Below are 60,948 nucleotides of genomic sequence, written 5' to 3'. Positions count from 1 at the left end.
TCCAAAGTTTAGATTTGGATTCAAGGCTCGGGGGCTGTGGGATATGTGGCATCGACTACTTATTTTTTTAAAAGTACTCGAAGAGTAAGCAAAGAAGACTCAAGACTAATTTGACCCTCAGACTGATTCTTCGATTCAACCTAAGGCTCGGGGGCTACTCCATATGGAGTGCGATTATTCATCGCACCCCATACAAAAGAAGGAATTCGGGGCATGAGCACCTCATAGCTTCGATGCAGCTAAAAGAGTACTCGAAGAGAAATTTCAAGATGGAGCTTCGAAAGAAGTCGAAGATTGCTTCAGAAGTACTCGAAGAGCCTGCAGTACTCAGCTACGAAGAGCTCGGGGGCTTGTCAGGGATAGATCCCCTGGGTACCGCAAGAAAGCTACCCGAGAGCTAAAAGAAGTCTGATTCCTACTTGGATTCCGCTGTAATCCTATTAGGACTCATATGCTGTAATCCAATTGGGACTCCTACCTTCTAATCCTACTAGAAATCCCGCCCCCTGGGATATATAAAGGAGGGCAGGGGTACCTAGATAGGCAGAGCAACTAGAAGAGTAATTAGAGCCACCAAGAGGGAGAGATCCAACAGAGAGCCGCCTACTGGCAGCTCAACACCCAAGCGCAGGGTGCAATATTCAACACCCCCAAGCAGGACGTAGGGTATTACGCAACTCTAAGCGGCCCGAACCTGTCTAAATTTGTGTCTTGTGTCCTTGCGTTCACCTTCAAGTTCCAGATCCGGCGATCCCTCACCAAATAAACACCTACCTTAGGGTATCCCTAGGTAGGCCGACGGTAAAAACATCGACAGATTATTATACTGATCTATCTTTGCTAACGTGATCTTTGCTTGGTATTCTCATCCGTGCGGAGCTTGCTGGGGAGCTCTCACAGACAAGGATGGCACGAGGCTGTTGGTGGCAGCGAGGAAGTTGCATAGCAAACTGACCCAGCGCCGCATCGTGACTCTGCGATGGAATTCCGCCGTAACTGGAGCTGGTTAGGAGCGAGTGCCAACTGGTTTGCCTCATCAGACGCATGGTCGCCGACCTCGACTACTCGGCTCGAATTCACCTCGCGCTGCAAATGTCGATGCACCGCGACCGTCGACCTCGACGACCCGGTTCAACTTTGGCTTGTGCCGCAATATCCGCGCGCAGCAGCGATGGGTTCGACTACTTCGACTTCGCGAGGACGATCGGCAGCCCACCGATGACTACTTCAACTACTCGTCTCGACTTGAAAACTAGTCGGAATCGACTCCGACTAGTCGAGCTTCATCAACAAACCACCGCAGCTCCATCAACGAGCTCCACGGCTTTGTCGATATTCGTCCACGAATCAAGCTAAGTGATTTATACCTTTTCTGACTTGTTCTTCACAGGATCGGCTACCTTTTCGGGTACGCCTCTCGATGGGCATGAAACCCTCGGGGCTATACCCTGATCGACTACTCCTGGGATGCTAGACCAACAGCCACAGCTTTGGTGCACCGAGTACTGGAGGCTCTGCCACAGACTTAATGCACCGAGTGCTGGCGGCTTTGCCACGGCCATAGGACACTGACTACGGAGGCTACGCCACAAGGTTGTGTTCTGAGTGCTGGAGGCTTCATGGGACTACACCCTATGGGAGTATAGATCTTTGCGTGTTGCCACACACGCTCTCGCCGACTACTTATGCGTGTATGTCTCTCGATGGGTATGAAACCCTCCAGAGCTACACATCGCCGACTACTTTATGCGCACCGCGCATCCTCTTTATCGCATGACGACTTCTTTGTCTTCTCTTAACGGTACTAAAGTACTCGGGTAGCACACGCCTTAATCCGTGAAACCTCGACTCTTCTGTTAGCCTATGCTCCTGCGCGTGCATGCGGCTAAGCTCCCTACGCTATGGTCTACGGCCATCAGGGATTAGGTGCTTAAACGTAACAGGCTAACTGCCCGGGGAAATTACATGGCCTAGCAAGAGCAAGACGCGAAATTTTTACACCGAATAAATTTTGGTTCCTTCATATTATTACTGAGTACTACTCGGTATCTTCGTATTATGCTACATAATGTATGCATTATCTTTTTTCAGATCAAGCTTTGGCAACAACCCTCCAGGCAGCACGGCGTGCCATCACAGTTCCGCTAGTTTCCAGGCTTGGGGGCAGGGTGATGCGCACTACTCGACATGGCTCCTTTGGCTCTCTTGGCTCTTAAGCTCGAGGGCTGGACGCCGCAAAACTACTCGAAGACGACTCATATGAAGACTAAGAGTGTAGAAGAAACCTTAAGTCACCGCGCGGTTAAATAAACCAGTGGGAGGCTTAATTTTACTGTGCAGAAGACGAAGAGTTCTTCTCGGAATTTCAGAGTAACACCAATGCCACGATTGTTGGATCTTTTTTTCCAAATTTGAGATATTTGGATTCAAGGCTCGGGGGCTGCGGGATACGTGGCATCGACTACTTATTTTCAAATTTGAAAAGTAAGGAGGATTACAGACTAATGTGACCCTCAGCCTGATTCTTCGATTCAACCTAAGGCTCGGGGGCTACTCCATATGGAGTGCGATTTTTCAATCGCACACCATATTAGAAACAAAATTCGGGGCATGAGCACCTCATAGCTTCGATGCAGCCAAGTAAGTACTCGAAGAAGGACTTCAAGACGGAGCTTCAGAAGAAGTCGAAGGCTACTTCGAAAGTACTCGATAAGCCTGCAGTACTCAGCTACGAAGAGCTCGGGGGCTTGTCAGACCCGGGGCCACGGTACTGTGTACATAACGTAGTTTAAAGGGGTTTAAGAGATTAAGTCTGTCTTATCTCTTATTTATCTCGTTTATCTCTTATTTATCCCGTTTAAGTAGGAGATAGAGCTAACCGATACAGAAAGAATCTACCCGAGACATGTTCTGGTATGATTCCTTAGCTGGAGTTGGTTAGTATCTTTGTAACCCTGGCCTCTCGGATATATAAGGGAGGACAGGGACCCTCTCAAAACACGATCTCTAGATCATACTACACCAAAGTCAATACAAGCCACCATACAGGACGTAGGGTATTACGCACCTAGCGGCCTGAACCTGTCTAAGCTTTGTGTTTCTTGCACCTTCGAGTTCCTGATCTCGGCGTCTCCTCACTCAAAACTTACCACCTTGGGTATATCCCTTGGTGGGCAGCCGGTAAAACACCGACAACCATCACCGACATGGAGGCCCCATAGACGATCAAGGATGTCTAGAAGCTCCTAGGGCGCATGGCAGCCCTTAAAAGATTCATTTCCCAACTTGAGGAAAGAGCATTACCTTTCTTCAAGCTCCGGAAGCGGCAAGACAAGTTCTAGTGGATAGAAGAGGTGTCGGAGGCGCTGGAAGACCTCAAGCATCATCTCCAGTCGCCCCCTATCCTCACTGCCTCTTTGCCGGGCGATAACCTGCTGCTCTACATCCCCGGGACTACTCACATCATTAGCACAACAATCATGCTGGAGTGCCCGGAGGAAGGCCATGCATTTGGGGTGCATCGGTCGATGTATTTCGTCAACAAAGTCCTCTCTGAATCTAAGGTTCGTTACACATCAATTTAGAAACTTCCCTACGCTATACTCATCACTTCCAGCAAGCTTCGCCACTGCTTCGATGAATACAAGATCTCGGTTGTCACTGATGTCCCATTGGCGGATACACTCCACAATCAGGATGCCACTGGACGCATCTCCAAGTGGGCAGTGGAACTGGAAGCTCTCAGCATTGATTTCAAGTCTCGCACCGCTATCAAGTCATAAGCACTAGTCGACTTCATGGCACAGTGGCGAGAAAATCAAGTTGGAGTTCCAGCCAACATGCTAGATCATTGGGCTATGTACTTCGACGGTTCTCTCATGCTCGGAGGAGGTGGCGCAGAAATTCTCTTCATCTCACCTAAGGGTGAACAACTCAAATATGTGTTCTAGATATTATTTGAGGTCTCCAACAAAGAAGCCGAGTACGAGGCGTTACTGCATGGGCTACGCCTAGCTATCTCCCTTGGCATCAAGCGATTACTTTTCTGTGGCGACTCCTTGCTCATGGTCCAACAAATCAACAAGGAGTGGGACATCAACAATGACACCATGGATGCATTTGTCATGGAAATACGCAAGCTCGAGAACAAGTTCTCAGGACTCGAGATCCATCATGTGGTTCGGAACAACAACGTGGGGGAAGATGTGTGCTCGAAGCTGGGGTCCGATCGAGAAAATGTCCCATCAGGAGTATTTGTACACAAGTTACATCATCCGTCCATCAAGGCACCAGATCAAAGCACCATCGCTCCGAGCCCTTCTGAGCCCGACCGAGAGGTCATGACGATCGAGGTCGACTGGCGGACATCGTTCATCGATTTCATCAAAGATCAGAAGCTACACCTTGGCATTGATGCAAAAAGCGCCAAGGCTGTGCGCATCATCAGGCCAAGCAAGAGTTATGTTCTGGTCGACGACAAGTTGTACAAGTGTGGTTCAGCATCAGGCATCGTTATGAAGTGCGTTCCAGTCGAGAAAGGCAAAGAAATATAGCAAGAAACTCATGAAGGAGTCTGTGGCAATCATGAAGCATCAAGGACGCAAGTTGGGAAAGCATTCAGGTCTGGGTATTACTGGACAACAGCTTTGGCTGACGCCGAAGACCTCGTTTGTCGTTGTACCAATGGTCAGTTCTTTAGCAGACAGGCCCATGTCCCGGCACATAACCTCATCACCATACCACCATCCTAGCCTTTTGCTTGCTGGGGCCTGGACATGATTGGGCCTTTGACTACGGTGCCAGGAGGATTTACTCATGTGTTGGTGGCCATCAGCAAGTTTACAAAGTGGATCAAGTACAAGCCGATTACAAAGATCTCCGTGGATCGAGTAGTCAGCTTCATCTGCGACATCCTCCACCGCTTTGGCTTCCCCAACACCATCATTACAGATCTAGGATCTAATTTCCACTCTCGTGGGTTCTGGGAGTTCTGTGAGAATAGAGCCATTGAGGTAAAGTACATGTCAGTCGCTCACCCACGGGCCAATGGCCAGGTTGAGCGCACCAACGGCTTAATTCTTGATGGGTTGAAGAAAAGACTCTAGGACGAGAACAGCAAAAAGGGAGGCAAGTGGATTCATGAGCTCTCTTCAGTTGTCCGGGGGCTTCGCACTCAACCAAGCAAAGCCACAGGTCAATCACCATTTTTCTCGTCTATGGGTTAGAAGCTATCCTACATGCGGACATCATGTGGAGGTCTCCAAGACTAGAGATATATGAAGAAGGAGAAGCTGATCAGGCAAGATATCTGGAGCTTGATTCGACAGAAGAAGTCAGATGCAACGCCCTACTACAGTCAGCTCGCTATCTACAAGGCATCCGATGCTACCATGACCGCAATGTATAGGAGAGGTCATTCAGCATTGGTGATTTAGTCCTCCGTCGCATCCAAGATGAGACAGGGCTACACAAGCTCAACTTGCGATGGGAAGGACCTTTTATCATCACTAGAGTTACAAGACCAGGGTCGTATTATACCCTGATGGCCAGGAGGTTCCAAACTCCTGGAATATTGAGCACCTACGACATTTCTACTTCGTAGATAACTTGTATCCAAAGTTGTCAGCTGCAGCGCAGCATCGGTTATCAAAGAGTTGATCAAGTCTCTAAATGACTACTTTTCCTTTAGCTACATTGCAAGAACTTGGGGGCTATGGCCACGAGTACTAACAATATGCTAACTATGCTAAGTCTTCAAATATACTTAGGGGACACGCCACGAATACTTTTTGGCACGACTACTCCACAACTGCCCCACGGGTCACAACGCAATGAGTATTCGCGAACAACCCGACTACCTCGTGTACTAGCCTACACAGTTCACGAGAACTAACGGCCCAAGTCACTACGATACTGTCGAAGAGGCTTCTACGCCTACAAAATCTAGGATATTGCACGATGTGATTTCACCCTAGTTCGTCTACATCCCTGATTGGGTCTAATTATTGAGCGCACAACCATAGACTACCTCAAGAAGAGTTGCCTTCTAGGTAGCTCTACATGGGCGTTTCCAATACTTTGTTCTAAGTCCTACGATTTTTGGTCCTACTCTACGAGTCAGCACCACGAACACATCAACAGGCAAACAACTGATAACATATTTACATATATGCATAGCCGAGACAGAGTATTCAATGTTTCTACATCTAAATCTACTCCTGATCTAAGCTATCGACTAGCTTCTGGGCCACCGGCTTCACTTCTTCGACAAGTTCTCTGAACTTGTCTTCTGTGCAGTCAGCAGACATTCCACTTGCAAGTAGCTCCAGGTTGGCCTTGGGCCAGTAGGACTTTACAAGTCCAAGGACCAAATTTCTAATTATTATTCTGGTCATTCAAATGAACTTCAGGCATAGGGGATGCGCCTATAGGACGCATGTGATGATTTTTTATTAAGATTTCATCATATTTTTCTGCCTGGAGTAAATCATATATTAAATCAGAATATTTGATGTATTTGTGATGATGATATTGATGTTGCAATAATCTATTTGTAGGGAGAAATATAGACACAGTCTTTACAATCTTTTCTACATCATCCAAAGGTTGATTGCAGAATTGAAGCTTGGAACAAATCTTGTGCACTGCAGAATTATATTCTGCCATAGATTTGAAGTCCATAAGATGGAGCATAGACCACTCACGTCTTGCTTCTGGCAGAATTATGGCTTGTTGCTGATTATATCGCTCTTTGAGTGAAACCCAAAGATTTCGAGAGTTTTCTTTCATCATATATTCATTCTTATGATCAGAATGAAGATGGTGTCTTAGAAAATGCAAGGTCGTAAACTTGGCTGCATCTGAAACAAGAGCTTCTCGATTAGGTTCATTAATTGTATTAATGAAACCAATTATTATTTTCACATCCATAGCCCAAGTTAGATAGTTGCTACCATCTGCTGCAAGTTTAGCGAAATCTTTATTGACTAAATGAGTCATTTTCATACATGAGAGATCATGTGTAGGATTAATTACTGTGGTAAATTAAATAATATGTGATGTCTAAATTTATGCAAAATAATGAAGTCAAGATGATTCTTGCAACATCATTTAAGGTATACTGAACTGAATAGTGTAGCTATTTTGATTGTATTCATGTGGGAATTAATGACTTGATAGTCATATTTTATATAAATTTTATTGTATACAATATTTTGGATATACACATTGTAGGTAATCATCATAAAATGCAGACCTCTCAATCACGGGCAAGTAACTTGCTACCTAAAAATATGGTCTCAGGGTTAAAGAATTTATTTGCAGCCGATGCCTAGGTCTCCATCACCTTGTGTTATTCCAAATATTCAAATTTTTATACCTTATTTTAATTTTACATATTACTACATGATGTAGATAATAAATCAAGTGTCATATTTTTAAAGATACGAATAAAATAAATAGCACATGAAAAGATTGTTTTGAAATAATATTTGCATAACCAATGTGAGATCTGTGGATCACATAATGTAGAATTACTATGATAATCATAGCATCCATATTACATTGGTGCTAACTTCCAAACCTGATGGTCTAGATAGCTATTTGCAACATTTATGCAAATTCAGAATATAGGGCCTTAAATATAAACATGCATAACACAACATTCTAAACATGTAAATAAATAGAAATCTGGGGGCTTTCTTGTAAGATTGCTTGTAAGATGGGGCGGAGGAGACTTGACTTGGCATGGCAGAGTGCCTTGCTAGACCGGCCTGCTGGCGGCTCAGTTCGGCCCAGGTGTTAGCGGCTTGGCTTGGGGCGCTGTCCCGGCCTGCTTGCGACCTGGCTATGGGGGCTATTTCCCCAGCCTGCTTGCGGCCCGAGTTGGCCCAGCCGAAGGCGGCCCGTATAAAAAGGGAAGTGGGAGTGGTTAGGGTTGCCCTAACCCGCTACCGCCTGACCCCAGAGCCATCGCCGCCTCCAGGCCTTGGTGTCGCCGCTGCCGACGTGTACTGCCGCCGCCGGCGTGCGCTTCTCCTTCTCTTGCATCGCTGCAGCACCGCCTCCACCTCTACCTCTTTTGCGCCTCGGTCCGCCCCTGTACAGTGGCCTTTGCCGGCTGCCGGCCACCGCCAGCCGATTCAATGGTCGGAGCAGAGCCCCAGTGCGGCGGGGCTCCAAGTGCGGTGGTGCACGACTGCGACATAGCCGAGGCAACAGGCGGAAGCCGCTGCTGGTGGAGAGGAGGGTGTTGGCAAGGGCAATGCCTAGGGCATCGCAGGGGAGGGTGCCAAGGGCGACCCTAGACGCGTCGTGGGGGTGGTAGCTGCTGAGGGTGGCACCATCGCTGGCGGTGGAGGCCATTCAGGGGCCGCTCGTGCGCGCTGCGCCGTCGATGGCGGCCAAGCAGGCTTCGGCGAGGGCCCGTCGTCATTGAAGAATGGTGGTGTGCCCCGGCTTGCCGCCGTGGTGCCGAGGACGAAGCTCGGGTGTACAGTTGGTGGCGTCGCCATTCTAGTGCACTCGAAGGAGGCACTGGTGGTGTTCAAGGCCGGCGGTGGAGCAGGGGTTCCTTGTTGATGGCGAGGAGTCGGATGTCGAGGTATCCAGCGTCCCCGGCCGTCGTTCAAATGGCTTCTGCGATCGCCACGGAAACGGCGGCCATGACGACCACTTCGGCCATGACGTCCTACAAGACGATGACCATGGAGTCTGAAGAAGTGGTTGTTCCTGTTGCGGAAGTAGAGTCCGCGCCGGTGTGCAATCCATTGCCGGCGGCCACCAAGCGGAAGGATGAGAAATCCACCGTCCAGTACAAAGAAATGTAAGTTTGCCGGGTTCAAGGGAAGGAGAGTGAGGCCCGTCGGTCTCTGTATGTTGCCTTGCGTCAGTAGAGAGCAAAGTGCATGATAACATGTTGTAAGTGAAAGTAGAAGAGAGATGAAAGTTACTTGTATTCCATTGATGGGGTACCACTCCTTTTATACATGCCCAAGAGGCCAAGGGCTGAAGGGACACACCCCTTCGGGTTGGCCCTTTCGTGAATAGTAAGCAACTTAATGATGTCATTAATCACTAACTGATTAATTAATTATAGAAATTGATCACTAATTCTAATTTTTCATAAATGCTTGGGGCTAGTTAATCTCATTCGGAAGAACTGCACCTTTGGGCATCCAACAGCTGCAGCCGCCCGTCTTGAATGGTCTTAAAGAGTGGTGGCTTCATTTGCGTAATAGGCATTTGTTACCCTCTATGTAATTGCCTATTAGTATCCTAGATTGTAGGTTGTTACCCTCTATGTAATATCTGTTCTTGGTCTCTAGCAAAGTGCTTAGGCACCTTGCGTTGTAAGTTCTAAATATTCTCCTCTTAATACAATGATGCACACTATTCAAGAAAAAAAAGAAATAACATTAAAACATTACTAGGAAAAAAACGGAAAGAAGATGGAAAATGTGTGATTCCCCTACAACAAAAATGACCATCATTCTCAAAAGAAAACTTCATGGAATTTCCAGAGCAGAGCACGTGAATCAGTCCAAATACCAATTTTATGTCAACTTCATATATACCTTGTCATTCACCAATCTGACGATCTCCACCTTCCATATGTCTTTGGCAACTAATCCGGTGGCAAGGAGTAACGGAAATGTCCTCCTTCCAGACTGTTGTAACATGGTACTTGCAAGTATAATTACACTGATATTTTAGGTTTCATGTTTTTGTGGGGTTTTGTATGCTGTCATTAGGGGATGATCCGAAGCTTGCTTTTCTATCATCTAGCCTATTTGCATGTGGATACACGGTTTATGTTTTATTCAACTTTTCGTAGTCGGGGCTAATAGGTCTGCATCATTTTTTGGGACTTAACCTTCTGAGTTAATGGATGTTGGTCCAACCGACCATGTGAGCTTCTGTTTTGGTTTGGGGACTTAACCTTCTGAGCTTCTGGTTTTGGTTTGAAGCAAGCTTAAGGTATTGGATCTGCCCTCAGGGGCTTACGGGCTTTAATTTAATTTGGTTTATTTTTTAAGTCGCTTTTTCCATTTTATTTTCTCACGAGATACTAGCCAACCTACTATTGGAGAATAAACTTATAATGAAACATGACAACCCCTTTTTAAAAAAATTCCTCGCCCTAGCAGAAATAAAATATTTTGCGAAAGGTGTGCCACTCTTTTTACTGAGCCATGATTTCGGAAGCCATCTTTTCTGGAAAAAGACAAATTTCCACCCTAGAACTATTACAGTAGTCCGATTTAAAATCTTCAACTACAAAACTAAATAATAGGGCCATCCAACTATCAAAACCAAACAAATTTAGCCCTTTACGTGATTTCAATAGTAATTTTGTATTTTTTAAAATAAAAAATCTGGTTACATCTATTGAGTATTTTTCTGATTTAAAATAAATTAATTATGATTTTTAGTTTAAATTTGAATATTTTTAATTTTTACAGAAAGAGAAACACCTTTAAAACCACTCAAGGGTCAAATTTATCAGATTTCAACAGTTGGATGGCTCTCGATATCCAGTTTTGTAATTGAAGATTGCAAATCAGACTTTTGTAATAGTTTGAGGGTGTAAATTGGAATTTTTTTAAGTGCTACGACCCCCCACTGATGCAACCTAACAACCATGTTCAAGCGCGTGACTAACTGTATGTACCAGCTCTACCGTTTCTATTGCACTGGGTAAAGAGAGAAACACGGATCAACAATTGAACGCAAACTTATACCACACAGTAGTAGTAGGTTGTGAGAAAAAGAAGAGACCATGTTGCACAGTTGCAGCTCTTGGTCCGGTGCGTTCACGCGTTTCCATCAGGGGGCCAATCATCATCCATTTTCATCAGACTTGGGCACAACAGGTCCAAATAACAGGTCGCGCCGAGACCGACCAAAACCAAGCCGAATCCCAGCCCATGCATGGTGCCATGGTCCCCTGGTGTTTGCAGCGTCTTGCCGTCCTTGTGTCGCCCGTGCGATCGTCGCCGCTCCGGCAGGGACCACCCACCGGCCGGCCACCGGTCGCTTTGTCACCTCACGGGCGCCACGCCGGAGAGGACGCCGCCGTACGACCACTTGCTCCGGCCCGCCCGCGGCTCAACGACGGCGACCCGGTCGGGCATGCGGCGGGTGCATGGTCCGAGGCCCCGGCAGTGCGCGCCGTGACACCACGCCGATGACGGCACCGCTGTGACGTCATGGCTGCAGCGCTGCTGTACCCGTACTGGTAGTAGTAGAAAATATTCTGCGGCTCTCCGTTTGGTCGTCGTCACCGTCCGCGCCACGACGTCACTGTCGTCTGGCGTGAGCGCCCAGCAGCGCCGAGACCGCCGCTGGTAGTTTGGAGGAGTCGCCGTCGTTTCCCTGCTGCGACCGTCGTCACCGACCGGCATGTGGCGACGCAAAGATGATGACGCAGAGACCGCTAGGTCGGATGACGGAGCGAACTCGTCCTTGTCACTCTCACACAGTGAGGGCTGAGGAGGAAGGAGCGAAATTGAAAAATATCCCAGCTCATAGTTTTGTAGTTTGTGGTGGGCAAACCTTTTTTGCATGCTCTCAATAAAAGGAGCTAATACCCTTTTTTTCTTCTTAAAAGACCTGGTCTCCTCGACTAGAACCGGTCACTTGTAAATCTAGACTGATTATAAAACTAATTGTATAAATCAAGACTAATTGATGAGATGGATATATTAATTCTAATTAATCCATCATTAGCACATGTTTACTGTAGCAAAATATTACCAAATCATGGAGTAATTAGATTTAATAGATTCGTCTCGGGAATTAGTCTCTAATTATGCAATTGGTTTTGTAATTAGCTTATATTTAATACTCCTAATTAGTGTCCAAACATCCGATGTGACAGGGGCTAAAGTTTAGTCCGGGATATCCAAACACCCCTTATATGTGGGATGGCTTATTCAATTTCATATTTTCTTTTACTGGTTCTTCCTTTTTTTTCTTTGGGGTTACAACACGACCTTTCGCCTTTTCTTCTTTACTTTGTACTAGGTAAAGGACCGTATGATGCTATGGGCATAAACCATTGAACAAAATTAAATAATTTTAAAAAATATGGTAAGAAGACAATAGATACATTGTCTAAATCATAACATTTCAGTAGCAAAATACATGTTAAAGATGATGGAAAGAAAATGTATCCAACATGCCTTGTCTTCAGCTCCTCCAACTTTACCTTGAACACATAGGTTACAAGATCCGGACGATCCTACGGCATCTGATCGAGAGATATTGATGCATATCCGGCTCGTTCCCTTGCTCGTTTATATTCTTTAAGGTCAATGAGTTGCAACCTTATATTGGAAGCTGAGACAGAGCGCCCTTCTCCCACAACCGTCTCAGCCTGTCTCGTCGTCGGTCGCCTCACGCCCCCTCGCCGCCGCCCCTACCTCACGCTTGTGCCTCCCGTCGCCAGCCACCACCACCTCCTCCTCCGCCACCTGCGCCCTGAAGGCGGAGGATGCCTCCACGTCTTCGACCCTGCACGCTGCCACTAGCTCTGCCTCCCCTTCGCCCACTTCCTCCCCTACCACTCCTTCCCCCGTCGCCTCCTCAACCTCCCTCCTCTAGTTCTGGGTCGAGATCTCTAAATCGACCACGTCCCCGCTGCCCCTCCCCTCCACATCCTCCGTGGCTAGGCGAGTGGGCTGTGATATGACGGCCGGGAGGGCGAACGGCGATGCGCAGCTCCGAGCGGGCAGGGGTGCTTGCCCCCATGGCACCGCTCCCCGATGACAGCCATGACCAAAGCAGGACCACTGGAGCTCCTCCAAGCACATCAACAGGATGCGATTTGCTTTGATTTGAGTCTATTATGTTTGATTTATTCAATTTTGTGGATTCTTAATCGATTTTGTAGAATGAGTTCCTCATTCTTAATCGATTTTGTGGGACGCAGGGTGAGAAGGAGGCCACGACGTGCCGGCTGAGCTCATGTGCACGTCACGGCCTTCTTCTCATCCTACGCCCGTGCATCGGTGGATGGTGGGTCGATGGATGGGGTGCCTTGCCCACCCATGGCTCTGCCGGTAGAGCCTCGGGGTAGCGATGTGGACACTATGGTTTTATTAGTAGTAGAGATGGACGGAGCGGTAACCCACTAGCACTAGAGCAATAACCCTTTTGTCCACCTTGCAGCATTCGAGCAAAAACCTACAAGGTCAACCAGTTCAAGTCTCTGTTTCAAACGTGTTTGTACCGTCGAAATAGATGACTTGTACTCCACTATATATCTAATGCACTCATATGAGTCGTATCCTAGATAATTCATCGGCGCAGTCATGGATTAAGCTTTCACTTGGTTTTCTTTGATTATTGCCTCTCCCAATTGCTCGCCTTCAGTCGTGGGCCGGGCCTGAGATTGTGAGATCACTGCTACAAAATACATTTTTAGGGGTGGGTAAAAATGCATTTTTAGGGGTGGGTAGCGCACCCGTTGCTAGTTTTCACAGTTAAAAATAGTTGTTTGCAGGGGCGGTGACGTTACCCGCCCCTGCAAATCCATTTCCAGGGGCGGGTCACCCCCTCACCCACCCCTGGAAATGCATTTGTAGGGGCAGGTGACCCCCCAGCCGCCCCTACAATGTAGAGGGGTGACCCACCCTTGAAAATGGGTTTCCCGCTATTTTTTACGATTTGCATTCCCGCCAATTTTGATCTCTCAATCTAGTTCACGATCGTGACGCGAAATATGTTCGGTAACTAAAAATACTTATGCATACAAAATTAAATTATATGGAAATCAAACATCTTTAGAGTACATCATTAAAGTACACATTGAATACATGTTTTTCCTCTATTCCTCCCTAGGAACGCTACAAGAGGCAGCACGATGCCGTTGATTGTCCCACTCATGAAGTCCAATGTATTTATCTTCCGTTGCCAAATCTTGTGCTTCGTGAAAAAATTTGCCCCTCACATTGACCACTTCATGCATAATGAAACGGCACAAATCGTCGACTATCTAAAAGTTGTTTCTCGTGGAGCCGGACACGGTGTTGCTCCGGGTGAATCTGCAATTATTGAATCCATGGTAAAATTAATTAACCAAGTGCTAGTTACAGTAAAAAAAACAATGTACACATATGCATCTTTCCCTAATAAAGAGTAACACCTTACACGTTCGGGATCAGTAGTATATCTCCCTTGCACTCTTAGATGCTCGCACATGTAGTACCCACAGTACACGAAACCCGCGGCTTGCTTGTGGCACGGGAACCTTGTGCATATAGTCATTTTCTCTGGTTTACCGGCAGGATGAATTGATCTTTTATGAATATAGAAATGGTAAGCCCTGTTTTAAAATAAAAGAAATAGAAAGTTAATTTATATATGTATACTTCTGTAGCGAAATAAGCATGATGTGCATAGGGAAGATAAGAAATTCACTCACAATTATAGAATTTCTATGAATTCTTGGTATCTCTGGGTTGACTAATCCAAGGAGTCCAATACGAGTAATCTTCCAAGCTTTGGCTGTAATTGGAAAGCAATCCAGTGGTTTATTATATCAAATTGTTGATATTACACTTACTGGATGTGGTATGGCGTAAATATGACATCCATATCTTCCCATCGTGTCATCATATGCGATACGTAGGTTGCAACCCTCTTCACAGTCTCTTGGTGAAATTTACATCGTTCCTTTTATTTTTCCTTCTTTGTTGCAAATGGCTTTAGGTAGTCATCGTCGTCCTTCTTCCATTTTGGCCCGGCGTGTTTGGCCTCACAAATCGCTACAGGATCAAGGTACCGGACCTTTTTCTTTAAAATAATAGCATCCATTGTTTCCATCCTGTAGAATATAATGTATGACAATTATATATTTGTGCATATACAGTACTTTAGGTCGTAATATAAATCAAATTAGTACCAATGAGGCACTTACATGCACCAAAGTCGAGCCATTTCAATACCAAGTTGTTGGAGGCTGAACATGTGTTGGATGTCTTCAAAATCGAACATGATATCAAAGATTTGTTGCCCCTTAAGTCCGAATATATCCTGAAGGTGCAGAGCATATATAGTTTTTAGCCCAAGTATACATGCCCTCTTGTACCAATTATGAAATCTACGCATAAAACTAGGACAATCCCTTAGTGCCCAGTCCGGTAGCAAGTCTTTTCCGTACCGAAACTTTAAAGGAGCATCATCTAAGTCTGGAAGGTCATCAATCCCAATGTCCTTTTTGTGCTCTGTGTCAGTGCGGGGCGTAGAAAAGCTCGACCTTCTGCTGGCACTACAATTCACTGGATTATCCTTTGACTTAGCCTTCTTAGCCTTTTCATCAGACTTCTTGTTTGCAGCGTGCCATCTATTCACAATTTCTGACCCTTCCTTGTCGTTTTGGTAAGGCCGCAACACTCGAGGCAACAGTGATCGGGCTGGGGACGGAGCCAGTGGCGATACCGAGGCCTGTGGGGATGGCTCTCATGGTGGTGGTGATACCTGGTCCTGTGGGGATGGCTCTCGTCGTGGTGGTGATGTTCGAGCTGGCGGTGATCGCGAGGTTTTTGGTGATGGCTCCTGTGATACTGGAGCCGCTGGTGATGCGGAGCCTAAGGTGATGGCTCTCGTGATACTGGAGCCACTAGTGATGCATCTCGTGGTTGTGCTGACGGCAGGGCCAGTAGTGAATGCTCTGGTGCTACCCTTTGCTCTTGTCGTTGTGGTGCTGGCGAGATATGGTCCGGAGCAGCCCATGGTATCTAACCAACCAGTAAGATATCTTGTTTATGCCATAGAATGGTGCTGCCGACACATTCTCCAAGGCAACTCTTTCCATCTGCAGTGGGGATGTCTATCTCGTTATCCTCATAGCTTGATTTCAAGAGTTGCTCCACTTGTACGCATGCATATAGGGCCGAGATCGGTTTTCCCTCAAATAAACCCCTATCTGGATGCACCGGGGCCTTGGCAACTTCCTTTGTCTTTCCAGCTTTGCCGACCAGATAGAGCAACAAGCAGGGAGTAATACTCGTTATGGTATCCACCGGGTATTGTTGAGCTGTGGTCGAGGCAGCACTTCTTTGTGCACATGCCGGACTCGCTTGGACAAGTACCAGAGGTTGCATGGCCACCATCTGTTGCTACCCCACCTCTTGCGATGGGTTGAACATAACTAGTCCCGACTGCCGCTACTCCGCAAATGTTGCCATAAACAAATCCTTGAACTTTGCTTGCATTGCATTCTCTGTTGCTGCCACGATTTCTTCTTTATAGCGGTCATGGCTCCTGTACCTAGCCCAGTCCTTCTCGAACCCATCCTTGACGCTCAACTTAGAGGATAGGCCTCTGACACGGCCTCCATGCTCTTTGGACCCAATGGCTGTACTAAGCACATCCTTCTCCCTATGGGGGTTTGAACTGACCTTTTTTCTGAAGCTTGGCAAGTTATAATATTTTTTCTGCCACCACTTCGGTCTCGGGTCGATCAAATTTTGGTTTCCCTTCAACTATCTTTGGCTTCCTTGCTTCAAGCCACCGCCACTTCTCGACCTTCCTTTGGTACCCACCTGGCCCAAGGTGGACTCTATGTATGTTGCTCTTTGCTAGTTTAGTTTGCTTCTGGCTTAGAGCTAGAGCTTCTTCACTGGTCTTCTGTCGAACAAACTCTTCCCATTGTGCTGGTGTAATGTCTCCGTAATCTGCAAATAGCGTTCAACCCTTCTGGACATACCAGGTATTCAGTTCGCTCTTCCACAGGAGGAAAGTTTCACCCAGCATCTTCAGAGCATAATGCTTTACTTATTCTCTACTTCCTCTGGGCAGAATAAAAGTTCTGCTCAACAATTGCCACATCGCTTCTTTCCTCCCCTCAGGAATCAGGGGCCAATTGGGGATCGTTGGATCCAAAACCATCTTTGTTCTGATTATAGCACCGATAGCATTCCGAAACTGTGCTACAACCTGTGGAGGATCTATGGGCTCTCCTGCCGTGCTAATTGCATTGACAGTCCATTGCCCTTCGGGGTATTGGTTTCTTCCTCGTTGACCCTGTTTCCTTTTGTCTTGGCTGTCAGAGGTTGTACTTGCAGGATCGAGACCCGAGCTTTCATTGTCTTCCTCTGTGGGGCTAGGGGGTCCGCGTCGGTGCCTACTCCTTCCTGTCGGAGCCACCTACACAGATAATACACGTCATACAAGTCATTACTCGTATAGTCTGCTTCATTGTAATTAATCGTGTATTCATTACCTGACGTGCTTCCGGTTCATAATCCGGATAGAACGCCTCCCCTGACCGTCTTTCTCTTGCCGAAACAGTGTGTGGATCAATTAGATCGTGCCACTTGTTTCCTACCCAAGCGCCTTGTCCAATCCTAGGGCTATGCTCGTCCCCAAATTCGACACCGACGTCGTCGGACTCCTTGTCCAATAATTGGTCACCGACGTCGTGTAACACCCTAATGTAAATTTCCTACTTTATACTAAATTTAATTGGCTATAATAAAGTTTCTAAGGTTTTTATTTGTTTAGCTTGCATATAATTATAATTTATTTCACAAAGAATTAAAAATTTCATTTTAGCTCAACATGTTTGTACATTCATGCTGGTGCATAAATTTTTATTTGGTTGAGTGCATAGGAGTTTGAATTCAAATTTGATTTGAATTCAAATAGATTTGAGTTGGTTTGAAAGAGAAAGGAGAAAAGAAACCAGAAAAATAGGAAACCCCAAATCAGCCCAGCAGCCCAACCCGCAGCCTCCTTCTTTTCCCCCGCTCGCGCAGCCCACTTCTCTCCTTTCCCCGCTCGGCCCAGCAGCACCCGAGCTCCTCTCTCTTCCTCTGACTGCTCGGCCCCACCTGTCGGCGCCCCCGTTTTCTCTTTTCCTTCTTCTTCCTTGCGCCGGCCTCCTCTGCTCCGCTTCCGCTGCGCTCCCTCGCTGTTCTGTGGCCTCGCTCCACTCCCAGTGCGCGCGCCCGAGGCCCACTGACTAGCCCCGAGCCCCCCTTCTTCCAGAAACTTCGCAGCCGAGCTCAGGGTCATGCAAATCCGATGCGCGATCCGCTTTCACCGCGGAGTCCGTGGCACGCACGCCTAGGGCACCCCCGCCACCTCTTAAGCACCACGCCGCCTCCCCTGTGACTTCCCTAAACTGCAACCGCAACCCTAGCCACGCCCAACTCGCTCTCGCCGTCGAATTTCGCCACGACCGTCGTTGCAGCTCGACCACGGATCGAGCCGTGGGATTCAGGAGGCCGGAGCAGGCCCGCGTCGACCCCATCACCGAGCTCCTCGCTGACCCGTCGCTGAACCACGTCGCCAGCCACGCTGCACAGCCTTGCCCGTCGCTCCGAGCCCTCGGTGAGCATTAGCATGTTTCCCTCCTCCTTTTGCACTAGATGTGTAGGCCTATAGACCCCGCCCGAGGCTAGAACAGCAGATCATCGGTGACCCGCCGCCGCCAGGCTGCGGTGAGCTTGTTGCAGCACGGCCCGATCCTACACGTGCCTTGTCTTGGCTCGCTCTAGCTCTGCACATGCACACGGAACCTCTAGCACTCAGACTCCAGCCCCGCAGAGCGCAAACGCGTGCACGCCGGCGAGCTCTGCTACACCGAGCCACCTCCACCTCCGTGCGCTCTTCTCCGCAACCGGCAGCACCGTGCAAACCACTCTAGTGGATTATGCATGCCACGGGCGTGCTCCCCGACCAAACCCTAGCTCGATTCAGCCCGGGAACATCAAGATCGCAGGACTCCGGCCATGCGCCGCCACGGGATTGGTTGCCGGCGACCGCCGCCTCCACCCCGCGCGCCCAAACTTTGTGAGCCGCCCGATCCGCAGCCGGTATCCCAGATTAGATCTAAACCCCAGGGGATAGGAGCCCTTAGATCTAGATCCGGTGGTTTAGATTACTCGGTACCAGTTCGCCTCTCTTCAAACCCGAGCCCTTCGATCCAGATCCAGCGGATCAGATTCACCGCCCAGATCGGACCATTCGATCCACCGTGATCAGATCGGACCGTCCGATCCACCCCGCCAGATCGGACCGTCCGAAACCACCCCGTCAGATCGGACCGTCCGATCCAGATCCGACGGCCCAGAAGAGAAGATAACTCTTCGGCCTAGCAGTTTTGCTAAAGAGACCCTGAGTTTTCTTTGAAATCAACCCGCAGTCCAATTTAGTTCAAGAATAATTCCAGTTCAGTCCTATTTTTATTGTTTAAGCCCCTGAGCTCTTTAGAAATAGAACCCGCCGCCCAGACCTTGAGTTTTGGCGCGTTAGCCCCTGTGTCTATAGTTTAATTTCATTTAAGTCCTTGGTTTATGCGCAGAACCCCCTGGAACTTCCTATTTTCTTACATTTAAGTCCCTGGATCTTGTTTTAGCCCTAGTTTACACGTCTTAGCTCCGTTTTGAGTGGTTTCCGCGCCCACGCGATCGTTGTAATGCGTAGAATAGCTTTAGCTCAGTTTTGTGTGCTGTTTTATTGTATTATTGTACTGTTTCTTATCTTTTGCCATTGATTGCATGTATGTGCATGTGTGGGCCATGTTTTGGCGTTACGATCGTGAGTAGACATTGAGCCACCGGAGGAGTACCAGGAGCCACCTTCTTCAGACGCGTTTGAGCAGCAGCCAGGAGAGTTTGAGGAAGCAAAGTATAACATGAATATCCTATCACTTTTAAATACAATTTCATACTGCATTTTAATACTGTATGCCTATAAGGATTTACTAGCCACTTTTATCCTCTATATATAAATACCTGGGGTTGCATTTTGGTTAGTTGTGCTAGGTGCTGCACTCTCTTACACTTGGTCCTTTTTAATTAATTTGATTAATGGTTATATGCAACTTAATTCTGAGAGTGGATGCTCTGTGTTGTGTGCTTGAGTGGCTCACATCTCCTTAAAAGATATTTTTTTAGAAACTTGGTTTAGGGGGCCAGCACGGTGCTTAGTGCTTGGTTGGCCACTCTCCCTAAGGACCGGTTCATAGAGTGACAACCTGGGACAACCGCGCAACCACAAGACTGGAATGGGCCGGTCTTGACTTACTAATTAGGGCATTTTGGTTTGGGAGTAACTTACCTGCGGCGCAAGAGGGGTATTAAGCTTCAATGGTCCCTGCTCCTCCGGCTTGTTCTGTGCTGTGTGCTTGTACCCCCGTGAGGTGGGCCCTATCATCGCCGATCCAGAAACCTTAGCGGTTGCACCTTACTAACGTGGTCCTTTGTAATGGTCTCGTAGTGCGCTTGCTAGTCATCTCACCTAAGGAAGTGTGATGAAAAACTAGCATAGCTCACAACTTGTGGGCAAAGATGTGCAACCTCTCGAGAGTGTAAAACTGGTATACTAGCCGTGCTCACGGTCATGAGCGGCCCAGATCCTCCGTCTGATTAGTGGGGTTTATCTTTGGTGGTTTGGCTTGGATTTCAGTAGACTCATGAGTAATTTTAATTAATTATTCAGTAACTTGGGTTATGGTAATTCATCCACTGGTAGTAAATAGCTTAAATAAAATTTGCCCAGATTAAAAGCTAACGCAGTTGAGTCAGCTAACCGTAGAGCCTCATAGTTTGTGTTATACTTGTTGAGTACAAGTTGTGTACTTACACTTGCCTTCTCTACTCTTCTATTCTCTTTGGGATATCTTCGACTGTTGCTCAGTACCAGACGACGTGGATGACTACATCAGCGGACTCGACGATTTCTAGGCGTTTGTCTCCCAGCCGACGTCCCTGTGGCGCCCTGTTCTTCATGTATTCATTTTACGCTTCCGCACTCCTTGAACCGATTCTTGATTCGGTTGTAATAAAGAATTCATTTACAATTTATACGCTTTTATTTCGTGATATGTGTTGTGATATCTTGATAATTCTATTGTGTATATGCGTGACTTGATCCTGGCTCATATATGATTGCTCAGTTTATGTCCTTGTAAATCGGGTGTGACACGTCGTGCTCGTTTTTCCACTCCATCTGGGATGCAATTTGTTCAAGCTCATCTTGTTGTGCGGCATCATCCCTTCATGGGGAAGATGATGACGGAGGATCCATCTATGACTTCTACGCTACATAGCCATCGAAGATATATTTTAATAAATATTTCAATTCACAACAAAATGATATTGAGAAATTTCTTACAAATAAGAAATTCCTGAACATTTCACATTTAATATCATGAATATTTCGCATTTAAATTACAATTACTTGAATAGAAATGCTGCAAATATATACATCATTAGAGGTCAACATTTGCTCAACACTGATTAGAGGTCAACATTTGCTCTGCAATGTCAACATTATCACTCTCTATATATGTCTCCACCATTTTCTCGGCACTAATTATCACCAATTTAAACAAGTAAACTGTTATACCACCAGAACCTTCCATCAAAGAACTCATAACATAAACAGTACTACGTCAAGCGCCCTAGTCCTTAGTAGCATGCATGTATAACTATCAAGCAGTGTGGTACTACCTGGATGCTTTTACTCGTACTGCTAAGACAACATAAGTAAATAGTGAATCAATTTAATCTTTCTGCTACGGCAGTCGAGGATCTAACATTAAATTTCTCTAGCTCTCAAGCAACTAAATAATTGAGGTACAAAAATTTTATGATTTTATGATTTCATGTGTTCACCTGAATATGAAAGTTAATAGACAGACCTCATACTTTGTTATAAAAAGAACTCTGCGATGTCAACATTATCACTCTCTCTATGTATTTGTCTCTCACTCTCTCTATGTATTTGTCTCTCACTATGTATTTGTCTCTCACTCACTCTATGTATTTTTCTCTTAGGAAGCAGAGAGAGAGAGAGAGAGAGAGAGAAAGAATGGTGACAAAGCAGAGTCCTTCCTATAATGGAATCGAGGACTATTATTATACTCACTGATCAAATGAATTCACGTTTACTAACTGTTCAGTTTGACACTCTTCGGTTCATTTTCAGTACATCATTAGAGTCAAACAATATAAGACTTGAAAGATTCAAGGAGGACATGTATACATCATTTTCAATGCATTAACTGTTTTAACTTTAATCAATCACAAAATTTGTTCCAACAGGAAGCAATAAAAGATTTGAAAAGATTCAAGGAGGACATGTATAACTTTAAAAAAAAACATCCTAGAGTCAAACAATATGTAAAATTGTGCTTAATATCAGCTTCAATATGACAAATATCGAGACATTTCATGCTTTCCAAAAATTACAGACCTATATGATGGAGACCTAGTAACAATAAAAGTAAGATGAAAAATCAGAGTAGAGGGGTAAGTCACAGCTACAGTATTGATTGCTCCCTCACAATGATATAATCGTAACTGGGAGCCAATCATTTTTCTTTGTTTTGAGTCTTGTCTCGTTTCAAGTTATGACAACTTAATAATACATCTTCCAAGTACTTCAAGGTTGTGGCAATCAGGTCCATGCATATGTAACTACTATAAACCTAGAACAATGCTAGCATGAATGTCAAATGACATAGGGACAGCCATGCAAGCATCTATGATTAGAACAATGCTAGCATGAGTGTCAAATGCAGAATCTGTCTGAAATTTCGGGCAGCAGCAAACAAAAATCCATATCTCCCAAACCCATTGTCCAAATATTCTCAAATTTGAAAGCATGTACATCTTTGGGCAATCTAGAACTTTTTTATTATGGGTTTCCACGAATTCCATGGTTAAGGTCATCTAACACACGTCTGAAAAGCTACTCTCCAAATCTGGACATTCAGAAACTACGCCCAAACAATATTCAATAACTGAAGGTATACTCCACCAAAATATGTGAAACTTTGACAGCAGCTAGATCTCATAAACCTCTACAACTTTTGTATGATCTACCTTTGGAGGAAAAATCGTTTAGTTTGCCAAATCTACAAGGACAGCAGCACTGCCCGAGCCACAGGACTGCAGACCTCAGATCGACCTTCAAACCGTGTTTCCCCCCACAAATCCACTAATCTCCATGACCAAGAACCATCTAGCAACATCAATTAGCAAGGCTAAAATGGATTCACCTCACCTTGGTTGTTCTCCAAACCTAGGGCGCCGCGCGGAGGGAGTGGTTGGCCGCGGAGTGGGGGCGTACCTGCGGCGGGCAGGAGGGCGTGGGAATGAGGAGTCTCCGAGGGAGACGAGGCGGCGGCGCGGCGGAGGAGGCGCGGGGAGGGAAGGCGCCGCACGGAGGGAGCTCGAGGCCGCGCGTGGAGGGGAGTCCAGGAGCGGGCGGCGGCGGTAGCTGGGAGCGGGTAGCGGCAGAGAAGACGCGCGCACGGGTGGCGGTGGCGGCGGCAGAAATTTTTGGCAGCCTAACGGCGTCTGCTCGCGCGCTCGCGCAGGATCTGAAAAACTTTTCTAAGTCGCAGTCTATATAGGAAAAGGATTTGTAGGGGTCGGTGGGGCATCACCCGCCTGTACAAATCCTTTTCCAATGTGCACAATGTATAACTTAATAAAAATATCAAATAACTATTTTATTGTATATAATGGTTTAAAGTGTCGAGACCACAATGTGCACCTCCACAACGTACTATCTCATAGCACTCAAGACTCTCTTTATATTTTGAACACTCTCAATAATTATATGTAGTGAAACATGTTTGTCGTATTTTTTACTAGTTCTATACTACATAATATGTTTCTAGTGCAAATTTGAGTTTTTTTCATCTATTTTGCTATTTCTTTTGAATTAAATGAGTTTTCGGTTGAAATTGGAAAAGAATTTGTAGGGGCGGGCTGCGGCGTCACCCGCCCTACAAATCCTTTTCCATTTCCATTGAAAATTTATTTTAATTCAAAAGTCGTAGCAAAACACATCGAAAAAACTTAAAATTTTTACCATAAACATTATGTGACATGTAGAACTTAAGAAAAGTGTCAAATAACTATTTTATTGTATATAATGGTTTAAAGTGTCGAGACCACAATATGCACCTCCACAACATACTATCTCATAGCACCTACAAATAGTTTTCCAATTCATGCTGAAAATCCATTTATTTCAAAAAATAGCAACACACCTCTAAAAAATATTAAATTTTTACCATAAGCATATTTTGATATGTGGAACATAAGAAAAATATCAAAATCCAATTGCAGTGTATGTAATAAATAAAAGCGCTGAAACACCAATGTTCAAGCGGTAACAATTCTTGATTCGCCATCTTTACGTGCCCATGGCTTGTCGTCTTTTCTTATGATTGCTTCTACAATCCTCATCTTTTGTGGTATGTCTGTGAAGAGGTTCATCTTATCATACTGATTATATTCTTCCACATCGTCGATACCATCAACTCCTATGATATCTTGTTTTCCAGGGACAACGACGTGTTTTGTCTTCTTTGCAGGATCAGCTACATAGAGTACCTGTGTGACCTATGAGGCAAGTACCCATGGGTCATCTTATAACCAACATTGTTGAGGTCGACAATCGTGAGTCCATAGCCCTCCACCTCAACACCTTTTGGGTGTTTGACCCAATGACACCGAAAGACCGGGATTTGTATATTGGAACCATAATACACTTTCCATATGTCATCTATGACACCGAAATATGTTGTACTTTGCCCTGTTCTCTCGTCTAAGGCCTCAATACGAACACCACTATTCTGAGACACGGTCTTCTTATCCTTGGCGGCAGTATAGAATAAATATCCATTAATATCATACCCTTGCTACGATCTGACCTGGCTAAAGGGACGAGCTGCCAATCTTTTGATCGTTTGCTCCTCCACGGTCTCCCCATGTGGTAGATCCAGGTCCTTCAACCATGCAGTCAGCCGACGTTTGTGCTCTCTCATGATCCAATCATCTGAGCGGCCATTACTTTCTGCACGAATCATGCTCAAGTGTTCATTGGCTAAAGGAGTCATTATTGTGAGGTGTTGCAAGATGCTATGATGGGCTCGTTGCACACCTTTGAAATCTTTGTTGATGAAGATTTTCCTCCCAAATGTGCCCACACCTTCCAACCTCGCCAAAAATCGTGGAATAGGCAAACCAAGGGACACGTTATCCTTTAGGTAACCTAGGAAAGACTCGATGACTTCCTCAGTACTACATCCCTCTATCATGGACCCCTCAGGATGAGCATGATTCAGTACGTACCAATTGAGGATGGACATAAAACGCTCATACGTCCATATTTCTTGTAGGTAAAGTGGACCAAGTGCCCGTATCTGATCAACCATGTGAATCATTAGGTGTTCGGTTATATAAAAAAACCTAGGAGGGAAGCACATCACTAGCTACGCCATAGTCTCCCTAAAGAATTCTTGGAGATCTTGCAACTCATCTTCGTCGATGACCTTTTGTGAAATCCTATTGAAGAAGTAACACAACCGAGTGATTACCATCTTTACATATACTGGCTTGATCGCTCTGATTTCAATCAGGAGGAACACCATCAGCAACACATGAGAATCATGATAGTTATAGCCGCATAGTGATAGATCTTTCATCAAGACTAGTTTCCTTATGTTGGACGTGAAATGAATCGGGACTCTGATCCCTCTTAAGCTCTCGCACATTGCCTTCTTCTCATCACATGTCAAGTTGTAGCTAGATGGGGGGATTCATATCAGCCATTCCCTTTATCCGCAGGGTGAAGATATTGTCTTATCTTCATGGCTACCAAGTCCTGACGCGACTTCAAGGTATCCTTTATTTTGGCTAATGTCTCCAGGAGGAGCCCAATTGTGTTACTAAACACATTCTTCTTTAGGTGCATACCATTGATTGCATGGTGGACCTCAAGATCCGCCCAATACTGCAAGTACTTGTAGAAGATGGACTACTTCTTGAATGGTACGCCATCGATGGGTGCCTTATCTCTCTTTCTCTTCTTCCCATCTTCATTTTTCTTTCCATAAATGACCTAGATGGTCCGAACCATATTGAAAACATAGTGCCTGTCTCGTTGTACTGGAGCAGAATGTAATTCAGGCCTACCATCAAAAAGATTATAGAACTTCTTACTTCGATACCTATGTCCTTCCACCAAGAAGCGTTTGTATCCAAGGTAAACTACCTTTCGAGAACCTTAAAGGAAAGATGATACGATGCCATCCACGCACACCGTGCATCCCATCCTACCTTTGATCTATCCTGACAGGACAAACAATGCTGGTAATCATGAATGGTGACGAATATAATAGCTCTAAGATTAAAGGGCTGCCGTGCACAACCATCAAAGATATTGATACCCTCCTTTCATAAAGTTTCCATCTCTTGCATCAGAGGCTCAAGAAAAATATCTATATCGATGCCAGGATGCTTGGGCCCTATATCACTGGCCATGTACTATGGGTGCTACTTCTTTCACCAAACGAATTCATTCCATCCGTACTCAACGCGAACCGAACATTTCTCGCGTCATTCCCAAATTCCAGATAGTACTTCTCATCGATTTCCTTCCACTACCGAGCATCAGCTAAATGTCGGAGCTTTCCATCACCCTTGTTACGCTTATCTAAATTCCACCATCGCATTAGTTCAGCATCCTTTGGGTTCGAGAAGAAACGCCTCAGGCGATTGGAAACTAGGAGGTACCACATAACCATGGTGGGAATTCTGCTCTGCTTCTCAGGAATTCCTAAAGTAGCGTCATCTGGCTCAACAGAGGCAACACTGTTCCTCGCCATGCTCCTTTTATTCACATCGGTTGGATCATGATTGTCATCACCACAGTAACCAGCATTATTTTTGTACCAACTTGCAGAACATACAGGGCATTTCTTCAAGTCTTTGAAAGTATCCCCACGATACAAAATATAATGATTTGGACATGCATGAATTCTTTCCACACCCATCATGAATGGGCTCACAAGTTTCTTTGTTCGGTATATGTTGGCTGGCACTTTATTTGGCTTTGGAAGCAACCAAGCCAAGATACGCAGCAGATCATTGAAACTACCATCTCACCAATCAAGCTTAGCCTTCAGAGTGAAGAGCTCAAGTATGAAACGAAGCACAGTCCAGTGTTTCGGGCATCCCTTCGATCACTCGTATATATTTTCCTCTGCTGATTTTCTCACCGTCTCGAAGTTTGCTAACCCCCTAGCACTAGAAACCAATACCTCCGCTTTGGTGTGGCGCAACAACTGGCTGAGAAAATCACCATCATGAAGTTCATCGCCACTACATCCCCATCCATGGGACCGTCGACACCATCATCTTGGAATCCACCAACCCCATCATCATCAGCAACCCCAGCATCATCATCACCATCATCATCTCCACCACCATCAAAATAAGAATGAAACATTATGTCAAACTCCTCATCTTGTATGATTTCATCCAGTGGATTATTCGTCGGAGGGGGAGCATCCGTCTGGCCATGATACTTCCAGATCTTGTAGTCCTTAACAAAATCACTCACCATCACATGCGATCTGATTGTAGTTGGGTCGCTAGATACTCTCAAATTCTTGCAGGCATTGCATGGGCAATGCATCAATTGTATCTTCTTATTTCTTGCGTGGTTCTCCGTAAATTGAATGAATTTATTAAGATCTTCACGGAAATAGCGTTCGTCCTTTTTGCATTATACATCCATGTCTTATCCATATCTGAAAAGATTGAAAAAACAACATCAAATTATTTTCTCGCAAGAAATAGAGTTCTAAATTTACATAAATATATACTTCTATATATGTATAGGTGTTGGAAAAGTCAATTTAACTAATACTAAATAAAAAAATTGATTTCCAACCTATTATTGTACCACTAAATATTAGAGAAAAAAATGTAACATGCATGTATATAAATATAGAAAAAAATCAAATCTTTCTCTCAAAAGAAATGGAGCCCTAAATTGATATAAATATATACTTCTATATATGCACAGGTGTGGGAAAAAATCAATTTAGCTTGTACTAAATAAAAATAACAAAAAACTCAACATATTATTTTACCATTAAATGTTGGGGAAAATCTAACATGCATCTTTGAAAAATAGGAAAAAAAACAAATCTTCTTCTCTCTCCACCATAAATCTAGGGCATTATTTACTTAAGAATGATGCTTAAAACTATAGATCAAGTCAAAATAATTATATAATCTTATTCTTCTACTAAAATAGCATAACTTCATCCAAAAGTTCAAGGCAAATGGTGTCTCAAATGGCTAATCCACACCATGGAGATCTAGAGCTAGTTACAGGCAAAGAGAGCTCCATTTGAGTCATAAATCTAACAAAAAAGTTTAGAAATATCAAGGAATTAGCGTCAACTTAACTCTTAGAGCCTCCAGCTCGAAGGAAATCAAGTTGAAAAGCTCCCCTCTTTTTCTTTTTTTGGCTCTTGCGGGAGCTCCTCTTCCGAGCAAACAATGGAGGTCTGGAAGGAGGAAGAAGGTACCTAGATTTTTATATAGATATTTTTAGTGGCGGGTTGGGGGATGAGCTGCCCCTCTAAATCCATTTGTAGGGACGGCTCAACCCCCCCAGCCGTCACTGAAAATGGCGTCCATTTGTAGGGGCGGCTGAGGGGGTGAACTGCCCCTACAGATAGATTTTCAGAGGCGGCTCGGTTGTTACAGTAGCCGCACCCTATTTATAAGAACGGGTGAGGTGTTGCTATAGATCAATTTTTTTATAGTAGATTGAACGAGATGTCCGTGTGGATGAGCCGCTATTAATGAATTTACTAACACACATGTCGTACATACCAAGACCAGAGAGAGAGAGAGAGTCAATTGCCTGGTTTGAATTCCGGGTCGACTTAATTTTACACATAAGACCCTCCCAACTACAGTGGTAAAAATGAAGTCATATGTAGTCTACGTTTCGTTTTGCTTCTTCAATTGTCTAGTAACAAGTAATGGTGCTTGTACACACGCACAAAGCAGTAACTGTTTTCTGTATAGAAAAATGCCACAATGGTCAAGTTTTTGGCAATTCAGTAGGAGCTGGAGCAGCATTTTAGACTCTGCAAATGCAATAGCAGCGAAATGTTTCAAAAGCCTCGTCAACGATAAAATGCTTTTTTTCTTGAAAAGATAAGCGTACACGCGAAATATATGAATTGTACCATTCTAGTGCACAATCTTTTTATTGATTTTTCGTTTGTCCAAATGCTGCTTTGAAGTCATGGTGATGCCCGTACGGATGAGCCACTATAAATGACTTTATTGATTAAAAGAAATATAATCTCTTTGCCTGAAATTACAAGGCACCTTTGGATAGTATACGCATCCCCGGACCAATTTGGTGTCACAAAATTATACATAGTACATTAGTAAAGTAATGGTTTGCTCAAACAAAACGAAATGCTCCAGCTGATTCGAATCGCCGGTCCACCTAATTTTACATCTTCAAACAAAAATCATCCTCTAGCGTACCGTATAAGCGCCAAATTCGGAAAATCAGCTTCACGGGAGGTATCAAGTACCGTGGCGCTGCTGGTTGCAGTTGCAGCAGGTATAGCTATTTAACCACTCGCCAACCCACGGAGCTTTCCACACACTCCCGTCCCGTTTCCTTCATAATTTCACCCACCCCGCTTGCTTCTGGGCTCTGCCAAGACCGTGCTCCGGAGGGAAGAGGGCCGCCAAGGCGCCAGCGATGGGCGAGGCAGCTGGAGAGGAGGCGAAGAAGGCTCTGCGAATCGCCGCCACCGACGGCGACGGCGCGTCGACCCGGGTGTCCGTGGCGCCGGCGGAGCAGCAGTGCCCGCCGCCATTATTGCCGGCTGCGGCTGCTGGCGTCGCCGGCGGCGGCTCTGTTTCGGTGCAGAGATGCGGCGAGGACGACGACGGCGATGGCGACGGCGAGAAGGTGGAGAGGTTCTACGCGCTGATCGCCAACATCCGGGCACTGAGGGGCCTGTGCAGCGCCGGGGAGAGCGGCGGCGGATCGGCCGCCGGCCGGGGGAGGAAGCGGGAGCGGGAGGCGGAGGCGCCGTGGAGGCCGGCGTTCCGGATGGAGGACTTCGAGGAGGAGGTCAGTCAGGTCACGGCCAACGCGCGGAGCGCCGTGAAGAATCGGGGAGCCACTGGCGGCGGCGGCGCGAGGCTGCCGGCCGCGGCCAGAGCGAGAGCCGCCGCCGCCGACCACGAGGAAGACGAGCACGAGCACGAGGTCGCGGAAGCGCGCGGAAAGAAGCTCCGTCGCCGCGTCGCAGCGCAGGGGTGACCCGTGCTGACCTCGACCTAGCTAAGCTAGGATAGATGGTCGAATCGAACACCGCCTATGCTCGGAGGGATTCTCATGCTAGATTTCCCTTGTAACTATGTACCCCTGTCGGATCACTCTGCCAGTACTCAATACGGAATGATATGTTCGGCCCTTGTATGCTACTACCTTGCTGCTCAGTTACTCTCTCTAAATACGTCATTTTTCCTCCTCCAGTTACTGGATCTCTAGGTCTCTGAGCCTGAAAAGTACCGAAATATGAAAGGAAATTCGTCATAACATTTAAGAAAGGGTTTTACTGTCCCTCTCAAACTATTGCTAGATTCCAAATTGGTTCTTAACTATTGCTGGATTCCAAGTTGGTTCCCAAGCTGCAAAACCGAGAAACTTCGATCCTGTGGTGGAGTTTAGACTCATGAATGCTTTTTTAGGCGAATTACGGTGGCAAGATGCCAACCTGAACTTTTATTAGAAAATATAGCAAACCACATATTATAAAGTACAGACATACAACTCAACACAAGGAAGAACAAGGAAGAACAATAAGAATGCACAACTTAAGAACGCATAACTTGTACAATTTAAAGGACAATACATAATATAGGCCAAGGGACCACCACCGATCGCCGAAAAACAGTCACCACCAAGCAACGTGCTCGCCGGATAAACCACAGCCAATACGCATCCACACCACCCCTCATAGCTACACCGCACCACTGGTGCCCTCCATCTGAGGGAACGCCCAATGAAGAGGGGCTAAGGGCAATGGAAGGAGCACCAACCGCCGCTCACCGGACACGACCATCTCCCATGGTGTTAGGGGCAACAGAGTTTGAAGTACATCCAGGCTCCACGTACTGCTATCCAACGCCATGAAAGGGGATAAAACCTTAAAGGGGGATAACAGAAGAGGTGAATAACAGTACCTCACATTTGATTCGGTAGGCCACCAACAGGACAAAGCCGACAGTAGACGTGCCGAAGAAGAACACTTGCTGAACCACGGCAATGGCCACCGACCAGCATCAAGCAGGCCCAAAAAGAGTACAAACAAAGAGCTGAGAAGAAGGTAGGAGCCTTCAGGAAGAAAGGAAGCACCGGCAGCAAAAGGACGAACTCAGCAAGAGTGATGACAAATATGAAGGTAGCAAAATGCTTGCATGACGGTAAACCGAGCGGAGGTCAGAGCCTCCCCGCGCACCGGGCGTGACACTTTCGCTGTCGAACCGCCGAAAGAACAAGCAGCCATAAGGCAGCAAACGGGTCAAGAGCACCTAGAAATTCACAGGATCTGCGAACAGAGGTAGCACTACACCACGGTTGGCTTATGGTAACTTACGATCAGTTGGTAAAAGCGCTTGCAGCAACTTGCGATTAGTTGCTATAGACTTTTAGCAACCGACGCGATCCGTCTCTGTAAGTGGGGTTGCTAAAAGTCTTTAGCAACCGACCACCTCTTTAGCAACCGACCCTCCATAGCTGCTTTATATCTTTACCAACCGATTGTACAACCCATTTAGCAACCAACAGTAAGTTATGACGCCTGATATAATCTGAATAAATGGCACACTAATAACAATTGTTAATTCAGAGCTATTTGTCATGTAAGATTCAAAATGCCAACTGAGTAAACAAGCAAGAAATCATCACAAATGACTTGTATCAAGTTAATGACTTCATTAAGCAATCCTTCACATGCTCATAAGTTACCATCATCTTTCCAAATCATCCAACTAATTAACTAGCTAGCTAGTTTTGTCACAAAAGCAACCACACTTGGTTTATAGCATAATGTTTGCATGTTTATAAAATCATTCACAAAATACTTCCATGTCATCTATTTGAAATTGTCCTACACAAAGTAGCTTCTGTCATCCAATCCTCCAGCACACACTTATCAACATTCTTCAACCTCTATCCCTTCCTGGACACTAAGAGTATACAATGAGTCGGTTATCAAGTGAAAGCAACGATGACCAAACAAAGAAAGTGCCAAACTCAGTTATCAAGTCAAAACAATGATGACCCTAACAAAGAAAGGGCACTGATCATATGCAATTTTAACTGAATACAAGAAAGTCATAGGTTGGTTCAGCCATTTAGTTCTTTCTTGAATTGCTTTAGTTGTTATTCCAGCTAACATTGTTACAGAGTGCTACCCTAAGAACAAACAAAAGTAGTTCCAATAACAAGTAGGTACCAGGCTATTGCATAGTTCTGTCTCCATCCAGCATACGAGTACATGTTAATTAGCAATGCATTGCCGGCGAAAAAAATCAGAACATGAAGGCATGCAAAAATCATGGCAAAACAGCAACCTGTTTATTTTTCATATTTTCAACTATGCGTAAAAAATTAAAGACAAGAAGTGCTCTGAACTGTCAGCGCTTAGGGACATCTTTACAGCAGTTTACATGAGTACAAAGGACTCAACAGCGGATGCAAAACATGTATCTACATGAAGTTTGAAGGCTGCCAAAACAATCAACTTTTTGGGGACAAAAATGCAAGTAAACTACAGCAACATTGAAGGCTGCCAAACCAAGCAGATTTCTATTGCAAAACAATCATCTTTCTACCATGTTACCACCAGAAAAAGGTCAATAGCTAGGAGACTGAAATTAAAACTTCCCCATTTAGCTACAAGCATACCATGAAACCACACAGTCCTCATAGTAAAAATAAAGATTTCTAATTGCAAACTTATGAGAAGGCTGGTGCATTTATCAACAAAAATATATACCTGAACCAGCTAGTGCCTTGTTTGTAAACAATTATTTAATAATGGTCACACATATGAATCAAAATACAAACAAGCTAAAGCATATCCATTACCTTCTTGTATGGCCATGCAAGCCTTCTCAACCTAGTATCGGCCATAGTTTGCATATTGCCATATGGACGAGGAAGAACTTCATCTCGCTTCAGTACACAAGTCACAATAACTTCACAATATTGCCTTCCAATTGGCTCACCTCCAACTATTGTGTCCGGTTTAGTTGAAACAATTGTTCCTTTAGCCACGGGCACATTGGATCTCAACAAGGTATATAATATGACATCTTTTCCAATCTAAACATATGATTAATAAGAACTGAATTTATTCAGTGTCTTATAGGATTATGACCCTATGGAGTAGAGAAATTGTAAAAAAGAATGAGAAAATTACAAGAGCATCATGTGGAGACTGAGGAGCATCAATCTTTGGTGTTGCTGCCTTTGAACCTTGCATCTCATCATCCTCATCTTCAGAAGCATAATCTGTATCATTAGGGTCATCCTCAGCATTCCTTGTGCTAAAGAACTGTAGTATACCCTTAATCAGTGCAAACAAGCAAAAAGCATAGGAAGGAAAGCGACACCAGCTAGAAAAAAATCATGGATAGCACAAGAGCATGGACCTAAAGCTGGAGTATTTACTGCATCCTGGGTATAATTCTTGACTATTGTCTTCTGCTAACTTACAAATTGCAGCTACATCATCACTAGGTGGCTCAAAAGATTCATCATGCTTCATACACCCTCCATCATCATTTCGCTGCGTTGCTCAATAAACTTATCTATATCGTCTTCATTCACAGAAGATGAAGCAACTTCTCCATGTAAGGTCCATGTTTGGTACCCTTTTATAAAACCATCACATATCACGTGTTCTCGTACTTCACTTGCCTCTCTCCAAAATGAGTTAATAAACTTTCGAAAAGGGCATAATATCTTGTTCCCTACTGCTGAATTTCTAAACGCAAAAGCTAGAAAACCATTCAACCCTTTTTCATAGACCTCTGTCTCTCTAAATGCAATTCCTATGTTAAAAATAAATATAACTACAGCAGCAAATATTTTTAGTTATTATGAACAAGTTGTTCGGTACCTAGCCTCATTGGTGGTCCACGATTTATCCATACACCTTTATGTGAGATACGAAACAACTTTCAAATATGGAATCTAAAAATAGATAACAAGCATCAAAATATAGTTGTATATTTTTATCATGTACATAACTCAGAAGCATACAGAAAAAATTAATGAATGGGTATGCAAAATTACCCTTTGTGTGAGCCGAGGTTTGATAAGGTTAATATCAATCTCCTTCCAATGAGCAAAGCTTTGCTGAAGCTGAAATCGGTACCTGCAAAGAATGTATTGTTTCATGATCACCAAGCAACAATATTTTGACTGAATGAAATAGATGAAACTCGGATATAGGGTATTGCAGATACGAGAGCAGATTGCTTGTCTCCTTGGTTGTCCTTCAGATGTACACCAGGATAACCTAAGCAGGTCATGTTTTTTTCCCCACCATCTTGTAACGCCCGCGTTTTTACCCTATTTAAATTACAGTACAAATCGCTTGCTAAAAATATTTTTTAAACTTTTCCGTCGTCGGGCCCGGATCGTTCCTAAACCCCTGACCGCTCAAAACATCTCTCGACCTTTCGCCGTCTGACATCCGACATTGACCGCCAGCCTTTCTCTTTTCCTCGACCCCCGCGACGTGCCGCGTGCTCAACTCCGCACTCGCGACCGTCGCCGCGAATCCCGCCGACGCAGCTCTTTCCCCTCACGCGTCGCGTCGCACGCTCGCGACCTCGCCGCGAATCCCGCCGACGCAGACCCCTCCCTCCTTTTTTTTCCCCCTACCCCTTTTCCTCTTCTTTTCTCCTTTCTCTGTTCCTGCTTCCTGCTCCCCTCGCTCCCCTGCACGCAGCACGGCACCGAGCAGAGCTCGGCGCCGGTCACCACCACCACCTCCCCCCTTTGACGTCTCCACAGGAGCGGCCTAACCCAGGCCCTCCTCTGCGCACGCCGTACCCCCCTTGCCGCTTGGCGCTCGCTGCCCCTGCGTGCTGCACGCCGAGCAGAGCCGGCGCCGCGCGTCGTCGCCACGGGCCACTCCCCTGCGCCGCACGCCCTGGCCGCCCTTCCCCGCTACGCGCCACCACCCCGCCCTGCGCAGCGACGACCAGCGCCACCGGCCGCCCTGCGCAGCGGCACCCCGACCACCGCCGCCCCACTGCCATTACTGCCGCCACCGACCTCCACCGCGCCCCTCCTTCCTGCCCTCTCCGGCCTAAATACCCCCACGACGCGCCTCTCCACCACCACAAGCTCCCCCGCAACCCCTAGCCCCCTCCCCGGCCTTGCTCCACCGCCGCCGCCAGGCACCTCCGCCCGCCGCCCCTGGCCCCCGTGGGCAGCCCGCCTCACGCCGCCCCGACCCAAGGTGAGGGGTGGAATGGATTCCCCTCACTCCCCTCTCCGTGTAGCACCGTCCCCGGGCGCCGCCGTGCCCTAGGGCCGCCGGATTGGTGGCGCCGCCGGCCCCCATCCCCTCCCCTGTCTCTGGTAACGGAGAGGAAGAAGGGCACTTTTGCCCTGAACCCCCTGCCCTTTTGCCCATTCCCTTAAGAGCCCACCCCCTCTTACCCTCTCTTTACAAATAAACCCCCCTGCTCATTCTATTTAGAAAATGAACCCCTCCACTACACAAAATAGTTATAGATAGGTCCCTGACCCTTTTTAGAGTACCCTAGGTATTTCCGAAAATTCAAATCAAGCCCTCCCTCCAAACAGTAATTACAAATAGGTCCTTAGACCCTTATTCCTTCCCTAAAACCCCGTTCGGCCTATTATTTTATGCGCCAAAAATTCCCCCGTTTGCCCTGAAACTTTACCACGCCATTTCTAACATAATGTCGGCCTCGCCATCAAGGAAATCCCCCGGAAATCTTCCTTCTACCATAGTTTCTTAAGCTATTCCTGATTCGGGCTTGTAAATAAAACCCTTATCCTTTTTCCTTATGAATGTTTGTTTGTGTGCGCCATAGATCACGAGGTGACCGAGGGAGAACCCGTCGACGAGCAGTACTGCGAGCAAGAGTCCGAGAACCAGTGCCGTGAGCCCGAACCCGAAGGACAATACCTCGATCAGGACTTCCCGGAAGGCTTTGTGAATGGCAAGTCCAATCCCATCCTTTGATGCATTCTTATCCTAGATTATAAATACAACCTATTGGCCTGTTTTGTAAAATGCATTGTTTTATTGCAAGACCTGGTTGGATAGCCACCCCTTGATTGCTATAAGCCCTACCCCGATGACCTAGGATTTGCTAGGCTAGGCGTAAACTACATGACAGAGAAACCTGTTACCTATTATTCCTCTCGTTATATTGTAAACCATGATTATAAGCGCTTTACTAAGAATAAGGGTACGAGTTTTAGAAGATCAGAATGGGATGTTGGCTTAACCTGGCGGGATGGACGGCGTTTTCGGTGCGAATGCCGCTTGCGTGCTTGTACCTTTGTGGTTGAGCATGAGATGTCCGTCTGGTCGGTATAAGGACGAACTGGGGTGTCATCTTGCCTAAACTCTTTTATCGTACAACCACTCGACCGTTGTGTGGGCAACGGCTTAGCATAAACCCCACTAGTTGTTCTACTAGCCAAAATGGAGAGCGGGTGCGTAACGGGAGACCATGGGGAAGGGATACGATCTGTGTGAGTGATATTCCGGTTATGACTTCATTGATGGGTCATTAACCCCATGGTAGCTTCCGTGTTGGCTAGTTAGATTCAGCTAAGGTGGGTAATGGCTTTGTTAGGATCCGCCGCGACATTAAGGTGTTCGTAGCGCGGTACCCTACTTGTGGGTAAAGTGTACAACCTCTGCAGAGTGTAAAAATCTATTCGAATAGCCGTGTCCACGGTATTGGCGCGTTACGGCATGGTCATTTCAATAGATGTTTCGGGATGATTGGTTTTTGGCATAGGTTGTTTTGAAAGTACTCGGCAGTTGTGCAGTAAGCTACTGTGGACGCCGAGTCCGATGACACTAAAACTTGGATCCTTGTGCAGGATCAACACTACTTAAGATTCGATTACTATAAAAATGTTTTGAGAAAGTGTTTTTGTTAAATAAACCCTTGCATGTGTAAAATCTTGCTTTATCGCAAATAAACCCTAACCCCACCCTTGATATAACCGTGCATGTCTCTGTTATCACCCCCTCCGCGGATGTGGTTGGACTTGTTGAGTACCTTTGTACTCACCCTATATATATATGTGGTTTTCTCAGAGGAAGACCCGGACTACGTGATCGGAAACGACGAATAAGGGTTGTGTCCGCGCCCAACTCTGCCTGTGGTGTTGGCCCTCCGCAAGATGCTTCTGCTAGCGTGTTACTCTGAGCCCGAGCTGGATCCCGCGTGGGTCACGCTTTGGTGCATTACTATAGCTATATTATTACTAGTTATCGTCTGTATCGAGTGCCCGCCTCCTCGGAGGTTTGTACGGTAATGTACCATCTGATGTAATAAATGTGTATCAGCCTCCTGGGACTGATTTGTATATCACATTTAAGTCACCTCGGATGAGGGGACGCTTCAGGTGGTATCAGAGCCGTAGGTTGGCCGTAGGACGTGACCCTAAGAGTGAAACCCCTTTAAACCCTAGTACTTGTTTTGATGTAGATATCTTTCTGCACAGACACTCACCACTGGTTTTTCTGCCCTGTCCAGATGGCTGACAATGGATGGGTCAACGGAATCTGCCACGCAGAGCCCGCCTTCCTAAATTATTATTGCTCAGCCTGGAACGCGTTGGGGTTATGGAACCACCAGAGTATTCCTACCGTGAATAACATCTCCGGAGGCACCCTTCGTTGTGACATTATGATTTTTGTGGAGGAAGAGCACCCGCTACCCTGATGTGGACCCTTGGTTCATCTCCACCGTTGGTTTCCGCTTCCCCGACACCTACCGAAAGGTCGCCCGTAAAGCCCTGCGATGGCTGCGTGTGCTTTACAGGCACCACCTTCAGCGGACCCCAATGGGATTTTTCCCACCCGCTGAGAGAAGGGGACGCACTTGGATTGCCCGGATGAGGGGGCTTGGACGAGAAGAAGAAGATTTAGAAGATACGGTTTCCCACCTATCCATCTACCTTACCGGCTTGGATGCACTCTACTGCGAACAGACGGCCCAACTGAGGGAGCTAATCCACGGGATTGAAAAGTTAACCCAGGAGCTGGAGGAACAACGGGCAAGGGCCGCCAGCGCTGAGTATTCCTTAGCCGCCCTCCAAGCCCAGATGCAAGAATACGAGAACCGCAACGGAATAGGTGGATGGATAGAGGAAGAAGAAGAAGAAGAAGAACCCATGGAAACCCACTGGGATAAAGGCACACAGACCGAAGATCGAAGCCTCCCAATAAAAAAGCGCCCTATCATAATCGAGGAAGAGTTCCCATGATAGGATTAGCCTTCCGAGCTAGAACCATACCCTAATGACCACGTATCCATGAAAACTGTACCACCCCTGTTGTAATAATAAATATTATCTACTCTCTTTGCACCTATGCCAGATTGTTTACCCTGTCCTTGTTTTCAGATGGCTGAGAATGGGTGGACCCAGGGCGTTTGCCATGAGGAACCTGGTTTTCCCCGCCTTTTGATCAACTCTCTGGAGCACCTCGGCATTACCGAGCGCCCAAGGTACTACAGCAGGGAGTACGAATACCTCGGTACTCGTCGCTGTAGGGTGGTTCTCTCCATCGCCAGAAGCACCCGCCACCCCGACATCGAACCTTGGCGAGTGACGGCCACAGGATTTCAACATCAGGATGCCTATCCCTTGGCCATCAGAAAAGCTCTCCGTTACCTGTGCCGGATCTTCGAAGAGCACCTCATTCCTACACCAATGAGGCTCTTTCCTCCAGTCATCAGGACGCAGGTCTGGCAGGCCCGCATGAGGAACTTGGAACGGCGCCGCCTACACGAAGACCTTTTGTACCATGTGGTCGCATACCTCGTCTCCCTGGACAAGCTCTTTGACGAGCAAGCCCAAATCTTAAGGGAGCAAACCCACCGGGCTGAGCAAGCTGAGCTTGCAGTGAGGATGCACCAAATCCGGGTGGCTCAAGCCGAGGCAAGGACCGCGGCCACTATAAGTAGCGAAGCCGTCGCTCAGGAAAGCCTCCGGCAGATTCAGGATCGGCGCATGCAAGAGTGGACCAACGGCGGAACACCCGTCCCGGCAATCGGGGAAACCCAAGTCCTAATCGGAACACCCATCACAGGATGGGGAGGACTTTTTAGGACCCCGCAAGCTCCACCCGAAGGTACCGAAGGGACAGCTGCGGCCACCGGAGGAGGAGCCGTCGAGCGACCCCAGGAAAATGGGATCCTCGAAGATGACGAGGAAGAGCTACTCATTCCACTGGAAGTGCACTCCGCCCCAGAAGACGACTCGCCCCGTGAGTAGTATGCCTTAGAGGTGCCCCACGGGAGAAGCCGTCCCGGCCCCGAGTTTAGAGTCGTGCCTACCCATCTGTTGTGCCTTTTGTACCCGATCGTGTAGTGCGTATTCCAGCTGTACCCACCCAAGTGTTGTACCCCAGCGTAATAAATAAAACTATCTGCACTTGTTGCTTGTTAGCCTATGTGATTGCCGGTAGTAAATGAAGTCTGCCTTTTCAAAAAAAATAAAACATCCCTTACTACCAAGGCCAAGTCTCATAAGGGTTTTTGCCCAATGCACAGACGGCCACCAGGCGTAATATCAGGACCTTCCAAAGGCAGGCACATGCCACTCCAAGTGCGGAGGGGCAACAGGGTGTGCAAGGACAAGCCCTCGACCAGGAAGATCAGGAAGATCAGGAAGTGAGCCAGCAGGGAGGAGAAAGCCAAGTAGGAGCACGACATGCCCCACCACCACCGGCCATTGACCTGGTGCAAGTATTGAACAACCAGAACCTCCTACTGCAAGCTTTGACCAATGTCGTCACCAACCCAAGACCCCGTGAGCAGAATGCAAATGACAAACTGACGGCCTTTCTGAGGACCAAGCCACCCACCTTTGCAGGCTCCTACAACCCCTTGGACGCAGATGACTGGCTGCATGTTATCAAGAGGAAACTCGAGCCGTTTGAACATGGAGACCGTGACAAAGTCCGTTTAGCCGCTCACCAACTCACTGGAACTGCTTTGGCTTGGTGGGAGAACTACTGTGCAGCTGCGCAAGATGCCTCCACTATCACTTGGAAAGAGTTTGTGGATGAATTCCGTCGCTATCACATCCCAGCAGCCACCATGAAGCGCAAGGCAGATGAGTTCCGTGAACTGCAGCAAGGCAACAAGTCTGTGGAAGAGTACACATACCAGTTCATAGAACTAGCCCGCTATGCACCAGAGGAAGTAGACAAGGATGAAAAGAAGCAGGATATGTTCAGAAAGGGTTTAAATACCGAACTTAAGAAGCTGCTCTCCCCATGCATCTACCCAGACTTCAACACACTGATGAACATGGCTATCATCACTGAGAGAGCCATGGCAGAAGAAAAGAGAGACAATAAGCGTAAGTTCCTAGAAGCCAAAGCTCGTCAGCAAGACCGTTTCCAGAAACCAAGGCACTTTGGCCCTCCAGTGACCAAGTCTCAAGCCCCTATGCAGTATAGGACCTAGCCACAAGCCACTAGCTCTCAAGCCCCCAACACCCAGCAAAGACAGTTCAAGAACCAGAGCACCATGAAGGTCCCACAGAGTAATACAAGCCAAGTTACTGCCAGCAGCAATCCCCGAGCATGCTACAACTGCCGTGAGACAGGACACTTCATTGCCAATTGCCCATATGCCACTAACAAGCCGGCGGCACCAGCCCTCTCCAACTCAGTGAATGGACCAAGGCCAGCCTTATCAGGAGCCAATCGTGTACCCATCCGCAATAACAATACCGGCAACAACAACCAGCAGATGGGACCGCCCCAGCAGTCCTTCGGACGAGCCCGCACCAGGAGGCTCAGGACGCTCAGGGCGTAGTGCTCGGTGAGTTCCTAGTCAGCTCAGTTTTGGCAACAATATTGTTTGATTCCGGAGCATCACATTCATTCGTATCCTCAAGTTTTGTGGAAAAACACAATATACCTACAGTACTACTTAAGACACCCCTATTAACCCGAACGCCCGGAGGTGACTTTAAGTGCCGGCTGGGTTGTTCTAGGGTAAGGATCATCTTAAGTGGGGTAGAGTTCCTAGCAGACCTAGTAGTACTTAAGTCTAAAGGCATAGATGTGATCCTTGGAATGGATTGGTTAAGCCTGCACAATGGCCTTATAAGTTGTGCTGACAAGGTGGTACACCTAACCAACCCAGAAGGAGTGCAAGTAACCTGCCATACTCGGGGAAGTGGACCGGATCCGATGGTTTTTAGCGTGGAAGCCAAATTTTTGGAAGAAGTTCCAGTAATAAATGAATACTCAGACGTTTTCCCGGAAGAACTCCCGGGGATGCCGCCAGATAGGGATATAGAGTTTGTCATTGACCTTGTCCCTGGAACCTCTCCTATAGCTAAGAGACCCTATAGGATGGCAGCCTCTGAATTGGCAGAACTAAAGAAACAACTGGAAGAGTTACAACAAAGTGGGTTCATTAGGCCGAGCTCATCACCATGGGGAGCTCCGGTCTTGTTTGTCAAAAAGAAGGACGGAAGCATGAGGATGTGCGTGGATTACCGCGCACTAAATGAAGTCACCATCAAGAACAAATACCCCCTTCCCAGGATTGATGACCTCTTTGACCAGTTGAAGGGAGCCAAGTATTTCTCCAAGATAGACCTAAGGTCGGGATATCACCAGCTCAAGATTAAGGAAAGTGATATCCCAAAGACGGCTTTCGTCACCCGCTATGGGCAATATGAGTTTACCGTGATGTCTTTTGGACTCACCAATGCACCTGCTTATTTCATGAACCTCATGAATAAGGTGTTTATGGAAGAGTTAGATAAGTTTGTCGTAGTCTTCATTGACGACATACTTATATACTCCAAGAGTGTCGATGAACATGAGCAGCACCTACGGGTGATTCTGGAAAAGTTGAGGGTACACAAGCTCTACGCCAAGTTCAGCAAGTGTGAATTTTGGCTTGAGAAAGTAGCATTTCTGGGTCACATCTTGACCGCGGAAGGAGTAGCAGTGGACCCCGAAAAGGTCGATGCAGTCTCCAATTGGCAGCAGCCAACCAATGTCAGTGAAATCAGGAGTTTTCTCGGTTTAGCCGGATATTACCGGAGGTTTATTGAGGGATTCTCCAAGATAGCCCGACCCATGACAGAGCTACTCAAGAAAGAGAAGAAGTTCACCTGGACCGAGACATGTGAGAGAAGCTTCCAGGAATTAAAGAGAAGACTAACAACCGCCCCGGTACTAATCTTGCCAGACATCCAACGGGACTTTATCATTTATTGTGATGCATCCCGTCAAGGATTAGGATGTGTCCTCATGCAAGGAGGGAAAGTAGTGTCATACGCTTCCCGACAACTCAAGCCTCATGAGCAAAATTACCCGACCCATGATTTGGAATTGGCAGCCGTAGTACATGCCCTCAAGATTTGGAGACACTATCTGATTGGGAATAGGTGTGAGGTCTACACAGACCATAAGAGCTTAAAATACATCTTCACCCAGCCGGAATTAAACTTAAGGCAAAGAAGGTGGTTAGAACTAGTTAAAGATTATAATGTGGTAATTCATTACCATCCTAGCAAAGCAAACGTGGTAGCAGATGCCCTAAGCCGAAAATCTTATGGACCTAAGAGTGCCCACCTTCAAGAAGAAATGGCACAATTAAATGTGCACATCGTTCCCCAGGGCTCCAGACACAAGTTGAGCATTCAACCTACTTTGGAGGACCAGATCAGAAAGGCCCAAAGCTCAGATAAGGACTTGATGAGAATCCGCATGCATACGGGGGAAAACAAGGCACCGGATTTCAGAGTGGATGACAAAGGAACCTTATGGTACAAGGATAGAATTTGCGTGCCTAAGGAAGGAGAGTCCCGACAGACTATTATGGATGAGGCCCACAACTCGGCATATTCCATCCACCCAGGATCCACCAAGATGTATGTGGATATAAGACAAAAGTATTGGTGGAATGGAATGAAGGCGGACATTGCAAGATTCGTCGCCCATTGTGACACTTGTCAAAGGATCAAGGCTGAACATCAGAAGCCAGCAGGATTGCTACAACCCCTACCCATCCCGGTTTGGAAATGGGATGAGATAGGAATGGATTTTGTAGTGGGTTTACCCAGGACACAGAGAGGACATGACTCCATATGGGTAATAGTGGACCGACTCACAAAAGTCGCTCACTTCCTACCGGTACGGACCAATTATGGCGGTGAGAAGCTAGCCCGACTCTATGTGGACAACATAGTGAAGCTGCATGGCGTACCTAGCAGAATCGTTTCGGATAGAGGAACCCAATTCACCTCTAGGTTTTGGAAAAGTTTACATAAGGCCATGGGCACCAAGTTGGACTTCAGTTCAGCTTATCACCCGCAGACCGACGGTCAAACAGAAAGGGTGAACCAGATTATGGAGGATATGCTGAGAGCATGTGTCCTTACTTATGGCAAGGACTGGGAACAAAGTTTACCGTACGCTGAGTTTTCGTACAACAATGGTTATCAAGCGAGCTTAGGCATGTCACCATTTGAAGCTCTCTATGGGAGAAAGTGTAGGACCCCCCTGATGTGGTCAGAAGTTGGAGAGCGTGCCCTGGTTGGACCCGCGCTCGTAAAAGAAGCGGAAGAAAGAGTGGCCGAAATTAGAGAGAAACTGAAGGCCGCCCAATCCCGACAAAAGAGTTACTCAGACAAGAAGAGACGAGAAGTAAGCTTCAACCCAGGAGACTTCGTCTATCTCAAGGTTTCGCCTATTCGAGGGACTCGGAGATTTCAAGTACATGGGAAACTAGCCCCTCGGTACATCGGACCGTACCAAGTACTGAAGAGAATCGGAGCTGTAGCATACCATCTAGAACTACCAGAAGGGATGTCCGATATACACCCAGTATTCCATGTATCCCAACTGAGAAGATGCCTGAGGGTACCCGAAAGAGAACGGGTGACGGAAGAAGAAATAGCTTTACAGAAAGATCTTCGGTACCAGGAAGTACCTGTCAAGATTTTGGACACGGTCATAAAGAGGACAAGAAACTCTGAAGTACGGATTTGCAGAGTTCAGTGGAGCAGACATGGGATAGAAGAAGCTACATGGGAACGCGAAGATGCCCTTAAGGAAGAGTTTCCCCATCTATTTAGGAACCAGCCGAATCTCGAGGACGAGATTCATTTTAAGTGGGGTAGGTTTGTAACGCCCGTGTTTTTACCCTATTTAAATTACAGTACAAATCGCTCGCTAAAAATATTTTTTAAACTTTTCCGTCGTCGGGCCCGGATCGTTCCTAAACCCCTGACCGCTCAAAACATCTCTCGACCTTTCGCCGTCTGACATCCGACATTGACCGCCAGCCTTTCTCTTTTCCTCGACCCCCGCGACGTGCCGCGTGCTCAACTCCGCACTCGCGACCGTCGCCGCGAATCCCGCCGACGCAGCTCTTTCCCCTCACGCGTCGCGTCGCACGCTCGCGACCTCGCCACGAATCCCGCCGACGCAGGACCCCCTCCCTCCTTTTCTTTTCCCCCTACCCCTTTTCCTCTTCTTTTCTCCTTTCTCTGTTCCTGCTTCCTGCTCCCCTCGCTCCCCTGCATACGCAGCACGGCACCGAGCAGAGAGCTCAACGCCGGCCACCACCACCACCTCCGCCCTTTGACGTCTCCACAGGAGCTGCCTAACCCGGCCCTCCTCTGCGCACGCCGTACCCCCTTGCCGCATTGGCGCTCGCGCTGCCCCTGCGTGCTGCGACGCCGAGCAGTGCCGGCCGCCGCGCGTCCCCTCGCCACGGGCCACCTCCCCCTGCGCCGCACGCCCTCGGGCCGCCCTTCCCCGCTACGCGCCACCACCCCGCCCTGCGCAGCGACGACCAGCGCCACCGGCCGCCCTGCGCAGCGGCACCCCGTACCACCGCCGCCCCACTGCCATTACTGCCGCCACCGACCTCCACCGCGCCCCCCTCCTTCCTGCCCTCTCCGGCCTACAAATACCCCCCCACGACGCGCCTCTCCACCACCACAAGCTCCCCCGCAACCCCTAGCCCCCTCCCCGGCCTTGCTCCACCGCCGCCGCCAGGCACCTCCGCCCGCCGCCCCTGGCCCCCGTGGGCAGCCCGCCTCACGCCGCCCCGACCCAAGGTGAGGGGTGGAATGGATTCCCCTCACTCCCCTCTCCGTGTAGCACCGTCCCCGGGCGCCGCCGTGCCCTAGGGCCGCCGGGATTGGTGGCGCCGCCGGCCCCCATCCCCTCCCCTGTCTCTGGTAACGGGAGGAGGAAGAAGGGCACTTTTGCCCTGAACCCCCTGCACCTTTTGCCCATTCCCTTAAGAGCCCACCCCCTCTTACCCTCTCTTTACAAATAAACCCCCCCTGCTCATTCTATTTAGAAAATGAACCCCTCCACTACACAAAATAGTTATAGATAGGTCCCTGACCCTTTTTAGAGTACCCTAGGTATTTCCGAAAATTCAAATCAAGCCCTCCCCTCCAAACAGTAATTACGAATAGGTCCTTAGACCCTTATTCCTTCCCTAAAACCCCGTTCGGCCTATTATTTTATGCGCCAAAAATTCCCCGTTTGCCCTGAAACTTTACCACGCCATTTCTAACATAATGTCGGCCTCGCCATCAAGGAATCCCCCGGAAATCTTCCTTCTACCATAGTTTCTTAAGCTATTCCTGATTCGGGCTTGTAAATAAAACCCTTAATCCTTTTTCCTTATGGAATGTTTGTTTGTGTGCGCCATAGATCACGAGGTGACCGAGGGAGAACCCGTCGACGAGCAGTACTGCGAGCAAGAGTCCGAGAACCAGTGCCGTGAGCCCGAACCCGAAGGACAATACCTCGATCAGGACTTCCCGGAAGGCTTTGTGAATGGCAAGTCCAATCCCATCCTTTGATGCATTCTTATCCTAGATTATAAATACAACCTATTGGCCTGTTTTTTTTGTAAAATGCATTGTTTTATTGCAAGACCTGGTTGGATAGCCACCCCTTGATTGCTATAGCCCTACCCCGATGACCTAGGATTTGCTAGGCTAGGCGTAAACTACATGACAGAGAAACCTGTTACCTATTATTCCTCTCGTTATATTGTAAACCATGATTATAAGCGCTTTACTAAGAATAAGGGTACGAGTGTTTTAGAAGATCAGAATGGGATGTTGGCTTAACCTGGCGGGATGGACGGCGTTTTCGGTGCGGAATGCCGCTTGCGTGCTTGTACCTTTGTGGTTGAGCATGAGATGTCCGTCTGGTCGGTATAAGGACGAACTGGGGTGTCATCTTGCCTAACTCTTTTATCGTACAACCACTCGACCGTTGTGTGGGCAACGGCTTAGCATAAACCCCACTAGTTGTTCTACTAGCCAAAATGGAGAGCGGGTGCGTAACGGGAGACCATGGGGAAGGGATACGATCTGTGTGAGTGATATTCCGGTTATGACTTCATTGATGGGTCATTAACCCCATGGTAGCTTCCGTGTTGGCTAGTTAGATTCAGCTAAGGTGGGTAATGGCTTTGTTAGGATCCGCCGCGACATTAAGGTGTTCGTAGCGCGGTACCCTACTTGTGGGTAAAGTGTACAACCTCTGCAGAGTGTAAAAATCTATTCGAATAGCCGTGTCCACGGTATTGGGCGCGTTACGGCATGGTCATTTCAATAGATGTTTCGGGATGATTGGTTTTGTGGCATAGGTTGTTTTGAAAGTACTCGGCAGTTGTGCAGTAAGCTACTGTGGACGCCGAGTCCGATGACACTAAAACTTGGATCCTTTGTGCAGGATCAACACTACTTAAGATTCGATTACTATAAAAATGTTTTGAGAAAGTGTTTTTGTTAAATAAACCCTTGCATGTGTAAAATCTTGCTTTATCGCAAATAAACCCTAACCCCACCCTTGATATAACCGTGCATGTTCTCTGTTATCACCCCCTCCGCGGATGTGGTTGGACTTGTTGAGTACCTTTGTACTCACCCTATATATATATATGTGGTTTTCTCAGAGGAAGACCCGGACTACGTGATCGGAAACGACGAATAAGGGTTGTGTCCGCGCCCAACTCTGCCTGTGGTGTTGGCCTTCCGCAAGATGCTTCTGCTAGCATGTTACTCTGAGCCCGAGCTGGATCCCGCGTGGGTCACGCTTTGGTGCATTACTATAGCTATATTATTACTAGTTATCGTCTGTATCGAGTGCCCGCCTCCTCGGAGGTTTGTACGGTAATGTACCATCTGATGTAATAAATGTGTATCAGCCTCCTGGGACTGATTTGTATATCACATTTAAGTCACCTCGGATGAGGGGACGCTTCACATCTAAACCAGGACTTAATCCACCCCATTGTGATTTGGTTCTTGAGTCAGTAAAGTCACACTGTTGCAAAGATATCAATAGCACTCAAAAGATAAAAAGAACCTCAAGAACCTAAACCATGCTCGAACATTGGTCGGGAAGCATTTAACACATAGCAGCAACATCAGAATTTCTTGATTGTTTGTTCCATGCAGAAGGTTTTCCCTCTAATCAAGGTTACAGAATACATTAATAACAGTCAACCAACTGCAGTAGCAACACAGCTCACAGTTTCGTGATTTAACATAGCTAGATGAACTCCGATCGAACATATACCAGTCTCACCAACCAAATTCACATGTTGGTGGCAGCACCAAGCAACTCAAATCGAATCACTGAACATGCAATCAAAAAGGCAACTCGGTCTAAGACAAAGCACTCTTAGGGATCTGATTATCAGAGATCGGACTCTGACTAAACGGTAAGCACGATAAGGGACCGATTATCGGATTCTAACAAAATGAAAACCCTAGATTAGCTCCCAATGCCTCGCCTCACTTGCTATAGCGGTCGGCTTTCTTGCACACACGGTCGAGCCTCAGACCGCTGGACGCGGATCCAGTGAGCGAGGGCCAGAGGAGGGAGGACTGCGGTGGGCTGACGGCGGTAGCGCACAGGAAGAGAAGCAGAGGGGGGCTGGGGCTTGGGGGGCGCACAGGGGAGCGACCGAGCAAGGTCGAGCGGGTGCGGCGGGGCGGTGGGCTGACGGCAGCGGCGGCACGGCGCACAGGAAGAGAGAGGAGGGAGGAGGCTCGCCCGCTCGGGAGTTGGGGGAGGGGATGGGCCGGCCGCTCGGGGTTGGGGGTGCGGCACACAGGAAGAGAAGCAGAAGGCAGCTTTGGGGGCGGCGGGTGCGGCGGGCTGACGGCGGTGGCGGCGCGGCGCACAGGAAGAGAGAGGAGGGAGGAGGCTCGCCTGCTCGGGGTCGGGGGTGCGATGCCGGGAGGAGCCGCCGACGGCATGGGGAGGAGGACGGATCGAGCGGGAAGGAGAAGGACGAAGCGCCAGGGCGTGGGGAGGAGCGGGGACGAGGAGGAATCGGGTTAATTTGGGGCGCGGAGGGGTTAGGGTTTAGGCAAAAGGCGCAGATAGACTTCTATTTTTTTCAAGGAAAGGCGCGTAAAGTTCTTTTTTCCGCGCGTAGTTTGGGCGCGCGCGGGAGTCTGCCCGCCTTAATCTTTTAGCTACCGACTGCCGGTCTGGATGTACAATATTTACCAACCGATCGTCTGTTGATATAATTTTATAGTTTTAGCAACTGATCATCTGTTACTAAAACTGCTTTTAGCAACCAACTTTCCGTCCTAACATTTTAACAACCAACAGCCAGTAGTTAGTATCAGTTGCTAAATGTCATCCGTGGTGTAGTGTAGGGCACCTCTCCAAATGGAGGTGAGGCACCTCCCACGCACCGAGTGTGGCACTTTTGTTGTGCAACAATGGTGAAATTCCACAGTTTGGCCTCAGGAACTTCGCAAAATGTCGAGGGCTAACGCAGAATCGGCAGGCACAATGTCAGAGTCCACAGGATCCGCCCCTCCGCATCCCAGGGTGACCATGGACTACTCACCCCATGGGTCGCCATCAAACGACGTGGAGCAGAGACAGGACCTCACCGACGAGGTGGAGGAACATCCGGTGAGCCAACTTCGAGCAAGCAGGCCGCATCAAGAAGGAGCGCTGGCTAAGCGACCCCCGCGGCACCACATCTGCTGCCCACCCACCAGATCGGCCTCAGTTGAGGCCGGACCCGGCCAAGGCCCTGGATCCGTGAGGGGAGGAGGTAGGGCAGGGGGCGATGGCCATGGCGGCGGTGAGAGGAGGCCCCACCCAAATCTGGGGTGGAGGAACGGGAGACCCGTCAGTGCAGCTAAACAACCGACAAAGCCGCAGGAAGCACCGGGAGACAGTGGAGGAGTGGCGGCCGGCCACGGTGGCGTGGCGGCAAGGAGGACGGTGGCCACCGCGGACCTCCCCGTTGATGGCAGTATAGGAACTCGGGAGGCCGGATCCGGCCATAGAGGATAGCATAGAGAGGAGGTTTGCCGCACACGGACGTCGCAGCGGGGCTGGGTGGTGGCCGCCCCATCGAGGAGACATGGTCCACTCGAGCGCCGGTGGTAGCACCGCCGGGGAGCTCAAGATCCGGCCCAGGAGAGAGCGGATCTGGGCGCCGAGGCTCCATTGACGGTGGTAGCACCGGTGCGGAGCTCGGCTAGACAAAGGGTGAAGGTCCGAGGGGGAAACGAAAGGAAGGCGAAGAGGCCCCGCTGCCGCCGTCCTAGCACCCGCACGGACTTCCGGCGAAGTGCTCCAGCGGTGGCGAGGGGCAGGGACGGGAGGCGAGGAAGCTAGGCGCCGGCGGTGCGGTTTCCACACGAGTCGCCCCTCGGGGCGACACGGGGGACGGGGTTAGTCTCCTAGTTATTAAGATGCTCCACTCCTCAGGAATTTCAAGATAGTTTTAAGTGATGTCATGTGTACATAGTGATAGCCTACTTATCATGCTCCACCTCGCCTCATCTTTGCTTCTCTCTCCCTCCCTCATGGCTTTCCTCAAATAAAGACATGGGACCCAACAACCAATGAAGAAATTCAAGCGATGATGATGTATTTTACTAGTGACAATGCAAAGAAAACAAGGTGGAAGAGAGTGCTTTAGGTGATGGGCAATCCTCTTGAGTGGTTTCTGGATAGCAAGAAGCGTAGAGGGGGGATTGCCGGTATAGTTCACTAGAGAGAAAGGGTCGGGGAGGTGTAGGACCTCATGATGGGGTTGTGTTGCAGCATTCATGAAACAAAAGATTATTCAACTTTGAAGAGGTTGATATCTTACAAATACTAAGATGTCAAGAAATTTGAAGGTTGAACACCACTTTTAAATGCTATGAGTTTCTATGATTTGAACCTTAAACATGCATAAACGAAGGAATTGCAAGACGATCGCGACCATGATCTACCATCCAAACTTCAAAGGAAGCATAAAAAGTGAAGGTAGTTGGTGGTTAGATCCTCATCTTAGACGTGATTTCCTATTTGCTTCTGGCTGTAAGTATGTTGGTCAGTTACAGTGGTTCATGGATTCCCTTCCTTCTTCTTTGGTAGATATATCATATATGGGATCATGAGTTGGCGGCATGAAGCATCAGTTACACACACCGTTTTAGGTGAGCGTGTCAACAAAAAAAAAATGCCATTTCTATGAATGTATAACGTCATTGAGGTTCATATGGCATCGTGGTAGCTTTCTGGTTGATGAGAATGCGACTTTAGGAGGCGTGAAGCGGTGTTTTGGCTCCACACCCATGCATGGTTCGAGGAAAACGTGAACGTGGAGTAAAAAACGTGGCTTTTGCACCTATCTAGTCCGATCCACAGTTTGACCCGGTCGTTGCTGGGAGGAGCCACACTCACACCCGGGTACGCCTCGCACCTGGCAATCCACGTGCCCTGGACTGAACGCCTGGCCCCACCCGGACGCTTGCTTTCGTCGCAAAGCGCCCGGCGCGGCCGGCAGGTGACACGGGAAGCTTGCCGGGGAGATCGATCTCGAGTGCTCGACGACCAACTGAGTACTGACCTAGATCGCCGTGGTCGTGGAGAGCTGGGTCCTGGCCTGTCGTCGCGTCGCCGGCCGGCGGGCGTCGTGTCGAGCACGCCTGCCTGGTGCCGCAGCAGGCACGCGTCTTCGTAATCGTCCCTCCGGCCGCAGCGAATGAAAGCAGACGACAGCCATATAGCGCTAGTAGTTTAGCACTGGGGCCGCGTGCAGCCGTGCACAGTGGCGCGCCGGAATCCCTTGTCTGTTGGCGACTTGGCGTGGCGTCACTCTGATGACGTCGCCGGCGGGGCGTCAGCACAGGAAAAAAAAAAGGGAGGGAGGAGGCGTATCCTTTTTGCGTTCGCAGTCGCTTTGCCGCTGGCGTCGCCCTGGTGACGTACGGCAGCGGCGACGTAACCGCTGGAGCTGGAGGCCGTCACTGTCTCCACCCTCACGGAGACCCTCCCTCCCTGGGCGGGCAGAGGATGGCGACGTGGATGCCTCAACAGAGCTTCCCCGTTCTGCGCAACAGCACAGGCACATCCACTCCGCGCGCGATGCAGGCACAGTAGAGGACGATACCGCGCGCAACGACAGAGCGGAAACAAGGGCGTAAGGCAGTGACCATCATCACCTCCAGGCTCTAGCGTCCGGCCAGCTGTTCCAACAGTGTGATTGATTTGACGGGCCGTATCGCCATCGCCGTCGCCACGCCACCCGGCGGCAACGTATCAATGCGCGCGATCGCTCAGTCGTCCCCCCACCCGCCCTCGCGGCGCAAACGATCACCATACGATTTCCATTTTCGCTCCTGCGGCTTTCACCACATAAACGCGGCCGATCGAGGTAGAGACGGGCAAATGTGAACGTGTTTTCCTTTCTTAATTTACCTAAACGGAGTCTGTGCGATGGAACAAATTGGCCAGACACGCTTCGAGCCTGCAACATCACGACAATAAGGTACAGTAGCAAGCCTTGGTCCAAAGCAGGACAGTGGCGTGGAGGTATCAGCGGCTCCATTTGTTTTAGCTTCTGGTCGATATTGAAGGTGATTTTAGAAAATCCAAAAGTCAGATGACTACCGGAATCGAGAATTGAAAATCTAGCTAAGAGTCATTTGATTTTTAGAATTTTCAAAATCAAGTCTTCAAAATCAGCGGTTAGTTTAGTCGCCGCTACTAGCGAGAGAGGGTAGCTCAACTTGCGTGAGGGCCTCTACCAGTGATCCAATCCAATCCGAATTTGCTGCTCATCTAGTTTCTACAGCACATAGCACATATGCTCTCTTACTCTATTCCTTGCCCTCGATCCTTATAAATTCAGGAGCCACCTATTATCCCAGACCCCAACGGCAACCCTCTGCACAAGGTAGCAAGCGACCAAACCCAACTACTACGCGACGCACACATTGCGCCATCTCCTTCCCCGATCACAAACGCGCACGGCATTGTCACGATCAACCTGCTAGTAGCTAGCTAGCCATATCCTTCATGGACGCCAAGAAGAGAGCGCGCGGGGCGGAGAAGGCCGCAGTACGGCCCGTGACGCCAGCCGACCGCAGCTGCGACGCCGACGCCGACGCCGACTCCGACGCCACGCCGTCGCCGGCGCGGGCTGTGCGGAAGACGCCGGCACCCACCGCGGCGGCGCCACCACCACCACCGGTCGATGACGACGACGAGCCCGTGGCGGCAGTGGAGGACAGCGGCGCCGGCGCCAGCGTCGAGGAGGAGGAGGACGACGACGAGCAGGTGGAGAGGTTCTACGCGTTGCTGGCCAACATCCGGGCACTCAGGGGCCTGGTGCCGCCGCCGTACGCGGCTGCCGCCTCCACCTCCTGCGGCGGCGGCGACGCGGGCGCCGGCGGGGCGAGCTCGAGGATGCGGCGGCCGCGGGGCGCGGAGCCGCCGTGGAGGCCGGCGTTCAGGATGGAGGACTTCGAGGAGCCCGCCGCTCCGCCGCCGTCGACCAAGAGGAAGCGCGCAGCCTGCGCGGCGGACGACGACAGCGGCGAGAGCGCGAGCGGTGCTGCGCGCCCGGTCCTCGTCACCGCGTCGTCGCCGCCGCAAGCGGCGGTACGTCCCGACAGCGGCAGCTACAAGAATTGACACCACCTGTCGCGCACGACCGTCCGGCCTGCCACTGCCAGCGTCTAACTCTAACCTCTTCTGCACGCACACAAATCTAGTCAGGAAAAAAATCTGCGAAAAGCCAGCGAAATTCGGGATGGAATTTCCGTCTGAAAGAGCTGCCGGGCTTGCTGCCACGCGGTGGACGTCAACGACACGGCGACGAGGGGCCATGTGAAACATGCACTGTAGGGCGTGGGTCGGCTCGCCATGTCGGTGGGGGTTCACGCGTGCAATAATTTCTTCATGTGATGCGCGCGGTGTTATGGTCGTGACCCCAGCTGGTAAAAACTTGAAATCTGGAGTGTCGAAAAGAAAAGGAAAAAAACCTTGCTCATCATTTGGTCTACCACTTTCCCTTTGTTTTTCTTTTTTGGATTCTCTGTCAACTGTTTAGTTTAGGTGAACCGAAAGGAGCCACAGGCCACAGGCCACAGCACATACGTTTGTATTTTTTAGCTCCCAAGAATCGTATACCAAGCGTGCCACTGTTGGGTACTACTCTATCCAGATGTAAAGTGCGTGCAACTTCAGAATTTAAACTATATATACTCCCCCTCTGAAATATAGGGATGAAAGCATTTGAAATTTCTCCCCTATTCAACCTATATATTCCCCCTTTTATACTTTTTATTTTCTACAGTTTATTTAACTGGAGCAGAAGGATCAAAGCACATACTTTGAGATATTTTGTTCCCAAGAATCGTATACCAAGCTTGCTACTGTTGGGTACTACACTCTCTCCATCCAAAGATGTAAAGTGTGTCCAGCATAAAAAAATTAAAACTACTGTAACTTTTTGACTAGCAATTATGCTAACTGTATGTGAGTTTGCCTAAACAGAAGGGAACTATGGAAAGTCATTGCTGATTTTCGGTCAAGATTAGAAAAATCTTAGGATAATGTCTCAGTTTGTCAGCCGCTTGGTCAGTAATTCTTTTTTAAAATAAAAATATAGCAGGGTAAATGGTTAATATTTTTGACAAAGAAATAGATCCTTGTGGCTTGAATGGTTACCGGAGTTGCTGTAGCCCTAGCTAGTGGTACCAAGGATGAAATCTCATGGTCAACATCTTGCCTGTCTAATGCGGCTATATCTTTTAATGGTAGACGATGTGCTGCTGGCAAGAATATAGTTAGCTATGATGGTCTCATTTCAATCTCAAGATCTGCTAATTTAATCTCCCATATGCAGTATCCAAGCATGTTGAGTCTATGCTGCCTTTCGCAAATAAAGAAAAGAAAAGGAGATAAAAAAAGAAGAGAAACCTGACCAGCAGACCGATCATGTACCTAGCACTCGCTGAAGTGAAAATACACTAATTCTAAGTCATTATTAAGTTTTCGGTCAAGAGTGCGCAAGACTCGCATTATTATTCCTCAATAAAACATGTGCGGCAGCCTTGAAAACGTGACGGAGAACGGTGTGAATTGCCGTGATCGTGCCACGCTTTAGCAGCAAAACCCGTGCTGCCAACTCTCCTCGCCGTAGCACAGACTTTGCCTTCAACGCCGATACACATTGTGGCAGAACCGCCTGAATTATTCCGGCTCAAGTACGCTAGCCATCGCTATACAGCCGATAATAACTCAACACACTTCAAACGGAACAACCCATTGGTCTGTCAGGTCTCCGTCCGATACAACCACGGTTCAACAGGATCAAAGTAGGTTTACCTCGCACGAAGACGAGTTTACAATCACAGCACAGCTCCTCAACTTTTAATTCACAGATACGCAAATGTTATTACAAACCTTTTTCAAACTGAATGTAAACTTATACAAACAGTGTTCAACACGACAAGCTACACAGCTTGTCCAAGTTTACAGCGGAAGAAAAATAAACACGCGACTACGCACGTCGCGAGGGTTGACATCGCACTCAGCCCAAAGCTTGGTGTCACTCAGGAGGGTCACTACCAGCCGGAGACGGATCCCACTCCACGGTCCAGCCATACGGAACAGAAGTTGGCCATGCAGAACTATCCGTGGAGTTCTCGAAGGTCATACCTGAAAGATAGACTAGCAAGACTGAGTATACTTAGCCAGGTAACTTAGCCAGGTAACTAGACTCATGAAGGCATTGAAAAGGTTCTGGATTTAATTTCAGCTGAAAAGCAACAAAGAGTATGATCCACTTTCAAATTTGAGCTTTCAAATTCTACTTGATTAGCCAATCTAGGTAAGCATCTACACTAGACAAGCAAGGTAGAGATTATCATTCATCAAGATTATTCCATCAATAGTTACAGTTCTTACTCTGTGTGGCAAAATAAATAAGCAGTCTCAATTTCTGCGAGAAACGGATGATTCTTAATCGAGTTTCCAAACCTTGCAAGGCAAACCTAACTCACACGCTTGGAACACCAAAAGGTCGTTCCAAAGCAACCGTTTGCCTTTCATTCCGGGTTGTGGAACAGGGCCACCATAAGCGACTGTAGGACCGTACGCACACCAATTGTGCAGGACATATGTCTGTAGCGCGACTACATGACCGTACTCCTGTCCTCTGTGCGGAACGTACTCCCACACGTCAGTGCGTGAGAAAAACCAAATTACGAGTGGTGGGAGGTATGTCCACTTGCCGGGCCGATTGGTTATTAGGCTTGCCGCTTTACCATATTTCGCGGCATGTGGCTAGTATTTTCAAACACTTAGCCACCACTACCACACACTGCGACCTTAACAACTTTTATCAAAATAGATAGGGTAAACCTTCAGGTCATGATACTGCACATGACCCTATCCATTATCCTTATAGTGATTGCAGAATAGTAAACATGCAACTCCTATATCGTGCGCGTGATAGGAAATCACTCGACTTTTACTGGTCCTATTTAGCAGAGCGTCTATGCGAGAAGTACTCGGGTACAATACATTGGATTCTTAGGATTTATGCAACTAGGGTTTCATTTCAACTCCTAGACGTAATGCAAGATACATAATATATAAGTAAAATGGTAATAAATTGAAATACTGGGGTATGCATCGGGGCTTGCCTTCTTGAGTGGGGTTGAGGGCAGGAGTGTCAGAGACTTCCGAACCTTGGTTCGGGGCTTCAGTTAGAGTCTCGGCAACGTTTATTGGGTCTTCAGAAAACCCTTAGTCTTGTTCCAGAATTAGCTCGTAGTCTCCGTCGTCGAGCGTTGTCGATTCTACATGGTATGCAAGGATTTAAGTGAGATGGTGCTTGAGTTAAGGTTTTTATTTTACGATAAAGTTGCAATCCAATAAATTAGTGCACATAAACCCATGTAACAAGAGGGTGGGGTTCCAACTACTGTTTGTACTTAGGTTATGTCATTTTAATGGAATTACTTTGAAGTAATTCAACCAGTTTGATTTTTATTTTGAAAACCATAAAGATTTTGATCCTGAATTTTTGTGAATAAGTTTATTTTCAATAAATAAGCTTATGGTGAATTTTTCATAATTTTCTAGAAACAGAAACTAAAACATTTGAATTTGAATTCAAACTTCAAGTTTAAATTCAAACCCTGATAAAGATAATTAATCATAGAAGCTTTAGGAATAAGCTTAATTAAATTTGAACTACTTCAAATTTGATTTGCAAAAGTTTAAAAGAATTTAAACTACAAAACAGTATTAAGCTTGAAACTTTTACACAAGCTCATACATGACCTAAAGATGCTGCATACCAAAAATTATAAAAAAAATAAGTTAATATGCAAAAGTTATGCATAAAATACCCCTTTTACTTAGGTTTAAAATAGATTCAAAAGTATTTAGTTTCAAGCCAAACTTCATTAATAAAAGTTGTAGAGCTTAAATCCTAGTTTCTAACAAAACTGGTTTGACAATTTTTGGATTTTTCTACACATTCCTATGAATTTTACAAGTTGACTGAACTGTGTTTAAGGAGGGGTGCTACTTTCTCACAAATAGACCCCTAGAAACTTTTAAAACCTTGCAATCGAGTCCCTGGCCAGCTACACAGGAGGTCCGACCGATGGCCGACCAAATTCCGGCGAGATGGCTTGTCGGCGGCGAGGGGCACGTGGGGGAAAATGACCAGTGACTCACGGCGGTTACGGGGGTGGTCGGGGCTGAGACGGGGAGGAGCTGTAGCAGCGTAACGGCGGCGAATAGGGGCGGGCGGCGGAGCTTCGAGGGGGTCGCCGGCGTTCCGGTGGCTAGGGTGCCGGAGGGCGGCGGGGAAGTAGTCGAGAAGCTTCTACGTGATGATGTAGTGCTGACGAGGTGCTCGGCCGGGGCTAGGAGGTGGTGGATCAGCGGGTCGATGGCGAAACCGAGCAGCGGCAGAGCAAGGAGCTCGTCGGCGCTGCGGTCCGGCTGTTCCGATGCACGGGGGCGAGTTTGGACGGGCTGGGGAGCACCAGCGGGGCGACGGGGATGCTGTTTGTGCTCTGGACCGGGGATGGGGAGCGGCGGTGAGGGCTGTCGACGGTGAGGCCGAACGGGCGGCGAACTGGAGTTCACCGGCGCTGCGGGGAACAACACTCGGGTGCAAGAAAACAAAATTGGGCGGGTCGATGAGATGCAGGGAGCACGGTGGTGCTCTAGGAGCACTGGATCGGAGTCCGGGGGTGGCGTGGGTGGCTGACGACGATGGCCAGGAGGCGCGGCGGAGGTCCGGTGGGGGTGGTGGTCGGAGCAAGAAAGAATGAGCGAAATGTGTGTGTGCAAACGCAAGAGCGGTTGTGTTAGGAACTCCAAGATGCGCTCGGAGTCCAAAAGAAGATGGGATTGCGCGGGAGCAGGAGCTGGCACGCCGGCGGCGCGCGTGGCGACACGGCGAAGCTCGAGTAGCGGCAGGGTTGGCGTGGCACGCGCGAATGACGGCAGCTGGGGAAAAACTACGGCGGTGGCCGGTCGGAGAGCGGCACGTGGGATCTGCAGGGAGCAGGAGGTGGCGCTGATCGGGTCGCAGCGACGGCGAGCGGTGGTGAAGCGCGGCTCGGGCAGGCGACAGATGCGACATGGAGAGGGCAGGGGCAGCCAGCGCGGGGTCGGGGAAGGCGGCAGCGAGGCAGGGAAGGGCACGTGGCCCGGTGCAGAGCGGCGCTGGGACGGCGGAGGTGGTGCACATGGCCGGCCAGAGCAGCGGCTGTGCGCGGCAGAGAAACAGAGGAGGAGGGAGGGAGGTAGACGAAGGAGGACCCGGGTGAAATTTTCAGAAAGGATAGGGACCCCACTGTAATGCTCAAGTAACTTTCAAACCAAATATCAAATGAAGATGGGCCCAAAAGCAAAAAGGTAGGGTTTTTCAAAATGTACAACTTTGCTTTAAGGTTCATTCATAGAAGAGCTAAGAATTTGGAGTTAATATAAAACTTAGCAAAGTTTCTAAACTTTATACAAATCCTATTTAAAAACTACACTACATATACATCCTATGTGTAGTTTCACCTATATTTGCGATTTAAACACAAGTTTTTAACTTTTGCCAAAACAACCTTTAGGTATTTGAATTCCACTTTCCATTCTCATCTATTTAACATTAAGGACCTTTATTAAATTATACCCCTTTTTCTTAGCATTTAAATTTTTAAACATATTTTCACCACATTTTGCACACAACATCATTCTAAAATTTAGGGTGTGACAGTACTAATTAACATTAACTGAGTATTACGCACAGCCACCGCCCACCGGGAGGCAGGAGGACTGGGCTTTTAGGTTTACAGGTTGTCGGAGATCGGCCGATGCTTTCGGGCGCCTGGCGATGCGAGGATGCTGAGTGCTGACATGCCCAATCATGGCCGGGGTTCCTGACCAACCGGCGTCGTCGTGCGAAGCACGAGTGCTAGCTGCCTACCACGCCGGAGCGGTCTGGTCCGTCACTGACGCATGCCCGATGACGTCACTGTAAGCTCGTCACGGATTGCAGAGCTGAGCTGCACAGCATATTCTCCTACTCTCTTGGCCCTGTAGTGGCGTTGTTGCGCTAGCGTCATCTCTCGGCGATGATCGAGCATGGATGGCTGGATGTGCTCTCGCTGCAGTGGCCACTACCGGGAAGGAGAATAGGGAAGGACCAAAGCAACTTGCATTGGGGGCAGTTGGGGCGGTCTTGTTTGTCTAAACAAAAATCGCTAGCAATAATGTGGTTGATGATGGGTACTCCCATCCGAACGGAGAATGCGTACAAACAAATCAAGTGCCAACTGCCAAAAGGGTAGTGTCGCTCACCACTCACCAGTGCTGGGTTCAATCGCGGTACTTAAGATGCATCCGGTGCCAACAAATCGGAGCAATAGAAGTTAAGATGCATCTTTGTAGGGGTATTTTGGGAGATTGACGGAAGTGATACAATCTCAAGTAAGGTCAATTTTCTAAGGTTTCAACATATTTCTAAAGAGCATCTGCGGTGTGATGCCCGCTCAACTCACAATAATCAACCTCCAACGTGGGTCCCCTCAAGCAAATAAATAGAAGGAAAAAGTTGCTCACTGCTAGCCACTGGATCCTGGTTACTATAAGAGGATTTAAGAGGATTTTTGCCGGTGTGGATCTAGGCCACTATTTATTCACCGGGCAACCATGATTATATAAGCTTCGAGGCTGGAAACCTTTTTACCAAGCAACACACCATGAAGTGGCAAAATCTATGCCATCTTACCACTCTATTCTCCTCCAGACACGCCTCCTGCCACTGCCACACTATTTCGGCTTTGCAGGATTATTATTGTGAAGCTCGCACTCCACGGTGTTCAAATGTTCTCGTTGTTTTGCCCTCTAAGACCTCCTCCAACAATGCCTTATGTCCTAATTCATAGGATCCACCTCATCTTGTTTCCCTGTGGAGGAGAGAGGGAGAGAGAAGAGAGAAGAACTAGCTCTGATACAAGAGATGTCTCATACACACTTTGGATGTGGGGCAGGGAGGAGCGGTCTTTCCTCCAATTGCTCCGTCACTGCCCCCCCCCCCCCAACGTTGTCCTCCAGGTGACTCGGGGGCGAAATCGCCCCGCCGTCCGTTCCCCTCCCCCAGGCCGCCTCGCCTTCTTCCCTCCCTCTCCTTTCTCCTTCCCCCCAACCTGCAAGCCGAGGTCATCTCCGTCGATGTTTTTGCTGCCACCGGTCGTCGGCCACCATCCTGGGGACCAGATCCGGGCGTCCCTTCGCCGGATCTGGTCACCCCGGGCCGGATTCGGGAAGGGCGCTCCTTTTTCGTGCTAGCTACAGGTCCGGGGCGCCGCCACCCACGCCACCGGTGCCTCGGCACCGGGCAGGTGCTAACATCACCGCCCCGGCCCCCTCTCCCCCCTGCCGATGTCTGTGGTCGCCGGGCGGGCTTGCCCTCATCGCTGGCGCTGCTACGGGTGCCCCCTGGTGGCGGCCGCCAGCCTATGGGCTGGCCTTGTCGCTGCCATCGGCAGGGGCTGCTGCCACCTGTGCTGGCCTGCTGGTCGGCACCGTGCGGTTGGTGGTCGGTCCGTGGTCGTCGCTGTCGCCGGCGGGGACTGCTGCCTCCTGTGCTGGCCTCCTGGTCAACACCATGCGGTTGGTGGTCGGTCCGAGGTCGTCATCCATCCCTGCCAGTGCTTTTTTCATGCATCTTCGTCATGCTGTGTCTACACTTGTGGTTGCTTTGCTGCTGACTTGTTCTTTACTAGCGGATACTTTATCGCCATCACCGTCGTCGTCTTGGCTGAAGTTTTGCCGCCGTCGTCGCTTCTCGGCGGATGCTTGGCCGCTGTTTGCCGCTCTGTTCGGTTTTGGATGGATGCTTTGTCGTCTGGGTGGATGCTTTACCACCATAGTTGTAACTTGTCGTTTAGTAAATCGCCGTAGACAAACATGGTCTTGATGTATCTTTTTCTACAGAGATGGATGTTGATTTTTTCAAG

The 60,948-nt window shown here is 48.1% G+C and overlaps 3 protein-coding genes across 3 annotated transcripts; all 3 read left to right on the top strand.

The window, feature by feature from the left end:
- Positions 1-4,109: 4,109 nt before the first annotated feature.
- LOC112885342 lies at positions 4,110-4,553 on the top strand. The gene has a single exon (XM_025950979.1). It carries the CDS (start codon positions 4,110-4,112, stop codon positions 4,551-4,553), a length of 444 nt encoding a protein of 147 aa, XP_025806764.1.
- A 24,871-nt stretch (positions 4,554-29,424) lies between these two features.
- LOC112887081 (NRR repressor homolog 1-like) lies at positions 29,425-30,350 on the top strand. The gene has a single exon (XM_025953161.1). It carries the CDS (start codon positions 29,566-29,568, stop codon positions 30,133-30,135), a length of 570 nt encoding a protein of 189 aa, XP_025808946.1. The 5' UTR covers positions 29,425-29,565; the 3' UTR covers positions 30,136-30,350.
- Positions 30,351-52,346: 21,996 nt separating this feature from the next.
- On the top strand, positions 52,347-53,453 carry LOC112886885 (NRR repressor homolog 2-like). Its single transcript, XM_025952907.1, has one exon. The coding sequence runs from the start codon at positions 52,475-52,477 to the stop codon at positions 53,090-53,092; it is 618 nt and encodes a 205-aa protein (XP_025808692.1). The 5' UTR covers positions 52,347-52,474; the 3' UTR covers positions 53,093-53,453.
- Positions 53,454-60,948: the final 7,495 nt, after the last annotated feature.

The sequence above is a fragment of the Panicum hallii genome, chromosome 3 (genome assembly GCF_002211085.1).
Source record: "Panicum hallii strain FIL2 chromosome 3, PHallii_v3.1, whole genome shotgun sequence".
NCBI lineage: Eukaryota > Viridiplantae > Streptophyta > Magnoliopsida > Poales > Poaceae > Panicum > Panicum hallii.
The sequence above is the reverse complement of the archived record's forward strand: the minus strand, read 5'-3'. Positions and strand labels throughout refer to the sequence as shown.

What these genes read in the sequence shown, in the direction of transcription:
- LOC112885342 (XM_025950979.1), top strand. Translation starts at nt 4,110, where the DNA reads ATGGATGCATTTGTCATGGAAATACGCAAGCTCGAGAACAAGTTCTCA.
- LOC112887081 (XM_025953161.1), top strand. Translation starts at nt 29,566, where the DNA reads ATGGGCGAGGCAGCTGGAGAGGAGGCGAAGAAGGCTCTGCGAATCGCC.
- LOC112886885 (XM_025952907.1), top strand. Translation starts at nt 52,475, where the DNA reads ATGGACGCCAAGAAGAGAGCGCGCGGGGCGGAGAAGGCCGCAGTACGG.